This window comes from Ursus americanus, chromosome 26 (assembly GCF_024610735.1).
Source record: "Ursus americanus isolate L20-20 chromosome 26, mUrsAme1.1.p, whole genome shotgun sequence".
NCBI lineage: Eukaryota > Metazoa > Chordata > Mammalia > Carnivora > Ursidae > Ursus > Ursus americanus.
The window spans coordinates 37,325,986-37,397,589 of NC_142152.1; the positions used below are offsets into that span (position 1 = coordinate 37,325,986).

The 71,604-nt window shown below is 49.3% G+C and overlaps 1 protein-coding gene, 1 long non-coding RNA gene and 1 pseudogene across 2 annotated transcripts; 1 reads left to right on the forward strand and 2 right to left on the reverse strand.

Annotated features, from left to right (window-relative positions):
• Positions 1-15,157: 15,157 nt before the first annotated feature.
• Positions 15,158-15,641, forward strand: TUNAR (transmembrane neural differentiation associated intracellular calcium regulator). Its single transcript, XM_087855950.1, has one exon. The coding sequence runs from the start codon at positions 15,197-15,199 to the stop codon at positions 15,341-15,343; it is 147 nt and encodes a 48-aa protein (XP_087712076.1). The 5' UTR covers positions 15,158-15,196; the 3' UTR covers positions 15,344-15,641.
• A 10,210-nt stretch (positions 15,642-25,851) lies between these two features.
• LOC148107722 (large ribosomal subunit protein eL32 pseudogene) lies at positions 25,852-26,256 on the reverse strand (annotated as a pseudogene).
• Positions 26,257-40,257: 14,001 nt separating this feature from the next.
• On the reverse strand, positions 40,258-53,917 carry LOC148107723 (uncharacterized). The gene is made up of 3 exons (XR_015721873.1): positions 53,434-53,917; positions 47,285-47,372; positions 40,258-40,627 (listed from the first exon to the last, which is right to left on the reverse strand). It is a non-coding gene; the product is annotated as an uncharacterized LOC148107723 (long non-coding RNA).
• Positions 53,918-71,604: the final 17,687 nt, after the last annotated feature.

The following is a 71,604-nucleotide window of genomic DNA, read 5'->3' on the forward strand; positions in this document are numbered from 1 at the left end:
TGGCCCGTACATGTAAGTGCTCAGAACACTGGCTTCACCGTGGCCCAGACCGCTCGCGAGCGGGAAGGGTGGGATGCTGGCCCAGCCAAGCAGAGTCGTCCGTGTGAGCGGGGGCCAGACCTGAAATCCAGAGACCTTGCTGGATTCTCGGGATCTGTGAATACTCGGAACTGAGGTGTGCAGTGACCGCCCCCCCCAGCCACACACACACACCCACACGCACAGTGACACACGGGGACATAATCACAGATGCAGCCAGCTCGATCCATTGTCTGGTTCATGCAGGGCTCATCCTATTCCTCAGGGAATCATGACCCCCATTCTACAAATGAGAATGTTTGTAATCTTTGCTCTTGCCCCAAAAGGGTCTGTCTGCCTGTTTATCTATCAGATTCTGCCAGAAGCGCTTGCTTCTGCTTAAAGAAACATCCCTAACAAAAGGCTCTCTCAGTCAGGGTCCTTTTACCTCTTACCATGTTACCAAACCAGCCTAAAACTCAGTGGTTTGAGACAAAGTCAGTATCGTCTCTCGTGGTCCTGGGGGTGGATGGGCTCAGCCAGGCAGCTCTGACTCGGGCCGTCCTGCCCTGGAGGCAGCTGGTGGGGGGGGGGGGGGCAGGAACGCTGGAGGCTCCCCTGCGGGGACATCTCTCTCTCCATGCTCCTGTCCGGGGGCTAGCTTGGGCTTCTTTGTAGCACGTAGTCCCAGGGTGGTCGGACTTACGTGGTGACTGGCTTCCCCCAGAGTAGAGCGCTCCGAAACGGGGGGTGAAGGTTGTCAGTCTCTTCGGGCTGGACCCAGAAACTGCCCAGGGCCCCTGCCCCTGTATGCTGCCACCCAAGGGGAGGGGACGCAGGTGCTTGCCTCTCGATGGGAGAGAATGTCAAAAGATTTGTTGTCCTCTGTAATCAGCGCAGCTGGGGAGGAGGGGTTCGGCAGGCTGTGTGGGGTCTGAATGTGTTCGACAGCTCGCTCCCCTGTAGCATAGGTTTTGCTAAGTTCGTTAGACCTGGGGCCTTGCCTGATGTACATGGAGACAGGCCGCATGGCCTCGGGGATTGGCTCAGACTGGGACCTGCCTCTTTCGGAAGCTGGGGAAGAGTCCTTGCCACAGGCGGAAGCCAGACAAGCAGTCGACATTTAGGGTCCATGGGACACCGGGCAGTGGGGGACATCCCAAAAGCTGTGCTGAGCTAAGGGGCAGAGGAGGGGGAGAGGTGAGGTGGACACGGGCAGGACTCAGGAAGGCATGCAGCCTGCACCCCCAGCCTCAGGAGCAGAGCAGGCAGGGTTCTGGAGTAGGACACTTGGCCTTGGAAGATAGGGGACAGGCACAAGAGTCAACAGCCCAGACCCAGGGTCACCAAGCAGGTTTCTGGGATAGGAGCTCACAGAGCCTGCACAGTCAGAAACCTGGTCCTAGGAAGAAAGCCACAGATGTGCGCTGGCAAAGCCTGGGTATTAGCCCCGAAACACAGAATCCAAGGTGACTGGAACCCAGGACCCTCGAGACTCAGCTCCTGAGAGACGGTGGCCTCGGATCCTGATTGCTTCTGAGCACCAGGGCGGGCAGCTTCTGCAGGGGGGTCCGGGAATTAGAGAGAACCCCACAGGGCCTAACTATAGACCCCTCCCCCTTAGGACTCCAGCCCTGGCTGAATGTTCCAGAAGTTCCCTTCAGTTCTGGGGATCTCTGTAACCAAGGAGTGACCCAGAGCCTGTGACCTAAGGCCGCTGGAAGCTGTGGTTCAAAGCTAAGACTCCTTAGCATCTGTCCCCCTCGCACCCCCACTGGAGCAAATCCTAAGTAGGGCCTGGCAAAGGCCTGCTGGGTTGGCATAAGTGTTTGTGAAATAAGCCTTACCTCTCTTCTCTAAACAAACACACTAATTTAGACTTGAAAGTTGCAGAAATAGTTCAGAAGGTTCCCCTCCCCCAGCTTATCTGCAGGTCCTCAGCCTGCATGACCAGAGCGCAGTCAGCAGACCCTGAGAGGGAGCCCCGTACAACCACACGCCTTGTTCAGACGTCACCGGCTTTTCCACTTGTGCCCTTTCTGCCCCGGGTCCCCACTGGGCCCCACATTGCTTTAGCCGGGTCTCCTGGTTCCCTCCTGTCCAGAAGGCTTGCTTGTTCTTTCCTTGTTCTGGAAAGTTCTCATCAGCTATTTCATATAGACTGTCCCTCAGTTTGGGTTTGTCTAGGGTTTCATCAGGAGTGGCCCGCGGGTGTGCATTTTTGGCAAGAACACCACGGAAGGATTGTTGTGTCGTGCTCACGCCTCCTGTCGGGGGGTCACGATGTCCGTGTCCTGTCGCTGGTGATGTTGACCTTGTTTGCTGGCCACGGTGGCGTCTGCCCGGCTTCTCCGCCATAAAGCTTCCGTCTTTACTTGGTGATTACCAGTTCCTGGGGGAAGGTACTTCGAGACCATGCAAATCCTGTTTCTCCTTACACTTCCACCCATTACTTTCAGCATTTGTCGGTGGATGTTGCCTCCAACAGTTATAGCTGTGAAATTTGATGGTGATTTTCTTACTCCCCGCTTTCCTTCTGCAGTGATTGCTTAGAATTCTGCTGTAAGAAAGAACTAGCCCCTCCCCATTTATATATTTATGATTATTTATTTGTATCAGTATAGACTCTTGGGCATTTACTTTATTCTATGAATCTCAAGCTGATACAATCGTTATTTATTTTCTGGCTCAGATGATCGCAGGCTTGGCCTAATATTAAGAGGTCCTTCAGTTTCGCGCTTGTGGATTTGGCCAGCCCATGCCCCCTTGTATTTTGGGGGGGAGGGGACACTTCTTGCTTTCTCGAATCACAAGGTGTCCAAGGCTCATCTTGTATTTCCCCAGCCCTTGTAGTCAGCCACTTCTCCAAGGAGTCCTGGGTCCTGTCACTGGGGCATGGTGCCTAGAAACCAAGGTCTGGGAGCTGGGTGTGCTCATTGCTTCTGGGACATCGCTGCTCTTAGGCCCCTTCAGGGGACAGAGCTGGGATGACATCATGGGTGTCTCTGTGCCTGCCTACCTGTCTGTACATTGCAAACCTTGAGTCTGCTCTGAGATCTCGAATCCCAGTCCAGCAGTAGGAGCTCCATGTGAGCCTTCTCCCCATTCTGCATTTGTAACTTCCTTCTCCAACAGGGAGAGACCAGCTCTTAGGAGCTAAAATATTATATTCACTTAATTCAAGTACGCGTGCGCTCCGAATTGCTACCCCACACCCCTGTGAGAAACACTTGGCCCGTTGGCGACCACATCTGTGCTCAGTGTTTTGTCTTCGGCCTTCCACTGTTTGGTCAGGATACTGTTTCCAGAGTCTCTGAGGTGAGTGCTTTTCCTTCCCACCCCCTTCCGTGTGGACGTGCCATGTATTTGTAATGGTTTGGTCCATTTGTTGGTGTTTGTACTTGACTTTGGGTTTCCCTCACATTTGGTTGGTTATGATCATCTTGTGTGGGGCGGTTTGAAGGTCACATGAACGTTGTAATGCTTCTAAGTCAGAGCTTAGAAGGTCTCAGACACTCCGAGAAGTGTCACTCCCTCTGTCCCTGCCGTCCCAGTCCAGTCCCCCCTCACTCCACCCTTTATCACTCACCTCCATTAAGGAGCCAGTCTGTTCCACATCTAATTGGCTCTTATTTTTTCTTTAAGATTTTATTTGTTTATTTGACAGAGAGAGAGACAGCCAGCGAGAGAGAGAACACAAGCAGGGGGAGGGGGAGAGGAAGAAGCAGGCTCCCAGCGGAGGAGCCTGACGCGGGGCTCGATCCCAGGACTCCGGGATCACGCCCTGAGCCGAAGGCAGATGCTTAACGACTGAGCCACCCAGGCACCCCCATATCTAATTGACTCTTGCTGTATACCAAGCGGGTTATATACTCTGTCGTCCTTTCTCTCGTGAGTGGTAGCATACTGTAAATACTCTTCCCTCTTTGCTTTTCGAAGGGAATGGTGTGTCATGGAATTTTCTCCAAATCTGTTCATATCACACCTGGCTTCTTGATAGCTGCAGAGTGCTTCATTGTGTGAGGGACCGGAGTTTATTCAACCAGTCCCCTATGTCCGGGCATTTCTGTTGCTTCCCATATTGTTGCGTTTACAGACGGTGCTTCAGTGAATAAGCTTGCAGGCGTGTTGTTGCTGAGCTGGGGCTCCTCTTCACGTAGCGTCCAAGACGGGGGGCTCGCTACGTTGGCGGCCACCGCATGTGTAGTTCTGTTAGGTGCTGCCCAGTTGCCTTCCAGCAAGCTTTTTGCTCAACTGTTGGAAAATATTTGTCTCTTGTTGAAAGTCAACAATTTGTGTCCATCCTGAGCCAATTACAGGTGAGGACTGGGCTGGGGGTGGGGGGGACGTCATGTGTTTCAGGGACGCAGCTCACTGGGGCCCGAGTCCCAGGCTCCTTCCCTGCTTCCTCCTGGTCCTGGGAATTGGGGGTGGAGTCTACCGGCAAGTGGGGTCCATGGCCAAGTGGGTGCATAGCAGGCGTGTGTGACATTGTTGGTGGGGCTAGAGGACCAGACCACAGGCCTGAGCCTCGTTTTCACTGCTTGGTTTAAGCAGCTTTGCCACAGAGCGAGAGCTCATGACTTGTGCTCCTTGGGGAAGTCTAGGTTAATATAATTCAGTTTTCCGAAAACTAAAAAATGCGTTCTCATCTGAGCAAGGGAAATACTGGTTCATTTACCCGTAGCTGTTAGCCCAGGGAGCTGTTTTTTCTCTTTGTATCAGTGTTTAAATGTTTCTTACTCCACATGCAGTAAACTAAGCCTCGTTTGCGTCAGGTGGGGAAGAAAGAAGCAAGTCTGCCGAGGGCCCTTGTACTGTATCATCGGGGTCCCTACTCTCCGTGGTCACATGGACAAGTGGAATCCAGGGAGGTTTACCCAGGGTCTTCCGCAAGTAGGAGCAGAGCAGGAAGACAGATCCCACTCTGTCCAAGGCTCTCAGCGTGACACTTTGCACTCAAGAGAAGGAAGAGGCAAGGAGCTCCTGGGGCAGGAGTGGTCCTTCTGACTTGGCCTCAGGGCTGATGACCGCTTGGTTTCCCCACCAAGCATCCCTGCCCCAAGCCATCCCCGCCCCCACTCTCACTAGCCCAACCTGCTGGCCCTGGCTGACCCTGCTTGGAGAGTCGGGAAAGAGGGCGTCTCATTTGACACAGGTTCCCCTCACTGCTTGCGTCTTTCTAGAGAGGTCCAGCTGGGTGGGCTGGACTGTTCTGCCATCCACTCTGCTGCCTCCCACGACTTTCCCTCTCCTGACATGGAATCTCAGCTCCCCAGACTCACTTGAGGCCCTTCTTTTCATTCATTCACTGACTCAGTACACTGAGCACCATTGGTATTCCACGCACGGGGCAGGGGGACATGGAGATGAATCAGACCGAGGCCTGTCCCACCCGAGGAGCTCGCAGTTCAGCAGGGAAGTCTCCAGACAAAGAGATCGTTACAAAATCAGGCAGGAGATGCTCGTGTGCAGCTTGCGGCAGGCCTCCCGACATCAAGACGGGGGTCCCCGGAGATGGTGCCAACCGAGCTGAGCCTGGAAGGATGAGCGGCAGTTGTCCAAGCCAAGAAGGGAGCGTGAGCAAAGGCACTGTGGCAGAAGCTCGGCGGGGGCGGGGGCTGGGAGGGTGGTAGAATGGAGTGTGGGGGACACTCGAGGGCGGGCAGGAGGTGGGCTGCATTGGGCAGCAGGATCAACTGCTGAGTTCAATCCTGACTCCGTCTTTGATGAATTATGTGTTTTAGTCACTGCTCTATCGCTGCTCCCTGCAGCCCTGCCTGGTGTCTTGTAGGTGTTCAGTCATTATTCTGAGCCTCAATTCCTTATCTCCAAAGCAGGAAGAGCACTTACTTTTGTCTGTATCCCACTATCCTCGAATCGTAGGTGCTGGGTAAATACTGGTGAGTGGTGGCTGGCCGAATGGTCCGGCGCTTGGCCCATACCGTGTGCTTAACTCGTTAGCAGCCACGGGTGCCACGGTCAAGTGTAGCTGGAGAGGCAGCTACGGGCCACAGCATGGCAGGGACTGGCCTCGCGTGCCCAGGTGTAGCCAACAACATCTCAGCAGTTCATGAGGGACCACACTCTACTTGTTAAGAAGAAGAAGAATCATGAACTTTTGTTGAGCAAATTAAATGCTTTGCCAATGTCCTTTGTCTTCAGTGACTCTTTGGGCCCATGGAAGAAAATTCCCGTCCCCAGGGCTACCCTGGCTGCCACTCCCTTAGTAGCCATGAGGGGCACCCAGGCCTTCTGTGGCCGCCCAGGCTGGGCACGGGGACATGTGGAGGCGTTTGTCCTCTGTAGACAAGCCCAGCGCCTGCCCAGGACCTCACCCCGGTGCAGGGCACCTGTTCCTTGCAGGGGAGGCTCCCAGGGATTTCCCGAGCCCCGGAAGGCAACCGGCAAGGCCTCCTTGTGGAATGGTGGGTAGAGCTGGAGGCCTCCTGAGCCAAAAGGTCACCAGCTTTTACTTAGTGCAGCCTGATGGAGCTCTTAGGAGCTAAATGGGCTTTTAAAATTCAGGATGAGGCATCTGAGGTATACAAAAGGGTCTGCATGTGTACAGGTACCATTGAGGAAAGAAATATGAAGTGCGCATCACGGACGCATTGCACCTACTGGATAGATTCCGAAAGTCTTCTGCGTGGTTTGCAAGAGTCCCCATTCCGGCCTCCCCTTCCGCCTGCAGCCTCCACTCTGCCCACGCTCGCCATGATACTTCATCGCCCAACCCTCGGCCACCTTCCACGCTTCTGCGTTTCCTTTGCGCCTGCTCGCCTCCTGACTGCGTGCCCCTCCTCTGGCACCTTCGCTGAGCAAGTCCCACTAGACTTTCTCATCTCAGCTTCAACGCCACCCATCTTCCAGGGACAATTCCCTCTGTGCTCTCCCAGTCAGGGCAGGACTCCTGCATTCTCCGTGCCCCCCAGGGCCCTGGGCTCCCATCACCAGAGTGATGGGGCCACGGGGTCCTAGAGGGCCAAAGGCCTTGTCTTCTACTGGCTTTTGGCCATGGTTTTGCCTGGAGCTTGGATCAGCACGAGTGCTCTGGGATATTTGTTGGAAGCCCGGGCCTCGGGTTCCCGAGGGGTGCTGTGTTTTAGGTGACCACTGAGGTCTCTTCTCTGGGAAGACGTTCCTGCTGCATCCACTCGATAGCTCCCCCAGGGTTTCTGAAATTCTGAGTAGGAGCTTATCCTCATAAAGAGGATCGGAGTGTATCCTCCTCATCCCAAAAGGTGGAAGTGTTCTCGAGATGGAGAAACACTTGGAATTCCAACTGAGCCTGAACCGCTCCAGAGAAAGAACGCAACTGGCGAGTCGTGGAAGGAGTTTGAATGGCCTGGTCCCTTCCCTTGTCTTGCCTGGGCGGTACCTTTCACACAGATGTAGTCCCAGGCTGACATCATTTTTTGTTTAAGATTTATTTTTAGAGAGAGAGAGAGAGCATGAGCGGGAAGGGCAGAGGGAGAGAGAATCTCAAGCAGACCCCCTCGACGCAGAGCCTGATGCAGAACTTGGCCTCACGACCTGAGCCAAAATCAACACTCAGGTTCATTCACTGAGCCACCCAGGTGCCCCCAGATTGACATCATTTTGAAAAATAAGTTTCTACGAGAATTCCATGAAACCAAAGTCGACTCCTTTCTGCCTGAAGGTCTCTGCTTAGTTGCGGAAAGGCCGTTGGAACCTTCTCACACACGGCAAAGCCCCTCCCCCCCCGTTCGAATTCCCACTTCTGGAGCAATGAGAGGCGACCCAGAGATGCCCCCCCTGGCATCGGGATGTGTTTTTGCTTGGTTCCTAGTTATACCCGTGGTTCCAGCGGGCCCAGGCCACAGCGAGGATGTACCATTTTAAAGCGGAGCTGCCGGCAGGTGGAATGAGCTGTCCTGACCGTGCAAAGTCCCAGAGCCACGGGAGGTATTCAGCAAGCACTTAGCGGAACTCGTCTGGGGGGGTTGCAAAGGTCAGGTGAGGAAGCAAAATACACTTGGTTGTGTCTTCTGTGCGAGTAAAAGTTCCGTGTTGTAAGCGGCTGGTATCAATAAGAAACGGGCTCTGACTGCCTTCAGTGAAACTGCACTATCTTTCAGGGTGGTTGCAGAAGGTCGTTCATGGGATGGAAGGAATGGTGAACAAAATCGGAAAGAGGACAGAAGTCAGGTTGGCTCCAGGCGCCCAGATGGTGGCAGCCCACGGAGGCTCATTCTAGAGCCATGGCTGCGATGATCCAACATTTACAGCCACTCTGCCCTTAGCGCCCTCCCCCAGCTGGGGCTCCCTGAACATCTAATGGGCTGGGCCCGGGTGGAGACGTTGCTACCAAAAGAAGGCCATGGACGCCGGGCAGACCTGGTGGCCAGCGACCGCAGCACCTGCTGGCCCTGACCCGCTGCGGCTCCAGGGGCCCCACGGAGCCCTTGACTTCCGTCCAGGCTCCTCCCAGCTGACTTGCAGCCCCCACCCCTAGGTCACCCCCAGCCCCGTGTCCTTCTGTGGCTTCTTTTCCAAATCCCTACGTCCCAGCTGGGAAAACTTCGACACCCCCTCAGTTGTGTTATTCAGAAGCAGCGAGCAGAGGACCAGTTGGCTGGAAACCGTGCTCGAAAGCGAGTTGTCCATCACTGTGGCACTGCGGGGGCCTCCGTCTCTGTGACAAGGACAGCCCCCTTCCCGGTTACAGAACATAGTGCTGCTGGTGGTACTCAGCACGGCACTCAGTGCCCCCCCTCTGTCTTTAGGCTCCTGTGGTTATTAATTCTTAATCTGTTTTCATCAGTATTGTTTTACTATTACTTAATTATTCTGTTGTCATACCTATGAATTCATTAGTTGATTTATTAATTATTAGAAAACAGAAGCATCTTTTTAGAATGTAAAGTATGAAGAACAAACACCCATGTACCCCCGATCCAGCTTAAGAACTATTACCCGTAGTTCTGGGTAATAGTCTGGGAGCGCCCCTCCCCGACCCTGTCGACTGCCCTCCACTCACTAACACTGGCTGCCCTGTCTTCGTGTTCATGATTGTCTTTCTTTTCCTTGTAATTTTATCAAGTTTGTATCTCTGGACAACGTATTGTTGGATTTTCCATGTTTCCGAACTTCCTATAAAGAGAAACACCCTTTGTGCGTCTTTGGCTGCATGACTTTTCGTGCAGCGCTGCATTAACGATCCACGCGTGCGTCTCCTGGCGTTTTCACCGCTGTACATAATTCCCGCGTATGAATAGGGCAGTAGGTCCAGGCCGCTGGGAATGGGCATTTTTGTCCGTCTCCAGCATGTCGCTCACGCTGTCCATGAACATTCTGGGCTGTGTGACCTGGTACCTAGGTGCAGGTGGGTGCCCGGAGGTGGGATGGCGGGTCACCAGGGTCTGAGTATGTTCGGCTTTGCAAGATGATGTCATCCTGTTGTCCCGAGTAACAGCAACCAGGCTGTTCTCTTGCCTCAGACTCTGAGTCTTGCCAGTGTTGGGTGGCTTGGATTTTTTAGCTCTTGCCAATCTGATGGCTGTTGGGTAGCTCTTTGTGTTTTAATTTGCATTTCTCTGATTATGGAAGTTTAGCTTCTTGCTAGTTATTCGCTCTTTTGAGAAGTTCCTGAACTGGGTATTTGCCCAGTTTTCTACTGGAAGTTTAGCATGCTTCACTGATTTGACTCTAAATGACATGTAGGACATACATAGTATAGATGGGATATACAGGATACATGTATATCCCGGTTTGCGATTTAACTCTTCACTTTTTTATGGTATTTTTTGATAAACATTAAATGTAATGCTATTGACTTGATCAGTATTTTCTCTTCTAGCTTGAGCCTTTATGTCTTATTAAGATACCCTTGACCACAGCATTATAAAGACAGTCACTTATATTGTCTTCTAAAAGTTCTTCAGTTTTCCCTTTCACAGTTGTCTGTAATCCATCGGGAATGGATGAACTAGTAGTTCGAGATTCCGTTTTCCCCTCTGGATACTTAGTTACTCCAGCATTATTTATCCAAAGGCCCATTTCCTCCTCTGACCAGCACTGTTTATGCAGGTGAAGCTCTGCTTCTGTTCTTTTGGTCTATTTGTCTGAGATGTTACTAAAGCAGCGTCATAATCCTTGATGCCTTTTAAGGCACATCCCCCAACCTCCTTCTTCTTTAGTCCCTTTGCACTTTGATACACATTTTAGAATCAGCTTCTCAGCATCAAAAGCCTTGAAGAAAGTGACTGGAATTACAGAGAATCTGTAGATCCCATTGAGAAGAACCAGTGCTTTCAGGATATGGAATCTTATACTCCATGAAGATGGTATAGCCCCCCCGCCTTTTTGGGTAAGATTTTATTTTTAAGTTCTCTCTACACCCAGGATGGGGCTCAAACTCAACAACCCTGAGATCAAGAGTCACGTGCTCCACCGACTAAGCCAACCAGGTGCCCCGTCTCCCTTTTTATGTTTGTCTAATTTTATGTCTGTTAGTCAAGTTTTCTGATACTCTTTATAAAGGTTATACACATTTTGTCAGATTTATTTCTAGATACTTTGTCTTTCAGAGACTATTGAAAATGCTAACCTTTTGGAATAGACTTGTGGGGCTTCTGGGTGGCTCAGTCGGTTGAGCATCTGACTCTTTACTTCAGCTCAGGTCATGATCACAGGGTCGTGAGATCCAGCCCCGCCTCAGGCTCCATGCTGAGCAGGGAGTCTGCTTGAGACTGCCCCTCCCCTCTGTGTGTGCGGGCATGTGCTCGCTCGCTCTCTCCCTCTCTCTCTCTCTCTAGTACATGAACAAATAAATCTTACAAAATAATGAAATAGACTTTTGAGATATCTTTACATTTTCAATAAATAATTTTAAATAAATCTTCAGTAAGATAACAATCCGCAAACCACAAAATTCACCTGTTTAAAGTATACGATTCAGTGGTTTCACTATCTACACGGAGTTGTGCAACCATCATCAAAATCTGATTTAGGACATTTTTATCACCCCCAGAAGACGTGCCTTTCCCGTCAGCTGTCACTCCCCATTCCCTGCTACCCCGTCCTGGCAGGGAGGAGCCAGTGGCGGAGGGAGGGAGGGGACGAATACTGGAGCAGCAAGCTTCATGTCACACGTGGCCCAGCCCCAGCCTTTGCTTTCTGTCTTATTTTGGTTTTGTTTCCCCTCCCAGGTCTCTGACTCCTGTGGCTTCCAGGCTAATCTCCTTCTCTCTATCCTCACACTCTGGCCAGACCACTTTTTCCAAAGAAAAGAATGTTCCAAGCACTTCTCTCCTAGGAAGCCTTCGGTAGCTGCCTTGGCAATCCAGCTGCACTGCTGACACGGTTCCTACAGGGAACTGCAGCCTGATGCGTCAAGCACGGTAGAAACAGGCTTTGGGGTACAACTTCCTTGGGGCGGAGAAGGCCTCTCCCGGGCCCTTGGTCTGCTGCAGAGTCCTCAGAAAGTAAACACAGCCGACCTGATTATTTCCCTCCCCTTCTTCCTGAGTCTGAGCTATCTCGGGTTAACTCAGGGAAGAGGCTAAATTAAGCCTTGAAACCAAGCTGCCTCGGCGACAGGCACTTGGTTTTGCTTGAGTGACTGTGATGATGGGTCTTTGGTTTTAAGAACAGCGCTAATCGTGTCTCTTTAGACCAACCGTGGCGATCCGCTCCCTGCCGTGCAGAGACAGGGAGATGCCGGGCCGCTCCACAGCACCCACTCATTCATTCCGCACGCTTCTCCCAGCGCCTGTCCCCTACCAGGCATTGTGCTGGGAGGCCGACGTTCAGCAGCTTGGCCTCTCAGGGCTCGAAGTCTAGCTAAAGAGACTACAAGAAACAAGACCCACAGAGATGCCTGGTACTTGGATGGAGGTCTGTCCAGAGCAGAGAAAGCAGTGTATTTGAAAGTACTTGTACTTTCTCATGACTTTGTGCAGAGGCTGGGCCGTGGAGTCACCAGAGGAAAAGAGGTGATCTTTCTAGCACTCACAAACAAGCAAGCCGATACGACCCCTTCGAGAAACTATTTAGCACCGTCTAATAAACTGGTACGCATGCACCCCCTATGCCTCTGCACTTCCCCTCCTGGGTGTAGGTAGCCAGCAGCAGATTGCACACATAGAAGCCTTGTGTCAAAAGAAAACATTGCAAACAAACACTGAACTCTGGCTAATGGATGCATGCTATAGTATTTAAGGGGAAGTGAAATAATATTTGCAATTTACTTGGAAATACACCTAAGGAAGGAGATGGATGGGTAGACACAGGGATAGATATTTGATAAAGCAAGTTGAGTCACATGTTAATTGGTGGAATGTAGATGGCGTGTGTATGGGTGCTCATGGTAAAAAAAAAATTTCTTTTTGCTGTATGTTGAAACATTGTATATAAAACATGGGGGAAAATGCAAACTTACATGCAAGAATGTTCAGAGCAGCATAATGGCTTCACGCTGGAAGCAATCCAAATGTCCTTCGGCAGCAGAGACCTAAATTGTGGGTCTGTTTGTATAATGGGATACTGTTCAATCAGAATGAATGAGCCGTAGCTACCCAGCAACACAGGTGAGTTTCACCCACGGAACACTGAGGGGAAAAAACGAGACCCAAAATAGGACATGCTGAATGATTCTATTTGTATAAAATTCACAAACACGTGAAACTAACGTTGGGTGTAGAAGTCAAGATAATGGTTTCGGGGGGGTGGGTTTTGGGGAGAAGGGAGAAAGGATAGTAAGTGAAATTGGGTGCTGCGGGGGCCTCTTGGGGTACCAGAAGGTTCAGTTTCTTGATCTTGATGCTGGCGAAGCAGATGTGAACATTGATCAAGCTATACACGTAAGGTCTGTGGGTATACATTTCTGTGTATCATTAAAAACTGTACTAGGAAAAAGAAAACCAAAGAGATCCCACTAGAAGCTTTGCTTAGCTGAGCTGCAGGGGTAGGCCCCTACTCTGAGCCTGTCTAGTATACCGAAGCTGGGAACGAAATGACACTTTGCTTTAAGACACTCGTTCATTTCTGTGTGCGTGCATTCATGCTGCATTAATTCCCCTGGTTTCCACTGATTGTGTCTCCTTTACACAGACATCTGCTTGCATATGCTGTGTTCCAAATCTAGACTTGCTCCGCACCCTCTCACCCAGCCCTTTCAGGGGTTCACGTGCCCAGAGGAAGGGGTGTGCAGACATTTCATTTTGCAGCCACACCCCCCCTTCCTGGATTCCTGTTTGTGATCCTTCCGGGCTATTGGCCCCGAGATATCTTTTGACCGCCGTATTAGTCGTTGTCCAGAGAAAACAGAAACAGTAAGAAATATGGTAGATTGATGATAGATCTAGATAAAAAGAGATTTATTCTAAGGAATTGGCTCATGTCATTATGGAGGCTGGCAGGTCTCAAGATCTGCAGGGTGAGTCAGCAACCGGGAGACTCAGGAGAGCCGCTGGGCTTAGTTTCAGTACGAAGGCAAGTAAGCTCAAGACCCGGGAAGAACCAGTGTTTCAGTTTGAATTCAAAGGCAGGGGAAAGCTGATGTCCCAGCTCAAAGGCAGTCAGGCAGGAGAAATTCCTCCTGTTCAGCCTTTATGTTTTGTGTAGGTCTTCAACTGATTAGATGAGGCCCACCCACTTTCAGAAGAGCCACCTGCTTTACTCAGTCTACCAATTTAAATGTTAATCTCATCCAGAAACGCCTTCACAGAGACACCCAGAATAATGTTTGACAAATGCCAGGGGACCCCGTGACCCAGTCAAGTTGACACAAAAAATTAACCATCACAACCCCAGAGCATGAAACACCCTCTGGCTCTAAAGGAGGGAGTACAGAAGGCCCCAGCTGCCCACCAACTCCCCTGGATTACCATGCTTATTATCTTAGACAATAAAAAGAAAGGATTTCAGTGACTGCAGAACTCATCATGCAAACAAATCCGAAACCTACAAATACGGTTCAAAGGGTAATGTTAAACTACAAATACGAGTGTTCCCCACCCAGCATAACAAATGGGACATGGCCAGTGTGTTGAAGGCTCTTGGTGCTCCCTCCAAATGGCCTCCCACTTTGTCCTTACCTGTGAGATGCCTGTCTCCTGAATTTAATCGTTAATCAGTCCCTTGCTTTCCATAAAAAACAAATATATGTCTTTAAACACTATGTCGTTTGGTTTTGCCCATTTTAAGCCTTCATGCACTGACTCGCACTGTACAAAGTCCTCTGCATTGTGCCTTTCATTCTGCATTATGTGTTGGGGTCTCAACCACGTTGTCACTTGTACCCTCAGGTCGTGCATTTCACTGCTGCGTAATATTCCATTGTGTCCAGACATGTCTCGTGCCCGGACCACCACGTGTCCTGTGCCCGGACCACCACGTGTCCATCTGTTCTATGCTGGGTGCATCTTTGGGCAGCTTCTGGTCCTCTGCTGTCTCAAACAAAGCTTGTAGGCGTGTCCCATCCACGTCCCCAGGTACACAGGGGTAGGGATTTCTCTAGGGTCTACACCCGGGAGAATAGGTACCCTGCCCAGTTGTACAATATGTGTCTCTTCGTTTTTCTAGGTAACGCCAAGGAAACTTTCCAGAATGGCTGTATCAATTTGTATTCCTGCTAGAGGCTATGCGAGTTTCTCACGGTGGTCTTCTCATCCCCTTGCCATCCTCTCTGGTCCCAGGAAATCGCCTTCCCCAGGTCCCGGCCACCCCTGCCCACACTGCAGCCAATGTTCCCATAGTGTGTTGTATATATTGTGACTTCTTTGTAGGGATGCAGGACAGCGTATTTCCCAGGTGGATCTCCTGTGTGAATGCGTGAAAAATTCCCCCTGCCCGAATATTATGCAGTGGCTTCTGTTTCTGCTTCAAGGAAACGGGGAGAGAACAAGGTCAGAAGAGTAGGTGGCCCCCTGACTGGACCCCCCCCCCCCGAGCTGATCTCTTCCTGCCAGCGTCAGGACAGTCCAGACCTCCTTGAAATGTTCTTTCTCCGCGGCCCAGAGCGGTGTGTCCCGAGATTGGATCCGAGGGGGATTTTTCACCCACACGCGCTCTAGTGCCCAGGCGTGGTCTCGCCTCCCGCACCGGGTCTGCCCTGCTATGGAGACGATGCGAGTCACCGATAATCTCTTGTGCTGCTTCTTTCCCGTTACAGGTTAACCTGGGGCGGAAGATAAAGACATTTGCCACCAAGATGGTAATCACGAGCGGAAATGAGGAGGACAGAGAAGGCCAGGAGAGAGAGAGTAAGGAGGAGAGTGTCTTGGCGATGCTGGGGATCATCGGGACCCTTCTGAACCTGATCGTCATCATATTTGTATACATTTACACCACTCTGTGAATGGCGCGGACGGTGCTTGGAGGCCTCGGGGCTGGCCGAAAGACGGGAGTCCGCTGTGTCCACAGATCCGTGATCAGACGTTGCGCCAGCAAGCAGGCTTGACCTACGCAGGCTGCTCGAGCAGACGCACCTTCGAACTTGATACAAGGCCACACAAACACCAGTCCTGCTGCCGGGAGCAGACTAAAGCACAATGAATCCGACCAAACTCATTCACACAACCAGGAACTCAGCGTCTTTGGCCCGGGGCCCGAAAGACCTCTCGGAAGTCCAGCCTTTGACGCCGTCGGCGCGCATACGGGTGCGGAAACTCAGGATCCCGGATCTCTGATGGATCTCACGCCTCGGGAAAGAGGAGCAGACCAGCGCGGCTCGTGGGCGCGTCTCCCGGGACACGCGCTTGGCTTCCACTCGCCGAGCCGTTCACCACGAAAAACCAGAGGCAGCCCTTTGACAGACATCCCATCCATCAAAAGTGTCTAACTATTTGATACTGGGGAGATAACTTATTTTTCTTTTTTCATTGGCTTGACGTGTGTATCTGTTCATATCGAGGTTTATAAATATATATTTTTAATAAATGTGCTCTATTTTTTAGCATGAACCAAATATTTGGAGAGGCGCTCTTGGAGTTCTAGAGCCTTCTTTGGTTTTATCTGCTTTGCCCCGTAGACTGCAGGTGTTCTGTGGTATAGCCTTTCTAGTCCTGCTTTGAACATCTTCCATCTTTTACCTTCTCTCTCTCTCTCTCACTTTCTCCCTCTCTCTCTCTCCCCCTTTTTGGTCTGGAGGACATTTTCCCGTAATACCAGCCATGGTCCTGGTCAATGCATGTTTTAAGATTGTCCAGTGAGTGGCTTTTTGTTGTTCTATGGGAGATCTAAACCGATCGTGGGCATGGAGACCTTAGTTGCACCATATCGTTATTGAGAATTTTGCATGAACAAGGGCTGAGCGATAGATCAGCTTCTAAGAAACGTAAAAAGGACTATCATGGAAGGAGAGAGGGCAGTTGTACTTACAGATCAACCCTAGGATGGACTATTCAGCTTCTTGGCAGCATTTATATTTCATGCTTGTGACCATTTGTTGATCAGATTTTTATTTTACTGGCCACATGCCGTGCAAGATAGGGAGACCAGAGGGGTAGAAGCCAGCACACGTGCATAATTCCTTCCTTAGTGAGCTGCCTGGGACCTTTGTCAAAGTCGGCGAGGTGTAAATGGCACGGGGATTCACTCCCCACTGTGAGTGCTCAACTAGGTGTTTCAAGCTGCAAGGACACCCCTGTGACAGGTGACGTTTGAAGGGCACAAGAAGGGGACGGAATGATCACCCCCAAAAGATAGGTGTGCTTCTTTAAGTTCCTGGTTTACACCCACGAGAAGCTACTTCTTCCCTGGTAGGGATGGGTGAATATATATAAATTTACCCTCTTCCCCGGCTCCCTGAGACGGGCCTTTGCCTGGTGGTGACAAAGAGGGTCACAATTCCTTTTGCCAGTGCCAGACTTGTCTGTGGACGAAAGAAGCAGAGACTTGCCTCATTGGGTTCAAATGACTCCTAACGGGTATCTAACCGCCAGATCTCTCCCTCCCCTTGTTGTGGTATCTGAAATTCCACCATTAGAGAGTCATTTCTTGTGCTCTTCTAAGGGACCAGGTTCTTTTATAAAGCAGATGCCCCTGAGCACCTGGCTCTGACATTATTCATCGGGTGTCTTCTCTTCCCTACTGGAAGGAAGTAGACATGCATTTAGGGCACACTGCGTGCCAGGCACCGTGCCAGGCACTTTATATTCCTTAGGTCACTGAATTCCCCCTGTAACCCTGTGAGATGGGGGGTCTTTTCCCAGCATCGTAGAAGAAAAGAGGGCACAGAGAGATCATGTGGCTGAAACCCCTGATCTGACCGATTCCTTAGCCCAGCTGGGGCTGGAGAGAGAGGAAATGCACAGGAGGGGAAGGTACAGGAAAGGGCTTCGCTAAGGGCCAGCTCTGCACACCTCCCTCCCCACTCCTCCATAAAAATAAATAACCCTTGGGAACTCCTTGGACACTGACAGAATATCATACAAATAAGGACGAGGGACCAGAGGAGGCTGGTTAGAAATCAAACGGGATGTCAGGGGGAGGGAGCTATCTACCAGGTTCTTTGTGATTCTAGAAAGACTGTATGAAAATTCTGAACAGTGAACAGAATAAACAATAAAGGTGCAATGGATTAAAAAAAAAACTATCGTCTTTTTTTTAACATCGTGGTATTTTAAAACTTCATTGTCATTCCTTTGTCTATACTTACCTTTTATTCTATTTTAAGAACACATTTAAAAAACCCTGAATGTGACTCTTTACAGCAGAGACCGTTTTGTTTGCGCCGTAGAAGCCCCAGTGATTTTTCAAGTCTACTAATTGAAAATGTATTGAGGGGAACAACTGCCCTTCCAACCCTCTGAGCCGCCTCCCGATGGTTCTTCTAGATATCTTAATCCACAGCCTGGAAATAAAGCTGCCCGGTCAGTGCTTGTGCGGGCCGAGGGGCGGCCCCCTTCTGGGTCTCTGGCATGCATGGTCTTACTTTCACTGTCACTGAGCAGAACCCAAGAACGCACACGCACACGGGGCATACGCGAAGCTTCCCTGAGGATCTGGAGGTGTCTTTCCGGGAACAGGGAAGGGAGAGGCTGCCAACGGCCCTGGGTCCTCAGCATCTTAAGGGCATGGAGCCCAGCCTTGGGAAGTGTAGCTGTAACCCCAACCGCAGCAGGGCCTGTGCTTCCCCCAGCACTTTGCACCCATCCTGCGGGGCCCTCCCAACCCCCCGCCCCGGGAGATGTGTGTGCTTATCCCCGTTTGACAAGCTGGAGGAAAAGGCTCTCAAGAAGCCTGACGGGTTGTTCCAAGTTTGCACGGCGGGGAGCCAGCACAGTCAGGCCTTCTGGCTCCGTATCCGCGCCCGTCAGCACCTTGCATGGCCCAGGCTGCGGGTGAGCTCCGCGGACGTGTGGCCCGTTCGGGCTCAGAGCTCACTGCTTCCCCCCCCCCCCCCCCCCGGCCCTGCCGCTCCCTGATCTCAGCGCAGCTGGCCCCGGGCAGCACAGCTGAACCGATGTCTCTCACTTCTGCTCTGGGGAGAACACTCAGAAAGCCCGGTCCTGGAAACAGGGGTTTGGAGCTGCAGAATGCTTGCCTGTGGCCCGAATCCCATTTTGGGCTCTTATACGTGGGCACTCCACCCCAACTCTATGATCCCTGGTGTTCCTCCCCTGGAAACTGGGGCGATAATGGCCCCCAAATTCCATCCGGTGGCTATGTTTATTCCATTCAACTGAGGCAGAAAGTGTGACCAGCAAGGTGAGTTACTTGGCAAGGGGCCCAAGGACTGTGAGCTCAGCTGGCGAGGCTCTGGGCCGAAGTTCTGGGGACTGCTGCCTTCCCCCGTGCAGCCCAAGAATGGCATGGAGACCCCCAAAGAAAGAGCCTGGAGAGCCTGAGGTCCAGGGGAGGGGACAGTGTGCCTCAAAGACCTTTAGGTTCAGTGTAAGGGACCCAGACCCCTTGAAGACAAAGATGGGGCTTCAGGTCCCACTGATTCTGCAGGATGGGGGAGGGACAGGATCAAGAGACCCTTTCCCTAAGATTCCCCTCCCCCCTTTTTTTAAACCCATAAGCCAACTGAAACCCAGGCAGGATCAAGTCCCCAGGTCACATAGCTCGGGAGTCCAGAGATGTCAAAGGAAGTCTGGGGAAAGAAAGCTTATAGAGACTTTTTTCTTTTTGAAAGAGCTTCGTATTTTAGTTTCGGACTGGAGGGTGTTATGCTGAGCGAAATAAATCAATCAGAGAAAGACAATTATCATATGGTTTCACTCCTACGTGGAATATGAGAAACCGCACAGAGGGATCATAAGGGAAGCAAGGAAAAACTGAATGAGAAGTCATCAGAGAGGGAGACAAACCATGAGAGACTCTTCACTCTAGGAAACAAACAGAGGTTTGCTGGAGGGGAGGTGGGTGGGGGGAATGGGGTAACTGGGTGATGGGCATCAAGGAGGGCACATGATGTAATGAGCACTGGGTGTAATATGCAACTGATAAATTATTGAACACTACATCTGAAAAAAATAAATAAAAATCAAAGAGCTTCCTGGACATTGGCCGCACCACAAGGCCTTTTCCCAGTGCATGTTTCTGTGATCTCTATGCAAAGTGAATGGCTTATCAGAGAATCCTGAGCTCTGCCCCCTCTTTTCCTCTGGAGTGTGCCATCCTAACCCCCACCTCCTGCAGGGAGGGCTGAGAGAGGACTCTATGCCAGAAGGGGCCTGTTTTTCATTCTATCTTTTCATGAATCCCACATGCATGGTCACAGTTGAAAATAATAAACACTTTTCAAAAATTCTTTATAATTTTTTTTTAGATTTTTTATTTATTTATTTGACAGAGACAGCGAGAGAGGGAACACAAGCAAGCGGAGTGTGAGAGGGAGAAGCAGGCTTCCCGCTGAGCAGGGAGCCCGATGTGGGGCTCGATCCCAGGACCCTGGGATCATGACCTGAGCCGAAGGCAGACGCTTAACGGCTGAGCCACTCAGGCACCCCCAAAAAATTCTTTATAATTAAAAAAAAATCTCCAGATACCATCCCCCAGAATCAAGTTGATATTTAGTGCCTATATTCTAGACCCAGGTGGCAGGCACATCTGTTGGGTGAGACCATTTTCCTTGGAATATTAAAATGTTGTTGCCTTGAGACAAGGCACTCTTCAGGTCATTGTCCCCCCACTCCCTGTTATAATGGACAACTTCCCTTGTTTCTCTTACTCGCTGGGTCCAAAGGCCTCCTAGATGGCCATCCTCCACAGCCGTTCAGACACTTCCTTGTGAGTAGATGGACTGTTATAATTTACACAAACGGTACCACGCTGTGCACTCTGCTCCCAGATATTTTGTCGTTAACAATCAGGAATATGCTTGTATATCTATGAATTTGGGATTCTGTTGTTTACATGTACCATCACTGATGTCCCTGTTTTCTTACTGTTGGAACTTTAGGTGGTTGGCAGTGTTTGCTATGAACCACTCAGCCTTCTCTTTAAAGCAGCCCAAGCATTCGGGGATGGCTCCTTCGAGTGGTGTCAGTGGGATCCCTCACAACGGCTTCCAGGACAGTTATCTGGAGAAGTCACTTTCCCCAAACTAAAGTGATGGTGGGAATTGCCTGGGTGCTCAGGAGACATATGCTCCTTCTCAGATCTCAGCTCCAGGGTGGAGCCCGGCCCGAGTCTTCAGAGAGACTCCCCGCTGATGAGGCCTACTTGCAGGTGTGGGTGCAGCTGGAACCCAGGATGATGACCTGGGCCGGGACCCCGGGACGCAGGGGTGCTGCTGGTCTTAGGCGGGCCTCTCATTCTTCCCGTCTGTCGAAACCTGACAGTAACATCCGGATCCCCAGGTCATTGGGAAAGTCAAATGAGACAATGCAGATAGAGCTCCGAGCAGAATGCCTGGGAGAACAGGTGTGCTGTCTTGGCGCCACTGTATACGTTGCCAGATGGCAAATCACAAAAAGTTAGAGTGTCTGTCTCTCACTGTCTCTCTCCCCACCTCCCGCCTCCCTCTGCAGCTATTTCTCTTTCTCACTCTTTCGTTCCCTCTCTCCTTTCCTCTCTCTCCTCTTAGCACCTGGGCTTCAGTCCACTTTCCTGTGAACACTGCTATCAGCCATGCTTGGTCTTAGGGGGTCTCTCTTCCCATCAGGTGCCTGCAGAAAGCATCAGTACACCCACTGGCCTCCTTGAGTCCTTGTTCTCTGCAGCAACAGTCCCATCTGTCGTGTAAGCTCTTTCCAGATAGCTACTTCAGGAGCCCAGACTGGCTTCCATAATGCCACATGTTGGGAAGAGAAAGTTCTAGAGACCACATTCCTGATTCTTTCTCTGAGAGTGCTCTCCTAGAAGACCCTGCTTCTTCTGCCTCCCTAAAGGCAGAATTTCTATGATGGGACACCCCTAGCAAGAGCCTTTGTGGGCCGGGGGAACTGTCTGACATCAACACATAATGATTCTTCCCTCTCACGGGAAGCAGATGGAATGAACAGACTGCTGATATTTTCCATTGTTCGTAAACAAGTTACACAAAATGGTGCATGCTTCTGGAAGAAAACATATTGCTGTGAGAAACAAGATCAGAAAAGAGCTAAACTTTTCCCTACAAGACTCTGTTAAGAGGCGTGCTTGTTAGATAATAATGGGGGAATTCTGCGGAATAGGAGTCAGATCGGAGGCCTCCACAGCAGAGTAATCAAGGGTCGGCACACCTCCGTGCCCGGGACCGCAGCCTGCCGGGTACGTACACTTGACCTTAAAGGCTGGATGTTCAACTCTGTTGCCTTCCCTCGTCACTGAGAGGACAGCACAACTCAATGTCCTGTTCAGACAGTAGAAGCATCCCACCTCCCAGCCAAGGGCATGAAGCCTTGGGGTAACAGCGGAACAGCCCTAAGCATTACAGTTAGTAAAGAAATAAAAGGACAATGTCTTTAACTAGTATCTGGCTCATTGGGACTAAAGGAATCAAAGTTAGAACAAGCAGAGAGGTGGGTCAGCCTTAATTCTGGCAAGATCCAAAGTTCACTCCTCCGATCTTCTCTACCCGAAGGCTGCCATCTTTCTCTTCATCAGAAAGGCCAAAGGTACAAACCGATCATGATCCATTGGTGTGGACCAGCTACCAATCCAAGCTTCTTTTTTTTTTTTTTTTTAAGATTTTATTTATTTATTTAACAGAGAGATAGCCAGCGAGAGAGGAAACACAGCAGGGGAGTGGGAGAGGAAGAAGCAGGCTCCCAGTGGAGAAGCCCGACGTGGGACTCGATCCCGGAACGCCGGGATCATGCCCTGAGACGAAGGCAGACGCTTAACAGCTGCGCCACCCAGGCGCCCCATCCAATCCAAGCTTCTGAGATGCCTGTACGTCACTTAATCTGTGGGACCTCCAGCCCAGGAAAGGTCAACTTCAGACCCTTCTTCACAAACCTGCATATTCCAGAAGAAACACGTGGATTTCACTAGGAGTCCATACATGGATAGCTTACCTAACCAGTCAGCTCCCAACGAGACTCGTATTAATAATTCTTAGAACAGGAGTTAGGAGACACCCACAGCACTGTTGTGCTCTTGTCACCCTTCCTGTGCTCTTGTCACCCTCCTCCCTTCTTGCCATCCGAGCCCCTACCGTCCCAGCCTCTGAGGTCATTATCTGACCCGGGTTGGCCACGTTTTTTCTTTGGTGACTTTGTATTTAGTTCTGAGGAGTTAATGTTTTTAGTTCTGGAGACTCCACAGTAGAACTTTGGATTCTGAAGTTCTGAGACTCTGCCTCAGCATTAAAGACATGTGTGAACTCAACTTCAATGGGGCGCTCTGGGTAGATGTTGGCTTGGCCACCAGAACTGGGCAACAGTTCTTTCCTATCTCACTTCCTTCCAGAGAACTCAGCGGGCAAGTCCATTGCTTTGGGTATTTGAGCAATAAATGTGTGCAGAAAGCCTATCACTCACTCCTCACCAATGACTACCCCCTCTCTTTTTCTGAGAGCCAGGAAGTCATCCAGAAATGAGGGTGGGGTTCAGAACTTGACCAATCTGTGTTCAAGTCCCCAATCTGGTACTGATCAATCATAGATCTTGGACCAGAATCCTGATGTTTTTGAACTTTATTTTCTTGTCGTGAATTCAATAAATCTGTTCCCTCAGCGTAATTGTGTAGATTACATTTTTTACGCAGTATCATTTGGGGAACGAAAGAATGTAAGCTTCTATTAGCTATTAACAGCAATTAAAAAGTGTGTGTGTTTCGGGGCGCCTGGGTAGCGCAGTCGTTAAGCGTCTGCCTTCGGCTCATGGCGTGATCCCGGCGTTTCGGGATCGAGTCCCACATCGGGCTCCTCTGCTGGGAGCCTGCTTCTTCCTCTCCCACTCCCCTGCTGTGTTCCCTCTCTCGCTGGCTATCTCTCTGTCACATAAATAAATAAAATCTTAAAAAAAAAAAAAGTGTGTGTTTCAAACATTTTTTTTCTACTAAGGAATAATGATAAGGATCAAAGAATCAGATTCGGTAATGTTTCAAGATCCTTTTACGGACAAAATTAACTGTGTAGCTTCCCCTGGGATGGTGGCAAAGGTCTATTTAATTGAAGAAACTAAATATTTGGAGCTTGGAAGTAGCTGGATAGGTGAATGTGAGCACAATGTCTTCATAAGTCATGCGAGACTTTAGCTCTGTCTTCTACCCACAAAGAAAATGAACACAGAAAAATGTTTAGGAAGACAAAGGCGTGTGTGTTGTGAATAACATGGCAGAATGGAAAATGTTTACGTTTTCTGTATGGATAGAACTTGTCATGTACTTTAACCTTCTGTGGTCCAGGTGATCCTCAGAAGAATCTTTGTGGAGTGGATGGGACAGAAAGAGACCAACTGTCAGCCTCAATCAAGAGTTAGCCACATCCTTCTTGATTCCCCAGACCAGTGCTTATGTCCCCTATACTGTCTCTTCACTGTTGCAGGAGAAGACAGAGTCATGGCTTCTAGAAGGGGTCACCATGTGCTCTCGGTCTGTGATAGTAGATGGCATACATCAGTAGACTGATGTATGTCATTTCGCTCAGCCTCAGCTCATCTGTAAAGTTGGATGATGCTTTGCAAAGCTCTGGTGAGGGTTTATAGATTATGCTTGTCCAGTGCCTAGCAGGTGCTGGGCACATAGAAGGTACTTACAGAATGGAAGTTATTGTCATTATTTCCCTAAGACATAGGAGTAAAGAACTTGATTCAGCTCCTTTGAGGTCAGCCTTAGTAACCACCTTTTCCAACACAGTTCTAGACCCTTTTGCCTAAGTGATCTCACATTGGAAAATGTAAGGAGTTGAAAGCTTCTCCTACTTCTAACTGTATGACCTTGACCCAAATGACTTGTCTGGGCACTTTTGTTTTAGAAGGGGCAATGCTACCTGAATAGAATCTTCAGCGATGGAGAGGGACACACCACGATTTAACGTTGGTAGCCCATTCTCATGAGCCAGTTCCCATGCCATATGGATGAGTAGACACTTTAAATTATCACTTTGCCTCCATCTGTTACCTTGTCCCCAGGCTTCCCACAAAGGACCAGTACACTCCACTCTTTGCTTTATCCCAGCCTCTGTCAGCCCCCGCCACCTGCTTCCTCCCAGGTAGAAGAATCTTCGACAAAAAATCTGCTGCAGAAGTTCTCGTGATTTACCCAGTGCCGATCCCTAGCACAGAACAGGCCAGTCATGATGACGTCCGTGCCCAACTTCCCCTTCTAGCTGAGGCTGTCTCACCAATCGTACTCTGCAGGGAGCAATACCAGACTCTTCTTTGCTCAGGGATAACCACCGAAGGTCCAGGGATGGATGATTGACTCCAGGGTGGCCTTTCCACTGATAGGACCCTTGCTATACGTAGCCTGACTCAGAAAGATGAACTGGGTCAATGTAATTACCAAGAGACATAAATAGAAGTTTCCAGGAAAGATCTAGTAAGAAGGATAAATATACTGAAAGCTTCCGTAACTTAGAGAGGGCTGGGAAAATCTTAGGCACCGTGTCCACAGCCTGAAGACTTGAATACAGTGATCAGAAGAGGCAAATGAAACATACGGACAATGTGATAGATTGAATTACTGTTTCTGATTCTTTGCTCCTTTAAGGTAGTATCTCTTTTCTCTTCCCACCTCCCCTAGTTAATTCTCCAGCCTTTACTTTGGGTTTGGCTACAGAACTTGCTTTGGCTCAAGGAATGCTCGTGCGCATGATCCCAGGAGAGGTTTAGAATTTGCTTTTGCAGGGGCGCCTGGGTGGCACAGCGGTTAAGCGTCTGCCTTCGGCTCAGGGCGTGATCCCGGCGTTATGGGATCGAGCCCCACATCAGGCTCCTCCGCTATGAGCCTGCTTCTTCCTCTCCCACTCCCTCTGCTTGTGTTCCCTCTCTCGCTGGCTGTCTCTATCTCTGTTGAATAAATAAATAAAATCTTTAAAAAAAAAAAATTTGCTTTTGCATTTGGATTTTCTCTTAGAGCCTGAGACAGAGCCATGAGAGAATATACCCTGGGTCTTTGCTGCCACTGCACCCTGAGTCTGAACATGAGCCAGGATCAGAATTTCCCCAGCCACCCGGAACCTGAGCCACCCTTGTCAACCTGACGACACACGATGAGAAATAAGTCGTTACTGTTGTATACCCCTGAGCTTCTGTGGTCGTCTCTCATCAGTAGCTGACTGATACAGGCAGAGCAAGGTGGATATACTGTCACAGAGAGAAGCTTCTATTTCCAACACTTCCACCTTGGAATTTTCCCGAACTTGGCAGTGCCCTCGTTCCTCCTCCTGGGTTTTCACGGAGCTCTTTTTTTTTTTTTGGTTATTTGTGCGATAAACTCTTTTTTTAATGGTTTCATTAACACAAATACGACATGCACATAAACTGTCTATTCATTTTCCTTGCTGTGCAACCTGGCATTGGGATTGGCTACTCTGATGGCCAGCTGGGCTGCTCTCTCCACGATGGCTTTGTGGGTCTTGGAGGAGACACTGTGAGCAATCTCTTCACAGTGAGATTTGTTGCACATCGGCAGGATCGCAAGCTCCTTCACATTGTGGACTAGGAACTTCCAGAAGCCACTGGGCAGCATGGGCTTTGTTTCCTTGTTGCTCCTGTAACTAACGCTGGGTGTCAAGATCTAGTCCTTGAATCTTCTGTGCACCCTCCTGGGTTTCTGCCAGTTGCATTTAATTTTGACTTATCAGTCTGGTGCCGGATCAACTTCTTGGTCCCCTTTTTAATGACCTTGGGCTTCACCAGAGGTCTGAGGGCAGCCATGATGCCGAGTAACAGATGGTCGCCCCCTCCGCAGGCAGCACCAAAGAAGAAGGTATAAACTCTTACCTTTATTCAAGAAAGTAGTCTTATGAGAGACAGATTCAGTTTGGGGGTCTACAGTTTCTACAATGTGGGGCCCTCCTTAAGGAACAGGACACCGAATTACAAATGCAAAATTAGGTGCTAAAGTGAACCCTTATTTATAATGACAAATAGGTCGCAACACATGGCTGGAGTTTAAAAATCTGAGCAGACTTTGTACTTCTGGCCAGATGGAGTAACTAGCACCAGACCAGCCTTCTTGCCATAAACAACAAAAAACTAGACAAAATATATGAACCTACTGTCTCCAACATCATCAGGCAACAAGCAACACAGGACCGATCCCCAAGAGAAGGGAAATAAATGAAATGAGCCACTATTATCTCTCATTAACATAGATGCAAAAATCCTTCTAAAATTCACAAATCACATTCAGCAATATATTAAAAAAATATGCTATGACAAAGTAAATGTAATTTTTCTCAGAAATGCAAGATTGAATGAAACGAGATGAAACCAGAGAAAGAGACAAACCATAAGAGACTCAATCTAGGAAACAAACTGAGGGTTGCTGGAGGGGAGGGGGGTGAGGGGATGGGGTGGTTGGGTGATGGACATTGGGGAGGGTATGTGTTGTAGTGAGCGCTGGGTGTTATGTAGGACTGGTGAGTCACAGACCTGTATACCCCTGAAACAAATAATACATTATATGTTAATAATAAAACAAAAATCAATCAGTGTCATTCACCAAATTAACAGAATAGAGGTGGAAAAGCATATGATGATCTCATCCCAATAGACACAGAAACAGCAGTTGGCAAAATTCAACACCCATTCATGACTTTTTAAAAAATCTTGGTAAATTAGGAACATAAGCAAACTTTTTTTTTTAAGATTTATTTATTTATTTGAAAGAGAGAGCATGTGGAGGGAGGGGTAGAGGGAGAGGGAGGGAGAATCTCCAGCAGACTCCCCCTGACATGGGGATCGATCCCGTGATCCTGAGATCATGACCTGAGATCATGACCTGAGCTGAAATCAAGAGTCAGATGCTTAACTAACTAAACACCCCCCAAGGTGCCCCATAAACAAACTCTATTAAAGTGTTTAAGGGTATATAATAAGAAAAGCCATAGATAAAATTATAATTAATGGCCAAAACCTGAATATTTTCCCCCTCAACTTGGGAGAAAAATGCCAATGTAAAAAATATGAAGTAATTAAGAATAAATTCAAAAATTTGGGCAACATCTGCTCATCGAATTGACAGATTTTTGCTAAGAGACATTTTAAAAGATCCAGGTAAACGGAGAGATAGGCCACATTCATGGATTCGAAGGCTAACACCGGCAAGATTTCAGTTTTCCCTAAATTTGACCTATGCATTCCACACAATCCCTATCAAATTTCAGCAGCTTTTTTGCGGTAGTAACTGACAAACTGATTCTTAGGTATATGTGGATATTCAAAGGACATGTAAAAGCCCAATAACGTTTAAAAGAACAATTCTGAGGGTTTATACCACTTAATTTTAAGAACACTCGAAATTACAATTAATAAGATGTTGTGGTCTTGGTATAAAGCATGACAAAGGGATCAACAGAACAGAGCAGAAAATCTAGAAATAAACCCGCACTTAATAGGCCAACTGATTTTAGGCAAAGGTGCCAATGCAGTTGAATGGGGAAATTAAACTCTTTTCATCAAGAACTGCTCGATCCATTGAAAATCCATTATCAGGGAAAAAAATTGAACCTTGACTTCCTATCTCATACAAATAACACAAAATTCATTTGATGTGAATCAAGCACCAATGTAAAAGCCAAATTTATTATGCTTCTACAAGAAAACACAAGGGAATACCTATTCAACTTTAGGATAAATAATGATTTTCCGGAGAGGACAGAGAATGCACTTACCGAGAAACAGTAAATTGATAAATAACACTTCATAAAATTTAAACCTTTTGCTCATCAAAAGCACCATTAGAGGATGAATAGTCAAGATACAGACTAAAAGGAAATATTCACAATACATTTATCTGACAAAGGGCTTGTAATCAGAATATGTGAAGACCTTATACAACTCAATAATAAAGAGGAAGAGAACCCGCTTTTTAAAAATGGGCAAAAGGCTTGAACAAGCATCTCACAAAGGAAGACATACACGTGACCAGTCATTATGCGAACTTCATTAATCATCAGGGAAATACAAATTTAAAGTACCAACTATACACCCCACTTTTTAAATAAAGTTTCCCCATCTTGTTTGCGTCTTGTGAGCCTCCAAAAATATTCAGCAGGCTCTCCGAGATGTCACCCACAGAGCAAGGCTTGTACAGTTGCATAAAGTATGAGTTTTTTCTTTGCTCCCAAAGTCCAAGTTGTCACGTGCGCTTAACGCCATCGAACTATGAGACTCTGGAAGCTTGAAAGAATCAGAAATTCTGCAGATGAGCTTCTTCTTCATTATATTTCAAACCCTATTTCTCCTCTATTATTAACCACACGCTTCTGGTCCTGGTGCCACAGATCATGTTCATATTGGGAATCCGTCTCTGGCTTGCACTTTTGGTCGTAATGCCAGTTAAGTCAGTTAAATGAGAGGCAATTTTCCTGGAAGCTCTTCCTGCATTGGGTGAGCTAGTAATAGCTTAATGATATATGCAAGTAGCTGTGAATGACATACATTTATTTCACGAAACTAAAAATAAATGTGTCCTTAGCTCAACATCTTTTTAGCCAGATCTCAAAAATGTTCACTGCCACCCCACTGTCACCTTGTACAGAAGGGGATGTGACAGAGGGGAAGTCAGATTGGAAAGAGACAGCAGTATTCACCAATTGTGGTTAAAATATATTACATTTACAAAAACATATGACCCTGTGAACACATTTTTGGCACCCCACCAAGGGCCTTGTAAAAAGCCTGACCATGTCTGAGAGGTCCTGAAATGTTGCCTTTGTTAGTTCATGGGGAATCTGCTACTGGATCTTACAGCAGACACCCACAATCTTGTTTGCAAAAACAACTCATTCTTCTCAAAAGTGCTCTTCTCTTCTTTGATGTGGTTCTAGCAGGACTTGCCATCTTCCTCCTGACCCCACCTCTCTGCATTCCCCCTTACTCTTGATTGTCTCATGGGTGAGCCAATCAGAGTAACGTCGCACATGCCCAGCATGAATGGTGTGGGGATAGTCACCTGACCCGAGTGGGGACAGTTAGAACTAAAGATTTGGAAGACTATCAGTCCTTCGATGGCAAAGACGTGAGATGCCAGCAGACATCGTTGTCATCACCATCATCTTCGCCAAAATGTGCTGACCACTCCATAGTATTTGCAGTACTATTTCTACTACTTTTATGCGGTAGGCTCCAATATCATCTGCATTATACAGATGGGAACACTGAGGCTTGAAGATGTCAAAAGACCTGCTGATGGAACGGAGCTAGCAAGTAGAAACACTGCAATTTGAGCCCCGGGCATATTGACATGAAGGCCCCCTGCTTCATCACTACTCTACATTACCTATTTGATTTCTGCTCTGGGAGGAGGCCGATCTGAGAGAGTGGAGCCCACGTGCGACAGGACACGAAGATGAGTAGGAGGTGTTCAGGCTCAGGTGCGTCCTTCCCTTCCTGGGCTGCGGTCCTGGGAATGTAGAAGAATTTGGGGTTACCTGTCACCCGCAATCAAATCTCTTCTCACGCTCTGTCAGGGTCTATGTGCAACAGGATAGGAGGAAGAAAAGATATGAACCTGTCGTGGGATCCTGATAACCCAAACATCGCCTTCCCTCCCAACCATCCTTTAACTTAACACATCTGATTACAAGATGCTGATTTCCATTTGCTAGCTTCCTGTGGATCTTCTTCAGCGTCTGACCCCGCTCGCTGTCCAGCACGCAGGGACCCATGAATTAACAATTACACATACGTAGCTAGGGGAACTTCAGCATCCGCTGGTCCATCCTTTCTGTTTTACAGCTGGGGAGATGGGCTCAGGCAGGGACAGTGAGTAGCCCAAAGTCGCACTCTGAGTAGGTGGCATGACCAGATGAGAACTACCTACCTGCCTAACGACACCAGAGGGAAGGGCCAGGCCTGCAGTGGCTCCTACTTTGCAGGCTGCTTTGGGCGACAGGCTGGCCACTTCTGTAGAGGATGTGGCTGCCAGCTGGTGGAAAGAAGACGCAACCCATTTTCCTGATGTCATTTGGAAATGTGGCACTCCTTCCTGCCAAGTAATGTGAAATATTTATTTTCTTTGTTAACAGCTGGCCGCTAGGTTTTATGTCCTGGAATCCCTATCCAAGTGGAGAATATATGTTGGCTTCCTAAGTCTGGCATGCAGACTGCCAGGTGTATAAAGAACCAGATTTGTTCTAAAACCCAGATGCGTGCAAACCCATCTAAATATCCATCCATGGGCTATCACTCCAAATTTTTGGCACAATCGACCCCACAGGGCTGTGTAGCTTGTCAAGTGACAATGAAGATGGAACCGGGTGTAGACAATATGGCACGGAGGTTTGGGCAGAGCCAGATGACCTCAATTCAAGGGGCAGGCGGATGGAGTTGGACTGATCAGGACATTGCAGAGGCTAACCAGAAAGCCTTGGCATGTTGCTCACCCTCTTTGTGCTTTAATGATCTTGCTTGTGAGGTAGGAGTACTAACAATAGAGCCTGCTGCATAGCTGTGTTATGAGAATTAAATGAGTTTTCGTACGTGTGAATAACCAGGAACAGTGATTCGCTGTTAGGATGAGGGCCTGCTATGATTCTGTGCAATTCACAGCCTCCTTGAACCTTAATCACACCCCCATGAGGCGCTTCTGAAGCCATATGAATGAGAACACAAGGACTCAGGGATGAGATACCTTTGCCCGCAACCCCAAGGGCAGACCTTCCAAATCTCCCATCCTTCACTCTGATCCTTTCTAAGGTATCTTAGCTTTGAGGTCAAGCTATGTTATAGTTGGCTTCGATTTCCAACTTTCCCCCATAGCTACTACACAAAAATAATATAATGGGAGGTCTAATAGCTTTGAAGGAGGAACGGGTACAACAGACGCTAGATGTCAGAGTGGGTATTGAGATAACCCCTTGCTCGCACTGAGGTATGAAAGGGTCAAGCATGGAGCTTAGGAAAGAGTTTGCAGGGAGTATGTCTTTAGAAAGGATGACGGGGGTGGCACCTGGGTGGCTCAGTCGTTAAGCGTCTGCCTTTGGCCCAGGGTGTGATCCCAGGGTCCTGGGAGCGAGCCCCACATAGGGCTCCTCCACTGGGAGCCTGCTTCTTCCTCTCCCACTCCCCCTGCTTGTGTTCCCTCTCTCGCTGGCTGTCTCTCTCGGTCAAATAAATAAATTTTAAAAAATCTAAAAAAAAAAAAAAAAAGAAAGAATGAGGGGCAGTAAATCCCATTTTTCTGGAGGATGGGCAATGTCTCCCCTTTCACTTCTAAAGAGGGGCTTCAAGGAGATGACTCAGAGAGTAATGGGGGGCTCCTGCAGGTTGGAAGTGAGTAACACAAGGGACTAGTGTCTTTTTTTCATTTTTTAACATTTAAATTCAATTAGCCAACATCTAGTACATCACTAGTTTCATATGGGAGGTCAGTAATTCGTCAGTTGCATATAACACCCAGCGCTCATCACATCACGTGCCCATCACCTTAATGTCCTCCTTAATGCCCATCACCCAGTTACCCCGTCCCTTCACCCACCTCCCTTCCAGCAACCTTCAGTTTGTTTCCTATAGTTAAGAGTCTCTCATGGTTTGTCTCCCTCTCTGATTTCTTTCCATTTTGCTTTCCCTCCCTTCCCCTATGATCCTCTGTTTTGTTTCTTATATTCCACATATGAGTGAAGCCATATAATAGTCTTTCTCTGATTGACTTATTTCGCTCAGCCTAATACCCTCTAGTTCTATCCACTTTGATGTAAATGGTAAGTATTTGTCCTTTCTGATGGATGGCTGAGTAATGTTCATATATATATATATATATATATATATATATATATATATATATAGTGCATATGTATATTTTTGTGTATATAATATCTTCTTTTTCCATTCATCTGTGGATGGACATCTGGGCTCTTTCCATAGTTTGGCTATTGGGGACACTGCTGCTATAAACATTGGGGTGCAGGTGCCCTTTCAGATCACTACGTTTGTATCTTTGGGGTAAATACCTAGTAGTGCAATTGCTGGGTCATGGGTAGCTCTACTTTTAACTTCTTGAGGAGCCTCCATACTGTTTTCCAGCGTGGCTGCACCAGTTTGCAGTCCCACCAATAGGGTAAGAGGGCTCCCTTTTCTCCGCATCCTCGCCAACATTGGTTGTTTTCCGACTTGTGAATTTCAGCCATTCTGACAGGTGTGAGGTGGTATCTTGTTATGGCTTGATCTGTATTTCCCTGATGCTGAGTGATGTTGAGCAGTAATAAAAAATCTCCCAACAAACAGGAGTCCAGGGCCAATAGCTTCCCAGGGGAATTCTACCAAACATTTTAAAAAAGAACTAATGCCTATTCTTCTGAAGCTGTTTCAAAAAAAATAGAAATGGGAGGAAAACTTCCACACTCTTTCTATGAGGCCAGCATTACCTTGTCTGGCCAAAACCAGACAATGACCCCACCAAAAAGGAGAATTACGGACCAATATCCCTGATGAACATGGATGCCAAAATTCTCACCAAGCTACTAACCAATAGGATCCAACAGTACATTAAAAAGATTATTTACCATGACCAAGCGGGATTTATTCCTGGGCTGCAAGGGTGATTCAACATTCACAAATCAATCAACATGATACATCACATTAATAAAAGAAAGGGCAAGAACCATATGATCCTTTCAATAGTTGCAGAAAAAGCATTTGACAAAATACAGCATCCTTTCTTGATTAAAACTCTCTGCAGTGTAGCAATAGAGGGAACATACCTCAATATCATAAAAGCCACATACGAAAATCCCACTGCGAATATCATTCTCAATGGGGAAAACCTGAGAGCTCTTCCCCTAAGGTCAGGAACACGACAGGGATGCCCACTCTCACCACTGTTGTTCAACACGGTAGTAGAGGACTAGTGTCGTAAGGACAAGGGTTTCACTGACTGACCATTGGCATACACCAACAGAACGCGGCTATGTTGGAACTGGCTGTGCTCAGAGTTTGTCAGGACATAGGAAACATGTTTCCCATGGGCTACATGAGTGACACTGGAGTGACAGCCAGGGGAACCCATTTCCAATCCTGGCTCAGAGGACCACCTGGAGGGGCAATGGACTTCTACGAGGGGAGCTTTGTGAAGGAGATCGCCAAAAATAGAGGCTGGGGACAGCTAGAGGAAGACGCTCTGGTCCATAAGTAAGTGGTCCTTTGTACTAGAGTGGGATGGAGCCTCTGAAGAATCCACAGAAGCGCCCTCTGGGAGGAAGACTCAGCTTTATTTGTTTTTATTTTTTAATAATAATTTTGTATTATGTTATGTTAGTCACCATACAGTATATCCTTAGTTTTTGATGTAATGTTCCATGATTCATTATTTGCGTATAACACCCAGTGCTCCATGCAATACGTGCCCTCCTTAATACCCATCACCGGCCTATCCCAGTCCCCCACCCCCTCCCGTCTGAAGACTCAGCTTTAGACATCTTCCAGGCTCAGCCAGCATGAAGCAGCTCTTTCAAGGGCCTGGGTCCGTTAAGAGAAACAGAACAGAATGGAAAAGGAGCCCAGAGCTAGCAATAGTGCAGAGCTGTTACCTCCCCGAGCCTGAAAGCACACGGAAGGGAGAAGTCTCCAGAGCCCAGATGGAGTAGCCGCAGGGAAGGCTGCTTGACAGGAGCTTTGGGACTCAGCCAACCCAGGCAGTACAGCAGGGAAGGAGCTGGGGGTCTCCTCCTGACTCCTCTCCCACGCCCTGGTCTCCTGCTGGAACTTCCCATGAGGTAGACCAAGTGGAAGCCAGAGGACAAGGAGACTTGTTGATGGTCCATGCAGGTCAGTGAAGGAATTGGCTGGAGAGTGCATCTAGGGGGCCAGTGGAAGATGCCAGCACACACAACATCTTTGGCCTGGAGCTCCTTGGAACCCTGTCAACCTACCACCTCTAACCCCAGCAGCATTTTGAAGGTCCTGTGACTGAACCAGAAGCTCAGAAAGGGCAGAGATTTTAAGTGGCTGGTATATACTGGAGCCCCATCCCCAGGAACAGTGTCTAGCATACACTAACCATTGGATGGACAGATGGATGGATGGATGGATGGATGGATGGATGGATGGATGGATGAATATTCTCCCTCATGCATGGAAAATAGCCCTGAAGCTGAAGAGAAATGTCATCTATGGCAGATAATATCCATAAAAGCTGCTTTGTCATTTCAAGAGAGAGGAGGGCCATTGTGGTGCTTCTCGGGGCTGAAGTGTTCAATAGGCCCTTGTCAATGACAAGAGGACCGGGAGTAAGTTTGGCTACAAGGAGCCGGAACATGGGTGGGTGTCCCATCATGGGACATTATAGGAAGCCCTTTACTTAGAGCTTCACCTTCTTTTGGCATCCGTTCATTCTTCAATTGAACAGATATTTGTGGAGTCCCACGTAGCCCTGCCAAGTACTGGAGATGAGTAATGAGTAAGAGAGTATGTCATGTGTGTCCTCTGGGAAGCAGGTGCCAAAGCCAAGTTAGGAATTTAAAAGGCTTATTGGGGTGGCATAGATTGAAAGATAGAGGAGAGGGAGCAGGAGTGCGCAGGGAGAGCCTTGGACCCAGTGCAGATCTGAAGGTCAACAGCGAGCTCCAGTGCAGACGGCCCATCAGAGCAGCCCCAGGTTGGGTAGCAAAGGCAAGGCCCGAGTACCCTTGCTGTGTTCAGAAGTAGGCTGTGTCTCTGATCAAAAGCTGAGGCAGAGCCTAAAGACACAGGGGCTGTAGGCTGTCAGGTTACTGCACGCCTCACAGTGGAATGGGGGTTCTGCCCTGAAGGGAGATGCAAATGGCACCCCTCCACGGCATCCACAAACACCCCTGGCACCACCCACATGTCCTGGTTTGTTCTTCCCTTCACAGAGCGGGACATGAGGCCCTTGGAAGAGCAAGGGCCACACGTTTGCTCCTCTGCTGTCTTCCATGCTAATTCTGTGGCAGCCAGATAGCCTTGAATCAGTCACTCACAAGCTCATTCATTCACTCACTCACTCAGTGCACCTTTCCTGGGCATCAGGATTGGGTACGAAGACCACATAGATGTTAACTCTGCCTTCGAGGTGAAGGCATTCAGCCTAGAATGACAGAAAAGACTTATTTATTTTTAAAGATTTTATTTATTTATTTGAGGGAGAGCAAGAGAGAACAAGCAGGGGGAGTGGCGGAGGGAGAGCAGGAAGCCTGATGTGGGACTGGATCCCCAGACCCCAGGCTCATGATCTGAGCTGAAGACAGATGCTTAACCAACTGAGCCACCCAGGTGCCCCAGAAAAGACGTATTTAAATAATAGTAAGAAAATAAAGAGAGAAGCAATGATGGTGATGATGGCGTGTGAGTCAGAGACAGCAATACAGAACCACTTGTAAGGGTCTTGGTTGAGATCAAAGGCACTCTAGACTTGGTTGAGATCAAAGGAACTCTGGACAGAGACCAGGACCAGAGCAATGAGAATGGGAAACATTGAGGGAAGAGTGAGAAACATGGAGCCTGTCGACTTGTACTCTGGTAACTCCTGGAGAGCCCTCTGCATGTCATCTGCGCAACGATACCGTGCAGAGTCCTGCCCTTGATGTCCCTGACCTTAGCTACAACAGCCTGAAGCCATATTACTCCTTGTGGAATATGTGTCCAGCAATTGGCATATATAATCTCGTTGAAGACTTGCAGTAGCCCAGAGGGCTAGGTACGATTATCCTTATGTCACAGACAAGGAAACAGAGGCACATAGAGGAGAATTCATTTACCAAGTGAGTGATAAAGCTGGAACTGGAACCAGGATTGTCTGATACCAAAGGATTTGGGATCTGGGGGACGTTGGCTTCATGTTGCTGAAAACTTCTCCCGGTTGTTCCTTGAAATGAAAAGCAGGGACACAATGACCTCCCGGGACTGGAATCACACGTGCATTTCAGGAAAGCGCCCCGTTGCTCAGCGCACCTATTTCTTGGATCACTTTCTGCCTTTTGGAAATACCTGGAATTCTAGCAGGCGCCCCGCACTGAATCACTTTTAGTCATTTTAGATAAAGTATTTATTATCAAAGTATAGTTGACATGCAATGTCTTCTTAGTTTCAGGTGTACGACATAGTGATCCGATCATTCTTTTTAAAAATTTTTTAATTAAAAAAATTTTAAGTAAGCTGTACACCCAAGGTGGGGCTCGAACTGAGATCAAGAGTCACATGCTTGGGGCACCAGGCTGGCTCAGTCAGAAGAGCATGCGACTCTTGATCTCAGGGTCATGAGTTCGAGCCCCACGTTGGGTGTAGCAATTACTTAAATAAGTAAAACTTGAAAAAATTTTTAAAGACTCGCGTGCTCTACCGACTGAGCCAGGCTGGTGCTCCAGTGATTCAATAATTCTATACATTATGCAACGCTCACCATGATAAGTACAGTTACCACCTGTCACCACACGATGTTATTTCAATACTATGACAATATTATTGACTATGTTCCCTTTGCTATACTTTTTATCTCTGTGACTTATTTATTTTGTACATGGAAGTCTGTACCTCTTAGTCCCCTTCGCTATTTTGTCCATCCTCCCACCCTCCTCTCCTCTGGCCATCACCAGTTTGTTCTTTGTTTTTAATCTCAAAATGTTCTCAAAGCACGGGCTTTTAAATTCCAGGCTCCTACGATTCTTTCCAGAGTCAATTTTTTGGAGTCTGAGTGCGCTTCCTTTAATTGGTTGGATGCCATCAATGTTCATAAATGTACCATCGTCTTGACAGCCAGCCTCAACTTCTAAAACATTCATGGAATGTGTGATAGTCCCTTCTCCACCCTCTAAAATATTTAACTGTTGGGGTGCCTGGGTGGCTCAGTCGTTGAGCGTCTGCCTTCGGCTCAGGGGGTGATCCCAGGGTCCTGGGATCGAGCCCCACATCAGGCTCCATGCTCCGCGCTGGGAGCCTGCTTCTTCCTCTCCCACTGCCCCTGCTTGTGTTCCCTCTCTTGCTGGCTGTCTCTCTCTCTTCAAATAAATAAAATAAAATCTTAAATAAAATAAAAAAAAATAAAATAAAATATTTAACTGTCAAAGGTGAGGTGGACTTGAAAAGAGCGGGCTGTACCCTGGGCTCAGACTGATTCTATTCCGCACCAACGCCCTTTTGAAACCAGCTCTTTGCTAGAAATCAAATATTAATATGAAAGGTGAATAATTCATTACTGAGGCTGAGTCCCTGAGAAACTCAGTGGAAATCCCTGGGAGGAGCTTTTGGTGCCCCAGTGACTACAGACCCCACTCTTTCTACCAAGTTCAGAGTGAGAGGCACTGGTTCCCGGCCTGGCCCCCTCACGTATCCACAGTGCTGGATGTCTTCCATTTGCTTCTCCAAACCACGCTACACTTCTCCACTCCTCTCTGTGCTCCAAGAGGCTGAACTCCATGGATGGCCGCAGCAGGTGCCCTTGACCTCCAGCTTCCAGTGGGGTTCAACCCATGGGGGGCTCCAGTAGAAAATGCAGGAATTACAAAGAGGAAGGTTCAGAAATGAATTGTTTCAGCTCCCTCCCTGATGGATCACTGTGGGCTCATGGGAAGCCACAGTTCTCTCGAAGTCCTGGTAACCACTCCCTCCTCTCACTCCTTCAGATGGGTGTCACAGCCCCTCGAGGTCCTAGCTGCGGAGTACCGCACCGTCATTTACTGATTGCCTTAAACTCTACCCTTAGATTTGTATTGGATTTAATCTGAAGATCAAAAATTATCGAATACTGACAAGCTCATGTCTCAACCAAAGTATTCTTTTATCAAACCTTCCTCAGTTTACCAATGTGCATGTGCTGTTTCCTACCATAACCTTGACTGAAGCAGAGGATATATGACCTGTGCTAATTACTTAACCTTTCTGTCCTCACCAACCTCATCTATAAGGTGAAGATGATGCCCATAGTAGCACCTACTTGGGAGGGCTGTTCTAAGAATCAAATAAGGTAACGTACACCAGGGAGTAACACGCTACCTGGCAAGTAATATTTGTTCAGGAGATGTTGAGGAGGCGATACCCATTCCGTGGATATTAATTCCATGAGATACAAGAGTCAGAAGAATGGACTCACGACTATCTGAACAGCAAGGAGACAGGATCCTCGGCAATCCTCAGTGAAGAAGGATGGAAAGAATTTATGTTTACATGGTTGCCATCGCTTGGAAAATTCATTTCTATGTACTATTTAAGCTAGTCAAGCCAAAGTCTATTGCCATATACCTACTGTATGGCTGCCAGGCACTGTGGAAATACAACATCGAGCACATCAGGGACCCTCATCCTCCCTGACTCGTCTCCTGGGAGGGATACAGACAAGGAAGCCAAACATTTCATTGCAGAGTACAAAGAAATATGGCGACCAGGGAAGTCAAGGGCACCATAGGATCCCAAGGAGCAGGGAGCCCGATTCAGGAAGTTGGAGGATGAATCTCCACAGAAGGAACTGTCTGATCGCAGACCCAAAGGAGGAGCAGGAATCATCCGAGCAAAGGATCCGGGCGGTGAAGGGAACAGTATTCCCATGGAAGGAACAGGATGTCAGAAAGCTAAGAAATGAGAAATGATAGCATATATAGGGGAGTCAAAGAAATTCCATGTGGCTGGAGCCTGTCCTTGGTGCCTAGGTCAGTCCCCGGTACACAGCAGGTACTTAACAATGAATGAAGTAACACCAGGTACAGCCGCATCTCACACATATATATATTACATATATATGTATATGTATACATATATGTATACATACATGTATATGTAATATATATAATATACATGTGTTATATATAATATACATGTTATATATTACATATACATATATATATTACATATATATTACATATATATTATATATATTACATGTATATTATATATATTACATGTATATTATATATATTACATGTATATTATATATATTACATGTATATTATATATATTACATGTATATTATATATATTACATATGTATTATATATATTACATATATATATGTATGTATGTGGAGGAGAGTAGTCTCCAAGTGTAGAATTTTCTCTTCCTGCCGGTTTACTGAATGCCGTTGCTCATCTCACTGAAGAACAGCTCCCTGGGCCCCTTGGGTCACCCCCTTCCTTCCTGTTCACTCACCCCATATCAGCATATCAGAAACAAAGAGTCAGATCTCCAGAACCCAGGGGGCAAGAAAAGGAAGACGGTGAGAGGCTGGAAGCGAAGCCTTTGGGGAAGAGCCTTTGACGACAATTCAGCATATGTTGAGATCTCAAAACAAAGGAAGATTTTCCCCCCCTCATCCCAATACCGCTTGCTACAAAACATAGGCCCTCCCTGGTTGGTTTGTGTCAGTCACACTCCACTGTGGTTCATTTCCCTCCAACACTCTCTATTTTAAGGGTGTAGATGCCAAGACAATCCATTGAGAGATTGGAACAAAATGTGAATTCCTATATTGAATATTAAATTTCATGTATATCACATACATAAATGTTGTTGCAATAGTAAATACATCCAGTGTGCAATAGTTTTTACATGTGTAATGCACAAAGAGAGGGGATCCAGCACGGGGGTTCAGAGTAAAGGGCTCCGGAACCAGGCTGCCTGAGTTCTGCTCCCATCACTGCCACGTACTTGACCAAGTTGTTGAATCTCTCTGTGTTTGTTTGTTCATTCATAAAACGGCCATCATAAACGTCACCACACATAGGGTTGCTATGAGAGTTCAAGCATTGTATAAATGTAAAACACTTAGGATGGGCTGTGAGACATAGTAAATGGTCTGTATTTGCTCATTTTCCTATTATATCGTGCAGGCATGGGGTGGAGGGAGTGACAACTAGTTTAGGCTTTTGCGGTTGGTTATCCCCTCATTTGAAACATCCTTTCTTACCTTTTCTTTGCTGCCAGGCATTCTCTCCTCCAGAAAGTGTTCCTTTCCTGCCGCTGCCCTCCCCGGTGTGGGTAGTGACCTGTGTGGACACGCACAGCCCCACACCCACACTGCACTGGGATTGCCGGCGTCTGGATTATCAGTATCTTCTCCGAGCTGACAGAGGACCTTGGAACAGGCAGGACCTTCTAGATGTGTAGTGACTGTTCCTGGAACAGGGTGTGGCACATGGTGGATGCTTTCAGTACCTGAGAGTGAAAATAGACTGCATTTATCTGATTTAGAAACAAAACTGCTTTCAAATCCAAAGCCATTTACCAGCACGGTCCGTGTGCCTGGGGGGGGAATACTTTGCCAGCCACAGAGAAAGGAAATTCTCAAGATCTACTCCCCCCCCTCCGCCCCAGCCCCCATTCCCTCCGGAAGAAGCAGCTGAGATTCTTCTCTCTGAAGAGAAATTAATTCTACCCACAAAAAAAATCCCCAATGAGCTTCCCAGGGAGGCCATTAGCAAACCACAGTTACCCACTGGCAGGAGTTCCTTCCTGTGCAAATCCCACTGAGTCACCGCTGAATTCTTTTCTCCTGTGGAGCAGCTGGCCCAAGCCTGAGGGATGGCCAACAATTACAGGAGAGTAAATATTTCAGCAGTGCGGAGTCAGGTTCTCAACAGCCAACAGGAAGCTGTTTCTCTTTCCTTTAAACTGTTTGTTAAACCACAAGGTTAACTCCAGCAGGGGGATACATTCTCCGGCTTCCTCCTGCAATTCACCAGCTACTTCCGGGCTGAGGTTTTCCAGGCTTTGGCAAACCTCTGGGTAAACGGCAGGTGGGGTGCTCCCCCCTCGAGGGACCACGGGAAGCAGGTGGGGTGCTCCCCCCTTGAGGGACCACAGGAACCAGAGGCAAATCCCATCTCTCCCGGGAACCAGCTCTGGTACCTTCAGCAAATCATTGTGCAGCGTCCTGGACTTCAAGTTCAAGAAAATGGGGCTAGAAACACCTGCCTGCGTGTTGCAGAGAGGCTCACGGGATTTAGAGAACATGGAAGGGGCCAGCTCCAGGGCTGGTACACGGAAGGCGATCAGCAAACTTTACGTCTACCCCAGAGCCGTTCCCCTCATCTCCTCTCTAACAAAGCTCCCGTTCTGTTAAATGGATAAAGGGAGCCCAGGCCATGGTAATCCTAATCCCCTTCCATGACTGGGAAGAATATAGGATGCACTATATTGGCCAATGAGACATGAGGGGACATAGGCTGGGGGAGGGCCTTCTGGTAAATGGATCCTCACTTCCAAAAGGGGTACCTTAAGAAGAGACATCAGCAAAAGGGGTGATCACCAATATTCCCCCTCAGCAACAATATTTTGGCAGCCATCCATGACAAAAGTGCCTCTGTGGGAACTTGGGGTTCCAGGGAGGAGATTGTGAAACCCTCAGGGAGCCAAGACCAAGAAGGACCATGACGTAGAGGCAGCCCTTGCCCACGTCGCAGACTCGCTGACCGTGGTCCTGGCTATAGGCCAGAAACAGTCCCATCCCCCTTGTGGACTAGGCTCCAACCCCAGTTGGCCTTGGTCCTGTCACCAGCACCATCCAACAAAGGGACCAACTGGAGTCATGCCTGCCTGTGGCCCACGTGACAGTCTTGCTGACCCCCATTCCCAGCTGTGGGCCCTGAATCAGCCCATGACCTGGCTCTAGTCCCTCCTAGGCCCCAGGCCTGCCCACCTGGTGACTCAGCAGGAGACACACCCATCCATGCCCCTGAGGCAGGCCTACTGACCATGGTCTGAGTGCAGATCCTGAAATGGCCCTGAAATCTGGCTCCAGCCCCTCTCCCCTTTGGGCCAGGAACACTCCTGTCTGCTCAGGGACCTCGGGAAGATGTGTCGTTCTGTGCCCTCAGAGATAGACCTGCAGACCTTCATCCCAACTTGGACCCCAATGCAGCCCTGCAACTCAGTTCCAGATCTTCTTGGCCATCATCCAGGACCAGTTCTGCCTGCCCTGGGATCTTCTCAGCAACCTGTCAAGAGCGTTCCAGGATTCCAGGGGGAACCATTCCCATATGTGTACCCAGAACAGGCCCACTGTCTATAGACCCTGAAATAGACGCTTTCCCAGCGCCAACCCTACTTATCAATTACCTGAAGGCTATTCCATTCACTGAGGGACCAGACAGAACACAAACTCACCTAAGCTCCTGGTGACAAGCCTACCAACCACAGACCCTACTGCAGACCAGTAGCAGCCATGTGACCCAGATCCAACCCCATTCAACTGCAATCCCAGAGACAATACCATCAGCCTGAGGACCTGACAGGAGAAGTCTTTACCAGATGAAACCAGTCCATAAATATTAGAAGAGAACAAAAAATAAATAAATATTGGAAGAGATGTTTGCTCTTTCAGATGCAGACACCAGTGCAAGGCTACGTGGATCATGATATGTCAAACAAACATGACATCACCAGTGGAAACTAACAAAATACCAGTAACCAACCCCAAAGAAATGGAGGTCCACAAATTGCCTGACAAAGAGTTCAAATTAACCATCTTAAAGAAGCTCCATTAGTTGCAAGAGAACACAGATTGGCAACTAAATGAGATCAGGAACGATGCTTGAACAAAACGAGTTTAATAGAGAAATAGAAACCACAGAAAAGAACCAAACAGCAATCAGCAGTGAACTTGAGACAAGTTATGTGAAACTATCCAGTGAGAGGAACTGCTATGACTTTGTTGAGTTAGTATTTGTTAAGTGGAATGCAGGGTGCCAGATGGTTAGCCGTAGTTCAATAAAAGGCCACAAGAGAAAATGAAATAGAGAAATTTATTACTCTCAATTCCCTAAGGAAATACATAGCATTCTTTCCGGGCCAGATAAGACATCAAAGTAGAGGGTAGGCAGACAGAGAACAATAGGAGAGGGCACATGCCTTCATTAGGGTCTGTGGTTAGAGAGGTTTGGGGTTCCCCAGCTAAGTCTGGATTGATTGGGTCAAACCAAAAAGAGCAAGATTTTGGTAAACCCCACAGGGGGGTCTTATCTAAGGAGTGCATAAGGGGAAGGCCCTGGGAGGTAGAGAGACTGTTGAGCACAAGGGCTGCTGGGAAGTCACATCAGGAACTTTCATTGACTTGTGACTCTGCAAGCTATTATCTAGAACATACGCTTGCATGAGGGGTTGATGTCAGTTTAAGGCCCTTCCAGGCTGCCTGGGCAACCAAAATGGATGCCAAGATAGCACTACCATGGAGTGGCTTAGCTAAACTCTTGACAGGAACAAGAAGAAAAAAGAATGAAAAAGAGTGAAGAAAACATCCAGGACCTATGGGATATCATCAAATGAACTAATCTAATACACAATAGGGGAGTCCCAGAAGGAGAGAGACAGAAAGTTTATTGATACAAATAATGCCTGAAAACTTCTGAAATCTTGGGAGGGATATGAACATCCCGATACATGAAATTCAAAGGATCGACCCAAAGAAAATTACCCTAGATACATTATAATCAAATTGTTAAGAGGCAAAAGGATACCTCAAAAGGAAGTGCGTGAATGTAGTAAGGAGGTATTTTGTATTACCAGATGTTAGTGTCTGTCTGTGATGTCTGGAAGTGCTGCAGCCATCTTGTGACCATGAGGGGACGAGCTTGAGAATGACAGCTACCACACAGAGATGACGGAGTAGAAAGACAGAAAGGACGTGAGGCCCTGATGATATCATTGAGCCCCTGAATTAAGCAATGCTGACGCTACACTATTTCTGGTTCCACTCTAATTTCTGGTTATGTGAAATGATTGACGCCCTTCATTGTTTAAGCAACGTTTAATAGAGCCATCTACTACAGGCAGCTGAAGTCATGCTAATAAGAACACCCACCAAGACTAAAAGCTCAGATTTGTGGCATATTTTATCATGGGAACTTTATCTGGCTCTCTATTCAACTAGCCAGATGCATACATAACATGCTGTCTCAGAGTCCGCAATGTCACGTAAAGTAAAAAAAACAAAACAAAACAAAACAAATAAAGATACAAGAACATTTAAAAAAAATTTTTTTTTAAGATTTTAATTATTTGTCAGAGAGAGAGAGAGAGCACAAGCAGGGGCAGCGGCAGACAAAGGGAGAAGCAGGCTCCCCGCTGAGCAAGAAGCCCAATGCAGGACTCGATCCCAGGACCCTGGGATCATGACCTGAGCCAAAGGCAGATGCTTAACCAACCAGCCACCCACCCACTCCCTTCTTGAGTCATTTTAAATCCACAATATAAATCATAGCCATGATGATGATGATGGTATCCGTGCTGATTAGGATTTTTAGTTGCAGGCAATAGGGTCTCATCTATCCAGTTTAGATGGAAGCAGAATTTATAATGGTTGTTAGGTGCTCAGAGAATCTCCAAGAGAGCCAGAGACTAGGGCCTGGAGGCCACATGTCCGGGAACAGCATCCAAACGGCCCTCCTGCGCTGCTCCTCGCTCGCTGAGGTCTCGTGGCCTCTGGGTACAGACCCCGCAGATGCTGTGCACAGGACGCAGCTGTTGTGTCCTTGGGCCCTGCTGGCTCTGAGATCTGGAAGCTCCCGCTGCCCATACCCTCCGCCATCCTCACCAGGAAAGGAATCCGTGTGGGCTCTGCTTCCTCGGCTTCCTTCTTCCAAATCAATGCCTTGCCTGCATGCCTCTGATGGTCTGCGGGTAGCCTACATTCTTAGCTTCAAGCAAGGCTGGGAACTGGTTTCTGGTCTCTACCCAGGGAAGAGGGACTCAAAACGTGGCAGTATCCACAAACACAGATAAAGTGTTCCTAAACATTGAGTGACATGACAAAAGTCCATTATATCATCTATTTAGAACTTTGATTTTGCTAGAATACCCCTTTTGGACAAGCTATCGGTCTGGGGGCCTTATGGGACAACTTTGGGGTAGTAATGATCGGGTTCCCTGCCTGGAGATCTGAAGACCCGGGTAAATATCTTGGCTCCAGCACCAGCCTGCTGGGATCAAGTAACTTCCTGTACTGTTAATGGTGATCTGGTGAGCCCCCCACCCCGAGACTTCAGCATCTGGACCCTCAGACTCTCATGCCTCCTCGTGAAGGGCTCAGAACCAGGGGAGCTGGGTTTTAGTCCTGGCGTGGCTACTAACTGGCTTGGTGACCTTGAGAATATTGTAGAAACTTCTTGGACCTCAACGTCCATGCTCTTTAATGGTGGGTCGGACCAGCTGGGGTCTAGGCGTCCTTCCTACTCCATTCCTCTCCCCTAATTGTCACATCTGACAACTCTCCAAAGCAATTCTGTAGTTTCCGTTCCTTTTGTAGGAATCACCAAAAAGCAACTTCCCCAAGGAAAGCTGATGTTCAAGCATTAGTAAACTTGCTCCAAATATCTCCCAAGTTCAAAGTGACCAAGCAGTGTTTTGCAAACAGAACACCACGTCAACACCTTCTAATAATACAACCATCTCTCCCCAAAGACATGCCACCAACTCCAGCTACCCAGCTGACTCATCCACCTTGGGAAGACGGACGGCTTGGCCTTGAACACCAGCCTCTGCCACCCCTGCTGGCCTCTCTGGCCCACATGCCACATTCTACTCCACTTTCTTCCAGCGAATCCCCAGAACGCTGTGCACACTGGTGCCCAGTGAGAAGGAGAGACTTCTTTGTCTCTCGCCCTGGAACATCCATGCACTGTAAACACGGCGGCTGTGTCTCTGGAGACCCCCCGGTCCCCAGGCTGTCACGTGTAAACCACAAAGACTCACACCTCCGTTCCCACTTGCAGGCTAGGGCACAGTCTTCCCAGAGCGTGGGGGTTGGCAGGGATAGGCCTGTTTGACTGTGGATGAGCTACTAGCTCCCTTTCTGAGCTAGCTCTCTGTCTCCCCTGCACAACGGGAACAAAAATACCCACCACGAAGAATCGGCCGGTGGATGTGTGCAGAAGCTCCTAGTGGGTGCCAGGCACTTAGTAGGTCCTCAGAGAGTGTAAGTTCCCTTTCTTCCTTCAATGCCCCCTTGTTCCCTGGATCCCCCACTCTTTGCAGGGGGCTCCCAAGTAACCCCCCCACCCCGTCCCTTCAGACCTGCCTTCTGAACAGGTAGGGTTCCTTCTAGCACCAACATTCCGGGAATCCTGCTCTACCCTCACTCCCGAATTCTGTTCTGACCCCCCAGAAGCCTCACCCTGCCTGAAACCAGACCAGTGGCTTATTTAAATGAACCAAAAGAACAGTCCAAACTGATGACTGAATTATGGCAGTGCAAATACATACACACAATGAATCACTAGAACTTTCGTTGCAAAACCTTAGCTAGAGAGGGGCGGTGCTGTAGGGGCCCTAACAAGGCTTCTCGGGCTTATGGTTTCCAGTGAGTCAGAAGCCCTCCCTGGCTGGACCTCCCAGAGAGCCGGTGCTGTGTCCTTTGTGTTCTCCTTATACCTGTGACCGGAAGCTGGGATCACGGTGGGCAAGGGGCTGCGTGCCCCGGACTTGCGGGTTGGTGGCTCCACTGTGTGGTGGGTGTCACACCCCCCTGAGAACCAGGAGGCTGAGCCCGGGCCGAGGCCACCCGCATTGCCTTCCCTTGTCGTGAGGCTTTGGGGAATCACCCCTCCTCTTAGCATCCCTTCCCTCTCCCCTAAAATGCGTTCAGGAAAATGGCTGATGTCTGTTGAGCATACTCCAGACGGTTCTACGTGCATTAGCACATTCCATAGTGATCGCCGCAGCCCCATGAAACGGTTCATGACCATCCCCACTGACAGGAGAGGAAACCGAGGCATGGTCCCGGGTCGCATAACTGCTAAGCGGGCGGGGCAGGCGTTGCCCCTCAGAGCCGGCGCATTGCCCCCCACGCTGATCCCGCCCTCCCCACTGCAGGCTGACCTCATGAACTCTGAGACGAGAGCACATTCCGGGCACTCCAGCGCAGGAAGCAAAAGTCTTTACAGGACCCAGTTCTCAGGATTCCACCCTGAAAAAACATGGACAATCGTCACTGTGGCTCGCCACCGCCCACGCCGGGTGATGCCATGGCAACGTGGCAGGTTCTGGAGCCAGACAGACACGGGTGCCGATCCTGCGCTGTGGCTGTGCTGTGCTTGGGCGCCCGCGCTTACCCTATCCGAAGCTCAGTCTCCCCACCTGTGAAATGGGCCCCATCCTCTACCCTGATAGCAACCATGGTGAGGCCTACATGAATCAGGGGTGCGAAGGGCCAAGCAGGAAGCCCACCACCTGCCACCCGGAGCCTGCCCGGGGAGGTACTGACCTTGTAGACAGGGACTGCTGCCTTCAAGTCACAAAGCAAGCTTGGCGATTTGCTTAGGAAAGGCTGAGTTTCCTTGTGGGTTCAAAGGTGAGTCCTGCCCCCACCCCAACCCTCCCCTGTTTGGCCCCTCTTCCCTGTTACCTCCCCTTCTCTCTCCCTTGCAGAAAGAAAGCGGATCATTTAAAACAAGAAGGGAGAAAAGCCTTTCTCAGCATCCCCTGGCTGCCTCCCCCCCAACCTTGGCTCCAGCTGCTGTTGCCACGGTAACCCTCAAGCATCCGTCTGCCTGTGTGGGCTGTGCCTCCCCTGCGCCCTGGGTGTGCGGAGGTCTTTCCCCCTCGCCCTGGGAGTCTCCAGCAAAGCCACGTTCCGGGTTCCCCTGTCTGTCCTTAAATGTCGCAGCCAGCACCCCATCCTCCCTGCTTTCTCAGAGGTAGGAAGGACTGTTCCAAACAGCTGCCCCCAAAGCACGTGACAGCCTTCATTCTTTCGCTGCACAGATGTGTGTGGCTGGCCTGCTGTGTGTGGGCACAGGCCGAACAGAAATCTGCCAACACCGGCATGCATGAAGAGGAACCCCTCATTGTACTAAGAGGGAAACTGAGGCCCAGACAAGCGAGGAGACTGCCAGGTCCTATAGATGGCAGCAGAGCCGGTTTCAAAACCTGCCGCTCAGAACCCAGGTGAGTACTGCGCTGTGTATGCATTACCCTTGGCCAACCACCAGGCATAGACATGCCCAGGCTCTCCATGTGCAAATGCAGGGGAGCCTTGGAGCCACAGAAGGGGCAGAGCTGGCCAGTCTTCAGAACATTCCATGGTGCTCCAGCTGCAGCTGGCAGGGTTCGGGCCCAGATAGCCTCAGGAACGTCCTCTTGGCACAGCTAAGGCAGGCCCTCCCCGCCGTGGCCCGTCCCCTGCAGCAGACTTGCAGGTGTGAGGGGCACCTCTCCTGCTCCCCCTGCCCCGTCTGGCTCCCTTACCACGGGCGCAGCTGGCGCATGTGTGGCCGCAGCCAGCTCTGCTCCGCTCAACCTGCAGCCCCATCTGTGGGCTGACGTCACCTGAGCCAGGCGCGATTCCCCCTGGCGCTCTCTGCTTATTAAAACACACATGCCATCCTCCTCTCCTGCACCATTAAAAGGTTTGCTTGACAGCACAGACTCAACTTGCTCGGGAAAGGGAGGGAGGGAGAGAGGGCATCCACGGATTCTCAAAATTAACTTGCAGTGAGACATCGGCGCTGGCTCCCCTTAGGTGGCTGCTCGGAGAGGCAGATGGTTCCTAAAAGCCTCTGCTCATGCAATAAGGAACCCTTAAAAGCGAGCACCCCTTGCTCACTGCTCACCCTTCCAGGATGGACGGGACAAATGCTCAGTGAAGATCTCTATGGGTCAGGCACTGGGTGCGCGAACCAAGTCGCTGTCATCTTGCCCACGGCTTAGTGAGCACTTCTGGGTGCCAGGTGCTTGATCAGGCTTCCTGATTCCAGCTTCCACTCACACCTGCTTCCTGCCAGGGCACCCCTTCTGCCTCCTCCACTGTCCCACTCCTCGAGACCAGCCGCTTCCAATTCTGTCCGCTGCTCCGTTGCACGTTCACTTCCATAGGTACATGCTTGGTTTGGGGCATCATCTATTCACTTTCTGCTACGGAACGTGGCTCTCTCTTACCACCTCCCACACCAGCCACGCACACACTTCGTGCCTCACCCTCCCACGGTTCATTCATCATTTTGTTTACATCAGCAGCCGGTGTTGCATTATTATGATTATGGGAAGGCAAAACCAAGCCGAGTCACACTGCGTGTTTCATTTTCCTGGGTGTGGTGGCCCCAAGAATGCACGTCTCAGATCTCTTGCAGCTGCGGGAGTCTGCCTGGCTGCCCGCCCCTCTGGGTCCATTGCCACGTGTGATCCAGGCCACACTCCTGCAGCCCAGTGACTGAGCGCAGGCCTGTTCCTGCGAAACTCAAAGCTCTTCCAATGGACATCTTTGGCTGGAGAACTTGCCACCATTCCAGATGCTTCTTTCAGGGAAAGGCATGCAGTCCAGATTCTTGGGTCAGTCCTGCCCGCAGTCTGCGGGCTTTCCTGACTCCTCTGCACCCCACCTCCCCTTTGTCATTCACAGGGTCTCCCCAGTCCATTACTTGAACGTCTCATTCCATCTTGGGGTCCTTCTCACCAAACCTGACCTGTCAATCACTGTTTCTCCCCCCACACCCTTTGTCTAGGTTTTTTGTGTGCTTATCATGAATTCAACCCTGGACTCTCCTGAGAGGCTAATCTCTCCCTGATGTGTCCCAACACACCAGGTGATCTGTCAATTTCATCATGAAGTAGCCTATCCTAGAGCCTCTGACTTGCCCCAATCTGGACTGACCCCCCTGCACTGGCCACCAGCTGACTTCTTGGGGTCTCCCTTTCCTAGCATCCTGGGGATTCCGCTTTACCTCTCCCCACTTCCCTGGTTTATATGTCTCGTTCTCCCATGACTCACCCCCTCATTGGATGCAGCACATCCTTCAGAAGCTTCTCGAGGTGGGGTGCAAGAGCTGTAATGTATAAAAGTGTCTAGTCCTTCCTCACACTGTGATGAGGGTCTGGCTGGGCCTGGAGCTCTAGGAGGGAATCATCTTCCTGCAGAATTTGGAAGGCTTGGCTCCACTGTCCCCTCCCATCCGGTGCTGGTGTTTAGAAGTCTGAAGCCATTCTGATTCTCAATTCCGCACGTGGAATTGTCTCCTCTCTGAAAGTCTGTGGGATTCCTCCTTGCCCACAGTGTTCTGCAATCCTCAGGGCCGTGTGGCTTCGTGTGGGTGGGCTTATCTCCCTCCGTTGGCCTGGGCCTTGGTGAGTCTCTAAAGACCAGAAACCCAGTTCCTTCAAACCTGTGAAAGCAACCTGAATTTTTTTTATGAATGAATTCCTCCTCTCTCTTCTTTTCCTTCTTCGCCACTGCTTTTATCTAGATACCGGACGTCAAAACTGACCCTCGCGTTTCTTATCATTGAACTATCCTCCCAGCTCTGTCTTTTCCTCTGCTTTCTGGATTTCTCACTTTTTATCATGTTACCCCTTAATGGAATTTTTATTTCTGTAATCATATCTTTTAATTTCCGAGAGTTCTCTTTCAGCCTCGGAATGGTCCTTTTTATAGCATTTCCTTCTGTTTAAAGCATTCTTCCCTGCAAGAGAAGATGTTAATGATACTAATTGTTAAGACCAGCGAGGATAATTTATTTGAAGTTTACTCCTCTCTGCATCGCTTCTGTTTCTTTCAAACGACTTCGGTTCATTTGTTTTGATAGCTTTTATATATTAAGCGTGTCCTCAGATTTTCTTGGCTGATTGGTGGTATTTACAAGTAGTCATTAAAAAGCTGATGGGAAGTCTGGCTGAGATGGTGGGTGAGCTCTTGATGGTGTATTCGGTGATCTGGCTGGGCATTTTCCTTGGGAAATCCCAGATCTTACTATCAGACTGGTGACATTTCCCGGAGAGACTCCTGATGTCTCTCCAGATGCCAGTGGAGGAAGATAACGATTGTTTTCCATCCTGTTAGCAGAGCCATACCCAGATTATTTCCACGGCAGGTCCTATTTACAACCCCCTCCTCTATATGAAAAATTACATTCAGTAATAATCATGTAAGGGTTCCAATTTCTCCACATCCTTGTCAACACTTCGTGTTTTCTGTTTTTTATAATAGCCATCCTAATGTGTGTGGAGCAGACCGACTTTTAATCAGTTTTATTATTTTTGTGACGTTCTCTCCAGGCAACGTGTGCCCTTCTTGCCTGCACCCAAGGCAGACCCTTCCACTGCCTGCCCTCGAACTTGACAGACCTCCGGTGGGTGGTGTTCTCCAGCAAACCCCCCTGTTTTCCTGCATGGCGCCCTGGACATCCTAAGTCTAGAGCCCCCTGCTTTATTTCCCCAGAAAGCAAGGCTCTCACCCTCTCCTGGAGTAGGACAGGGGCACGCCCAACAAAGTGGTGGGGGGAGGCGGGAATCTAACCATTTTTTTAACTTTCCACCAATTCTCCTGTCTCTAGCCCCAAATCAGCACACCACTTCCAGTCTTCGGGGGTTCAGCTGTGTTATCCCTTTTTTCCCAGGCCCAGATGGCTCAGGATTTCGTGCCTCTGGGCTGCTCAGCCCCTCCTCTCACCTACCTGCTTTCCAGCTCAAGGTTCCAATTCTGGAAGGTGCTCTCTCCTCTCCTTCCCTCTTTGGGCCTGAGAGGCTAAGGCTTCTTAAAAACCCCTTTGCTGTGATGTTGACCGGATTTCAGAAGGGAGCAAAGCCGAACACATCTGTTCAATCTACCGTTGTTCACCAGCCCCTATTGGATCTTAACAGGCATTCTTTAATTCGAATTTTATGAGTAAAGATGAGGAAACTCATCTCACAGCCAGACGGCAGTAAGTAGTAAGGCTGGGATTCCAAACTGAGTCTGGGCTCCCTTCCCCGCGCACACTGTCCGGGATCCATAGCTAAGAGTGAGTCCTGGCAGCCCAAGCCATGTCCAGAAGGTCAGGGGCATGCGGCCGCCATGGGGATGAGCCCAGACAGGCCATTTGGGACCAAAAGGGCCAGACAAGGGCTCGTGGAGGGCGGGGTCCAGAGCCCAGGAGCTTGGGGAGATTAGCACCTGCCACCATGTGCTCATTCTGTTAGAGTTAAGGCTTTCTGCTCCTGCCACCCAATCCAGTAGTGATGGCCTGGGGCCATAATGATTTCAGAGGCCCAGGAGGAAATCCCCGGCTTCACTCCCCGCAGGGCCGACAGCACTGTGAGCCATCCCACCCACCAGGACAGGGACAGGCAGAGGCCCCCACACAGCCCCAGCTTCCTGCAGCTCTGACCTCGCCCACCGCGCCACTGGGGGTACCCAGCCTCCCTCTGCCTCGGGCGCTCCTCGATGCTGCTCCCTCCCCCACTCACAGACCCCATCCAGCCTAGTTTCCAGAGTCCCCAGGCACTGCTAAGACGTTTTTCTGTTTGCACACACCTATATCTACAAGTACTCTACACTCGGTTACCTTTTTGTGTTTGCTTGCTTCTAATTTTCAGGTTCCTTCATTTGCTCAACAAACACGGACTGAAAACCTATTATGCACTGAGTTCTAAGTGAACCCCAGGGATGCAGTCCCTGCCCCCAGAAGTTCAGGGTCGGTCACTGCAAGTCAGGCAGATAAACAGGCCGTCTCTGTGCCGTGTGGTCCGAGCTGGAATGGAGGGGAAGGGGGAAGTTCAGGGAGGACCTCAAATGCAGAAGAGGTCATTGCAATCTCTCCAAGGAGGTAACAGGTGAACTGAATCCTAAAGGGGGAGTAAGAGCTTGATTCAACTTACACCTGCTCTGCACGGAGGACTGAGGCATAAAGTTTGAATCCGTGTACTCATCCACTGATCCAAATTAACATCCAGTAGCTCCCGGCATGTGCCAGACCCCACCAAGTATGGCTGAGTCTCCAGCACGCCACTCCCCTCTGGGGGTCTGCCCCTGTGCTCTCAGCCCTCTGCAAGTGCCCCAGCGAGAACTCACCTGCTTTCTGAGGCCAGCCTCAGACCCGAAGGGGGCACTTACATCGCCTTGCACCCCCTCACGCTGCTTCCAAATGCTGTGACTCTCCCAGACCCAGGTGATTCTCCAAATGGCCTGAGTGTAACAAAACCCCCACAACCCGACCTCCGTAAAATCGCTAGGAAGCCCCTCCCTCCCCCTCCGAGAGTGGGAGGTTTCACAAACTCACAGGGCAGGTGCTCAGATGAAATTGCGAGATTGTGCGGAGTTCACCTTTGATGACAGCCACGCCAGGAACAGATAATCCTGGAGGAAGCCTCAGAGCTGACTTGAATCCGTGCCCACGGAGAGGGGATCCAGAATCAGCATGACCTTGAACAAAACTTCAGTCCCTTCCTGGACTGGGCATTTCCTCTGCATAATTAATCGGAGCGCTGTCCTTGGGACTGACAGGCTGGCCGCAATGAATTATCTGAATATTTGCTCCAGGTTCTGGGGATACGCAAAGTGATTAAAAAGGGGTTTGGAAACACGGACTTGTTTGTTCTCGTCCCCTAATTGTTTGCTAAACGATTCGCTGTAATTCCATGTCACATCTCCATGCTCCTCCAGGTAATACGTGCATAATATGGAAGCAAAATTAAAATTCCCAAATCACAAACACAGTGGGGGTGGGGGGTGGGCTGAGAAATTCCAGAAGGCATCACGCATGTGACCTGCCAATCCCAGGCACCGGTGTCGCGTCCCGTCTGGATTTGTAGACTAACCTGTGTGCAGCCTGGGGTGTCGCACAGAGGACACCCACGGGTGTACCCTACCAGCATGTGACAGGAGGCCGGGCAGTGAGTTTGCTCCTGTGCCACCGGGAGACCTGGGTTCTAACCCTGGGGTTGCCACACTGTCCCTGAGTGCAGGAAAAGCATCTGAGGCTGAGTTAGGACTAAGCCACCAAGGGTCTCACGGAGCCACGTGCCCTGACCCATCCCCCCCATCCTGCAGCTGCTCGAGCCCAGGCTTTGGTGCACAAAGAGGAGAACGGAGACCTGGGCCTGCTCTTCTCTTCTGATAGGCAAGTGGAGCCTCTCTGTGGCGAGCCCATCCCAGCAGGGCTCACAAGCGATCGGGTGATTGGGGTGGGCCCCCCAATTCCCAGAAATTCCCATCCTGCTTCCAGGTTCTTTACCTTTCAGAGCATGGACAGCGGCAGTCACTTCTGGATCCAGGAAACAGAAACCAGAGACTCAGAGCTACCAGATCTGAGACAGTCTGCAAGGTCATGGAGTCCTCTGCACATGTGAGTCCCAGCGACGGAGGGGCTGCCAGCATCCAGCGAGGGCCAACTGCTCGGGACCCACAGCATCTGGCTACTCACGCCGCACGCCACGCCTGGGTGCCCGTCCCTTGGCCTGGACCCTGGGTTCCCTGCAGACAGGGGGCTGTACCTCACTCATCTGTGTCCCCAGAAGCCAGCACCCGCCAGCCACAGAGGAGCTGCTCGGTGGATGCGGTTCTGACTTCTGTCAATCAGAATCCTCCCGGACATAGCCCCACAGGCCCAGCCTTGGTCAAGCAGTCTGCACTTAGAGCAGGCATACTCATTTCACGCCTTCTGTGTGTTATTGTGGACTTTTTCCAGCTATGTAAATTGTCTCCACAATAAAACTGGGAATTATGAATTCATATTCTCTGAATCCTTAATAATATCAGGCACAGATGTGTAGGGTATCCACATGAAAAGCTGCCAAGAGAGGGGCGGGGGAAGAGAGAAGAGAAGGGAAGGGAAGGGTTGGGGAGGGGAGGGGAGGGGAGGGGAGGGGAGGGAAGGGAAGGAAAGAGGGGAGGGGAGGGAAGGGAAGGGAGCTGGAGGGGAGGGGGAAGGAAGGGAAGGGAAGGGGGAGGGAATAGTTGAAAGCCGAAAACTCCAGGACCCAGACAGTAACAGCAAAGCGAGAACACTGCATCACTGAGTCACTACTACAATTCAGTGGCCCACAGTGCAGAGCTGAGCCCTTGGAGCAGGCGGGCTCACCGGTCTGAATCAAGACTGTGCTTTATTTAGTCCGATCAGAAGGTGAACGCAAACATCATGACTCACTGTTGCTTTACAATCAGCTCCCCGCCCCCAACCCCCAAGCGCAGGACAAGTATTGATTCCCCGAATCCTCCCTCCCTTGCACGCTCTGGGCAACACCTCTGCGTGCACACATTAGTCACCGGCTGTCCCTCGCCTGCAGTGGGGCCACATGCTGCCCAGTGAATCTCCAGCTTTGCAGACGCGTCCCCATGAGTCACAGCCCGGCTCTGCGGCAGACAGGCTGCTCTGTGGACATGCGTAAGAGCTGACCCCCCAAGGAGCATGAAGTTGGGAGAGGCGGGCCTTCCCCCACCCTTAGGAGACTCCTGCCTGGACGGTCAAATACGGATCTCCAGCTCCAGAGAGGAAGTGGGGTTCATAAGGGTGCCGTCTGATTGTACTTGCTTACCACTGGAGACCAGCACGCTCCACCTGCCTCCGCAGCTGGGGCCCGGCTGCTTACCCAGAAGAGCAGGGCACCAAGGCCTGGTCATCCTGCGCTCCAGACTTGCCTTCTGCGTGATTCACCACCCCAACCCGTGTCCTTTGCTCTAGCCCCGCCAAACAGCTCAGTTAGGCACACGGAGCATGACCGTTTCAGACCCCTCTACCTGTGCCGCTGCCCCTTCCCTATCAGGAATGGCTTCCCACCCTCCCCTGCCCCCGTCGGCTGCGGGCCCCCGGGCAACTTTCGGATGCCAGGCTGAGCCACCCTTCATTCCTCTGCACTGCGGAGGGGAGCCCCATGTGCGCTTCCTCTAGCTCCTGCTTCAGATGATTGGCTCACTCCCTCCATAACGCAATGAGTGCCGAGGACAGAGAGCCTGTGTGACGGGCACTGGTGGCCCAGTGTTCCCCCACCCATCACCCCACTGCAGAGCAGAATGAAAACTGAGAAAGCGATCCCGGGCTGAGGACGGGCAAGTATTAGCCCATGCTATTGAAGTCACCGCATCCTATCCAGGGTGATGGCCGAGACCCGAGAGCTAAGCCAATCAGCGCGTGGCCTCGCCATGGAGAGGGCTGGTGGGTCAGACACAGGCGTGAGATCTGATCCTGTCTGAGCAAGACAAGAGCTTTGCCTGTAGAGTGGCAGAAAAGATTTCTCTCTCTATGTATATATATACATATATATATCTGTGTCTGTCCCGTCCTTCCCCGCACTGGCCAAGAATAAGGAAGAGCATTAGCTCAGTGGATCCTTGGCCATGAGGAAAACCAGCCTCCATGTGGAGCCCGCCTTGAGCATGCCAGAGGGGAGACAAACTGTGTCCCAATGACACCGCGGCACCTCTGGGTCCTCCAGCTACGCTCTGGGTTGCTGAGTGCATCTGGGGCCATCGCTCACAGTGGAAACCCCCAAACCCACACTGTACTCACCGTTCTATCCCCGTGGCCAGCTCCCTACAGGAAACAGGACAGCTGCTCAGAAATGCAAGTGTCAGCATGGCTCACGTGCTGTCTGATTAAGGAACAATGCACGAGGAGGACGAGAGAAACCAGCTGAGAGCAGTGGATGGACCAAGGGCAGGTAATTACCATGATCTCACGCAGCGGACTTAACCTCGGCACCAGCGCTCACCCCAGGTCTCCCTGGCTCCAAGCGCCTGGCTCATCTCCACCAGCTGTGCTGCCTGGTGGCCCAGACCCCATGGAGGGCGTTATCGGGGCACACTGCGGATCCCATACTCAATGTGTGTTATCAGGAAATGCTTTAAGGGTGTATTTTAATACTGGCCCAGATAATATTATTTCCTATCTTCTTTGTGCATTACATAAAAATATAAAATGCTGTTATCTTACCAAAACAACCAGTGATATCTCTCCAGGGCCTCTGCTGATTGTATCAACATGTCAGCATCGTTTTTATGTTTTTGTCATCAATATCTCTTCCTGCTTCCTACATTTTTTCCACTTAACTCTTTCACTGGCAGGCAGGTCTCTCCTTGTCTGCATAATCATTACATTTATCCTTTGAAACGACTGCATCCCTTTCTGCCGCAGAGACAGCTTGACTCCGCAGACGCTGAGGGTTGGGTGTGTGGACTGCCTCTGATTTTTCACTGGAATAATCCATTCGTATTGATAGAACAGCTACTCAGGATGTTAACCAGACGGACTTTCCTTTTTTTTAAATAACTGCTAGAGAGCAGAGTGAGAAGCAGGGATCCTGGGTCCCTCCCACCCGTCGGTTTCAAGCAAGGTGCCTCTATTTGCAAGGACTGAAACTCACTCATGCTGGCAGAACTAAGGAAAGGGGGAATTTAGGGGCGTCTGGGTGGGCATAGGCAGTTAGGCATCGGACTCTTGATTTCAGCTCAGGGTCGTGATCTCAGGGTCTTGAGATCGAGCCCCACATCAGGCTCCACGCTCAGCTCATAGTCTGCTTGAGATCCTTTCCTTCTCCTTCCGCCCCTCCAACTTGTGTTCTCTCTCTCCCTGAAATAAGTAAACAAATCTTTAAAAAATAGACAAGGGGAGTTTAGCGTAGGGGTAGAAGGATAGAGGCACTTGGGAACCAAGAGACAGCCAGTCCCGGGAGCAGCTAGGGACCTTCTTTATATGTTTTCTGTTCCTCCTATGTGTCTGTCTGTCCCCTCGCTCCCCCTCTCCTCTCTTTCTGCCTATCTGGCTCTCTTTGTCTGCCTCTCTGCCTCTCTCTCTCTCTCTCTCTCTCTCTGTGTCTGTCTCTGTATCTCTTTCCATCTCTGTCTCTCTGCTCTTTATGTCTGCATCTCTCTGTGTCTCTGTCTCTGTGTGACTCTATTTCTGTCTCTGTTTCTCTCTTTCTCTGCCTCTCTGTCTCTGTCTATCTCTTGACGAGTGTCCATTACCACCAAGCCCCAAATCCACCCTGCTCTTCTGGTCTAATACCCATCCTCGGTTGTCCCTGGGCTGAAATTCCCAGGGCATTGTGCTCCTGTATGGCCAGATGTGGGGTGTCGGGGGTGTCATGTGTTATACCCCTACCCACCGACTCCTGTCTCTTCAATCAGAACAAAAGGCGGGGCATGTCCTTCAAAAGCAGGCCTCCCAGATTTGAACCTGACTCCACCACCCGCTGCTCTCTGACTTTGGGTAAATGGTACCTTCATAGTGAGCTCCCCGTCGCTGGATGTATTCAAGCTGAAACACTCGGCTGAAGGTGTCCATTCTGGCCGTGCTCATGAGCAGTGGCTCCCCCTCCAGCTTCCTGCCCCGGAGGAGTTCTCACTGCTGCCCAAGGAGACAATGTTCAAAGATGTTCAGTGCACAGTAGTTTACACAGTCAACAAAGGACCGAGAGCAGCCTGGGGGAACAGAAAGGGACACGCCATGTGCACAACCACAGAGCTGTCAGCTCGATTTCTCACCCAAACATGGAGTGACAACCTTAAAGAAAGTGGGATCTAATCTACTGTCCATCTTATCAACGAGACACCTGTAGTCCCCAAACGATGCTATGGGATTTCCCGGAGACACATGGGGAAATGCATGTTTGCAAGGGTACGCAGCACGTGACAGCCCGTGTATGGCAGGAGAGGGCAGTAGGATCTGGAATAACAGAGAAAAGAGGAGGAAACATTGAAGCGGAATGAAACCAAACCAGGAATCCCCCTGCAGATGGACTTCCCTCCCAGCCCCACCCCCACCCCCCTCCCAGCCCCACCCCCACCCCCCGCTGCCACCAGCCAGCCACCCTCCTCTGGACCAGGCATCCCCAGATCTCCCTGCTGTGCTTGAGTGTGACATCACATCATTCCTGGGCTTTTACCCGCGTCTGCAGGATTTAACAAGTGCTGAAAACCTACTGGGCATTTAGGAAGGAGGGAAGCAGCTCGTTTTGCACATTTGTCCCCAGGTCTGGTGGGAGGAGAAGTCTGAAGGGAAAACGAGACTGCTGGAAGAATCTTTAGAGAGCTTCCTGCCGCTCGCACCCAGGGGACCTCTAACACTAGGAGGAATGCTGTTTTCAGAGGCACCCCGTTCCGCTTCCCCAGGAGGAGAGTCTGCCTCCCCCCCGGACACCACAGCAACAGGGACAGCACTGGTCCTGCCCCACCACGGGGCGGGTGGAAGCCAAGGCCCAGAGAGGGGATGCGGAATCCAGCCATTCACATGTAGTGTAACTACTGATGAACTTTATTCTATTCCTTACAATTTGTTTCACTCTGTGTCATCTTTCTGTCCTCTTGTTTTGGGGTCATGTGACCAAGAAACTATTATTCATTTTCTTTTCACCCTTTGTTAATTTGGAAACTCTCTTAGCCTTTTCCACTCCATCAGTGCCTACCAACCCTTGGTGTGCTGTCTTCATCAGGTATATATCTTGTTAGAAATATCTGGAGCAGAGATGTTAACTATTCTTTCTCCCACCAAAGATGTATTGTATCCCCACTGAAACACGCTATATCACCCACAATCCCTCCTCGTCCGTCCGGGAAGACGGCTGCTGGAGATGCTTTCCTCTTTGCTTTTGCTCCTCCTCCTTCCACCCCGGGTAAGACTGTGAGGATGTTTTTACCTTTCCCCCTGATCCCACTACTCTCAACTCTGAGTTTTCACTGAGATGGTTTAATATATTGTCAGTTTTGGGGCGTCTGGATAGCTCAGTCAGTTGAGCATCTGACTCTTGGTTTCAGCTCGGGTCATGCTCTCAGGGTCATGAGATCAAGCCCCGAGTCAGGCTCTGCACTCAGTGGGGAGTCTGCCTCCGTCCCTCTCCCTCTGCCTCTCCCCCAGCATGCACACCCTTGCTCTCTCTCTCAAAAAATAAACAAAAAGATTAAAAAAATAAATATACACATACTTCCAGTTTTGAACCGTGTGGTATAGTCTGTCCTTTCTATTTCAAAAGTCTTTATTGAGCAAATATATTACATGACCCTAGGCAGCCTAACCTCATTCATTTACATTTAACTGCACACACATATTTGTATATAATATATTCTATAACACAGCACGGCTCACTGTTGCTTCTGGCCTCCTCATCTCCCCCGGCTTGAAGTCTGTCTTCGAATTTCTTCATTTCATGAGTATCACTGGCAGTATCCTTCTGCCCAAGGACCCTTTGGTGGAATCTAGGAGTCGGTATCTTGGTTCTTTTCCCCCAGCTGTCTGTAGATTTTCACCGTCTCCAATCTGCTAGTTGATGTAGAGGAAAAGTCCAATGCCAGTCGGATTCTTTCTCCTTTGTAGGTAATTTGCCATTTCTGCCAGGAAGCTCATAAGGGCTTCTCTTTATGCTTAGAGTTTGGGGATTTCCACAAGTTAGGCCTAAGGCCGTGTCTTTTCTTATTCATCTAGGCTGAAACTCAGTGAACCCTTTCGATCCACAAACTACTTTTTTCTTTGGCTCATAAAAGACGTCTTCTGTTTGTTGATTATCTTTCCTCCAACTACCCCTTTCTCTGAAAGTCCTGTGGCTCACAGTTAACTTCCCTGCATCTCCTAGTCTCTCATCTTTTCTCTGATGATTCCAAGTCTCCGTAATTTTGTTCTGAGATTTCAGTTATCTCAAACGCTTGCCCCTGTGGACCACTGACTTGGCTCTCTCCCATGACCAACATCTCCTGCTCCCTTCTTTTAGCTCAGAGATAACACAAGTCAGTCCCAGAGAGTCTTACTCACCTACTGCCCGACTCACTTTACGTTACTGTCTTATCTTACAATTCAAGTGGTCATCCGTCTCCACCAGCGAGACATTTGCTCTCTGTATCCTGACTTGCCTCCTTCTCTCTGGCTCCAAAACCTCAAGATTGGTTGTTGTCATTTCTTTAGGACTCCAGTTTAATTTGATTATTAATGTGCTCAAACCAACAGAACGGTTGCGGGCAAGAAAGCAGAGCTGGAGGCAGACCAACGGGCAGAGCCCTGCTACGGTTCTCCGCTGGAGGAACCACCCCACCCACCAGTCTTCCTGTGCTGCCTCAGCATCACGGGCAGGGCGGAAATAGCCCACTGTTTCATGAAGTCTTCAGCACTTAATGGCCAAGGGCACCAGGCTCACTCATGCAGGCAAACGTCAGCCTCTCCTTTGTTCTCCCAAAGCCTTGATGTCTCTGAGGGCCAAGTTCTTTCCACTGAGCATCTTACAATTCCTGGCCCTCACCCTGGAACTCCCAGAAGCTGGTCTCCGGGTCCTTGCTCCATCCCACAGGGGAACCACTTGTCATTGCCACAAAGCCCAGGGCCCCGCCAGAGCTCAGCTGTCCCTGGACCCCACAGGTGTGGCCAATAGAATGGAGAAGGGAGACGGGCCCGTTCAGGTCATGTATTTCCAGATTCTCCCTCTTTATCATCATTTATTAAATATTAGAAGGAGGGAGGATGGCACGGGGACAGGAGAAGAAAGGAGAAGCGTTTTGAAATGGATCAGGATGTGAAACAACTTGGGACTGCTAGTAACTGAGACTCTGCCAGCGGCCTGCAGGCCGACATCAATGTTTTTGCATATTATGTCGTTTCACCCTCCCATCAATCTTAGAATTAGAGTAGTTACCCCCAATTGTCTTAGCTCCTACTGCTGTAATATACCACTACAGACCGAGGGCCTTACATAACAAACATTTGGGTTGCACATTCTAGGGGCTGGAAAGTCCAAGACCAGGGTGCGGGCTGATGCGTTCCTGGCGAGAGCTCTCTTCCTGGCTCGCGGGTGGTTGTCTTCTCACTGTGTCCTCACGAGGCAGAGAGAGGGAGCTCTCGCGTCTCTTCCTCTTCTTATGAGGGCACTAATCCCATCGTGGCGGCTCTACCCTCATGACCTTATCTAAGTCTGATTTCCTCCCAAAGGCCCCACCTCCACATACCATCAGAGTTGGGATAGGGTTTCAATATATGAATTTGGGGGGGTGGACCCCAATCACAGATGAGAAAGCAGTTATAGAGGAGAGACTCAGGTGGATTAAATATTTTGCTCAACGTCCAACAGCCAGAAGCGGCAGAGATGAGATCTCCCTTATTCCAAGGGTCCTCATCTTTGTACTACAACGTGCTGAACACAGATATTCTTTAAAATTTTTTTTCCTTAGGAAAAAACCCCACAACAAGCCACTCTGTCCAGGAGTGTCTGGTTATTTTATGAGGCTTTATAGCATTTGCTTCTCCCTGTGGTGACACTACTTGGAATGAACTGGCTCTTCCTGAGCAGGGGAGAAATTCATTTTCTTCCTCTAGAATCTGCCCGAACTAAGAATAGGCCAGGGGCGATCTGTGTATGACACTCTGAGCTGGGAACGCCAGCCTGGTGAAGCTTCCCCTGTCCATGGGATGAGACTGGAGGGGGGACGCAGAGAGAGGCCCGTGGTCTCTATGCTGAGGCAGGGCTGGGAATCACCTGGGCTGGCCTCTCAGAGATGTTAGACAGTCACGTGCACACACACACGCATACACAGACACATGCACACATGCATACACACGTGCACACACGTGCAGGCACAAGGTACACACAGTCTCTCGCACATACATGCATGCATATGTGTGCACTGCATACACGAATACACACGTACACACACGTGCACACACATATACACAAAATGTACACACATGCACGCACACAGGACACACGTATGCACGTGCATACACATGCACACACAATCTATACACCACATACACATATACGACGCACAGTTTAATACGTTCTCCCACTTGACTGTATGCTGGACTCATGAAACACTTTAACGTGGGAGGGAGGGATCAGAACTTCCCAGCGAATGTCTTCGTAGTAAAAAAAGCTAGTCTTTTTTTTCCACTCTTGGTTTGTATATATCGCAACCGCAGCTTTATGCTGGCGATAAAGGAAATGAGAGAGAAGGGGAAACATCCGGCCAGAATCCCTCCAGTCCGGCGCCACGCTTTGTCTCCATTCCCTCCCGTTCCCCCTGCACCCCTTATTCAGATGGAGACATATTTTTACAAAGCTCCAATCACTTTTCACAGATTATTTTCAGAGTTACGGTTGTTATCAGCCGGGGTGGATTCCACTGAGCGGAATTTCCTAATTTACTCTGCCGTGTAAATATCCCTACTGCTATTTCTTTTCAGTTGTTTGCAAATTTCTGCCACCATACGTAACCGCACAGAGAACATTTTCAGGAAGAGGGGTTCTGCGATTTGGGGAGTATTTCCTAAGGATGGATGGATGGGTCGCTGGTCGTTGGGTGCGTGGATGGGAGAGGCTGGGCCAAAGCTGGGTTTTATAAGCATCATGTTCGTGGGGCCTTCAGGGAAACCCAGAGACCGTGCTCACTGCTGATCCTCGGAGAGTGAGACAAGAGAGGTAGGCTGAGCTGGGAGGGTCCAGGCAGCCCTGCGTCCCCTCAGTCAGGTCCTTACTCTCCCCTCTGATGTGTTAGATTTCTGCAAACAATTTCATTTCAATAGAGTGGCGCTGATAAACATGTTTGAAAACGAGAGTTTGCAATTATTCCTAAGAATATTCCTATCGAGCTCCGTTGGTTCATGAATGCCTATTTTCATTCATTTACTGATCCATGAATGGGTATTTTCATTTTATCTAAGCATTCGTTCCACACTTTTTGAAGATCCCCTATGTGCCGGGCTAGACGTCAAGGGTGAAAACATGAAGAGCGAGCCCTGGCTTTATAGGGCCCACGATTTAGTAGGAGAGACATCCGAATACTGATCACAGTGCAGAAAGTTCCTGAGTCACCAGGGCATTATCTCATTTCTCACAAGAGCTTTCTGGGACATTTCTTGTGATATCCCCATTTTGCAGATGAGGAGACTGAGGCTGAGGAACAAGTTAGAGATCACATGGCTAATAAGTGCCATGTGGGACTCAGACCAAGTCTCTCTGCCCAGAGTGTGAGCTCTCCGCCGTGTGACCTTGCAACTACTACTCAGCATAAACCGTGGCCTGTGCGATACTCAAGAAGGGGTTGAGTTGGGGAGGACCAGAGAGGGCAAATGGCTCCCACAAAATTACTCAGCAAAGGCAGGAGAAAGCTGGGGCTGAACCTCAGGTGCCTTGACTCCCTGTCCAGTGCTCCCACCTCAGCAGTAAAGGACGGGCCCCTGGCTCTTTGCCCTTGCGTGGGGTGGAAGGGGAGCTGTGAAACTTCCCAAGGCATGATATGCTGTCCACGGCGAGGATGGCGGAAGTGACAAGGAGGGGAAATTTCTTTGACAAGGGACAATGAAACTGTGGGGTTTTCAGGACAGCAAATCTTCTCGGGTTCTCTGAAAAACTGGGTCAGCTCGCAATGCTGAACGCCCTCTTTGGCTGGAGTTTTCTACCTGGAACAGCATTTCACGCACCACAGACGTCATTACTGCCCCCCAGGGGACTGAACGGTCTGACAATGCTCCCCAAAGTTAATGACCAAAATTATGCAAAATCTCAAGGAAATGGGAATCAGGGAAAACGTCCCTCACTCCGCACTACCGTCCTTCCATCTGGGGCAGAGGTTCTGAGACACGAAAACCAATCCACTTTAACCCAAACCCCATGGCTTCTGCACATAATGAAAGGGCTGTACTTGAAAGGAGATGAAAGACAGCAACGGGGGGCTCAGCTTTCTCACCACTACAGAGCTCAGGAACGTTCCTCAGAGGGCAGGAAAGAGCGTCTGGGGGCCAAGATACGCAGGATCCAGCTGCCACCTCACAGTGTGACCTTGGGCATGTCACTTCCCCTCACTGCTTAGTCTCTCATGCGTCACATGAAGGCGTTAGACTAGTCAAGGTTCACTGAAGAAACAAAACCAATAAGATTATACATATATAATTTACTTCTCTCTATATTAATATGTGTTTGTATATAATATGTATCCTCATATATATCTTTTATATCTGCATATAGATATATATCTCTATATACCTTTATATATCTATAAATCCTTATCCATATATATGTATCCATACACATATCCATGTATCTATTTCTTTGTATATATCTTTACTATGTATCTATCTATATAGACATAGATATATACAGAGATTTATTTTAAGCAATTGGCTCACATGGATGTGGATGCTGAAATCTGTAGGGCAGGTCAGCAGGCTAGAGACCCAGGCAGGAGCTGGTGCTGCGGTCTGATGGCAGAATTTCATCTTTGGGAAACTTCAGTTTTTTATTCTTAAGGCCTTTGACTGATTGGACAGTATGATGACCATGATGGGATGATGGTGATGGTGGTGGTGGTGGGATGATGAAGATGAAGATGAAGGAATGATGAAGATGAAGGGAGCAGGATGATGATGATGGTGGGGTGATGAAGGTAATGATGATGATGGTGGTGGTGTTGGGATGATGATGATGGCGGGATGATGATGGTGGGATGATGAAGGTAATGATGATTGGGGTGGTGTTGTGATGATGATGATGATGATGGTGGTCGGATGATGATGATGATGGTGGGATGATGAAGGTGGTGATGATGGTGGTGCTGGGATGATAATGCTGCTGCTGCTGATGGTGGTGGGATGAGGATAAGGATGATGGTGGGATGATGAAGGTGGTGATGATGGTGGTGCTGGGATGATAATGGTGGTGGGATGAGGATGATGGTGGGATGATGATGGTGGGATGATGAAGGTGATGATGATGGTGGTGCTGGGATAATAATGATGATGACGATGATGGGGTGGTGGTGGGATCAGGATGATGGTGGGATGATGATGGTGGGATAACAAAGGTGATGATGGTGGTGGTGGTGGGATGATGATGGTGGTGCTGGGATGATAATGGTGGTGGGATGAGGATGATGGTGGGATGATGATGGTGGGATGATGAAGGTGATGATGATGGTGGTGCTGGGATGATAATGATGATGACGATGATGGGGTGGTGGTGGGATCAGGATGATGGTGGGATGATGATGGTGGGAAAATAAAGGTGATGATGATGGTGGTGCTGGGATGATAATGATGATGATAATGGTGGTGGGATGAGGAGGATGATGATGATGATGGGATGACCATAATATGATGATACTGATGGGATGATGGTGAGGAGGAGGGTGGGAGGAGGACACTGATGGCATGAGGATGGCATGATGAAGACAGGACATGCCCACAGGTGCCGTTCTGACAACAGTTGGGAGAGAGGCAAAGATGTGCAGTGACAAGGATACAAACCTGATATCCTCACATCTGAGTTCTTATCTTGCTTCCCTCATGTTCCAGCAAGTAGTTTCACCCACCTGAGCCTCATTCATCCAAGAGACGTAGGCAATATGGATCCCAAGAACCAAGAGATAGTCCAATTCTGCCTCTGACTTTCTATCACTCCCCATAAGCTCTCTGGGGAAAATTTGGGCCCAGAGAACAGGCAGAAGAGAAGCCTTTACGACCCACTGGGACCCACGAAGAAGGAGAGTACACCCACCCCCCCCCCCCCGTGTGCTCCTTTCCTGAGCTAAGCTGGCCTGACTGGCCTTGAGCTGAGGCACCCCTCAGGCCGACCGTTTGTGTCAGGGCTCACCGCTCTGCTCCCCTGATCTGCCCTCGGCCCCCTCCCTCTGGAAGGCCACCCCCCACTCTTTCTCTGATTCCTCCAGCCTCTCAGCCTCCAAAGACACTGCCCAGAGCCCTGGAGTGGCTCTCCCTCCCATTCCACTGCCTGCCTGCTTCCCCTGCATATACACTTCAATGATCTTAATCACTGTGGACTTAAGAAGGTGAATCCTGCTTTCCCATTTAATACCTTGCCCACTCAATATCATCAGTTGTATTTAGTTGCCGCTTGTTATTTTTGATACCCACGAAGGCCCAGCAGGTGGGCCATGAGATCGTCTGTCACACACTCACTGCACGTCAGACTTGGGCACCCTGCTAGCTCTGCCTTGGCTTCCAAAGAGCGTGCAGCCTGGCTGCATGATTTCTTGCCCGCTCTCACTCAAATATTCCATTACTGAATGTTTGGGTTGGTTCAGATGTCCCCTTCTGTAAATGATTCCAGAAGTTATGTCTTTGGGCATAAAGCTTTTTCCAGTTTTTGGATCATTCGTATCTTTGGCCGTTTCTGGAACACCTCTACACAGTCAGGGGTCTGTTTCAACTTGGCCTCATCCCCACCTCCTTCTACCTTCACTGCAGGGGAAATGCACAAGGCCAAATTTCCAAGAATCCTCTTCCAATATGGTTCCTATTTCGTTTTTGCAGATGAGAGACTCCACTGACAATGGAAGGGAAAAGGGAAGAAGCCATTATTACTTGGGGGAAGCTGGGGGCGGGTCCTTCACCTCCGTGTCCGCTGGAGTCAGGTTGCTGTAGTGCTATGGGCAGCAGGGTCAGTGATGGTTCCTTCCCTGTAACACCTAGACCTTCGTTCTACCTCGGATGCACACCACGGTGCCCCCTCCCAAGCCCGCTCTTCAGGGATGATACACACGTTCCGGCTGCCGACCGATAGCTCACAGCTACGTCTCTCATTGGGAATTGCCTTCCAAAGGAGGTAAACCCACACCCAAGGTTATATCCTCTCCAAGCGTGTGGCCAGTAGCCAGCGACGGACCTCCTGGATAAAAAGACCAAGCTCTCGGGCTCCCGTTTGGGACAACAATGAAGGGCCATCCCGAATCAGAGTTCCCCATCAGATTGGCGGAGGCCTCCCAGCAACACACTGCAAGTCAGCTTCTCCTTCCACCCAATCCTCCTTTCCTTGTTTCCTTACAGGTGTATCTCCCAAGAACACTGTCCAATAAATTCCCACACACAAATCCTCGGAGCCTGTTTCCAGGGAACCCAATCAAAGATTCCAGTCTTTGCTTCCCAAACCCTTCCAAGAGTCACGTAAGCCAAGCAACTGCCAGCTTGGTTTGTCCTGACTACTGGCATCGATGATCATAACAGAAATTGGGCCTGGGGGGTACCTGGGTGGCTCAATCGTTAACTGTCTGCCTTCAGCTCAGGGCGTGATCCCGGAGTCCTGGGATCCTGCCCCACATAGGGCTCCTCCACCGGGAGCCTGCTTCTTCCTCTCCCTCTCCCCCTGCCTGTGTTCCCTCTCTCACTGGCTGTCTCTCTGTCAAATAAATAAAAATAAAATCTTGAAAGAAAGAAAGAAAGAAAGAAAGAAAGAAAGAAAGAAAGAAAGAAAGAAAGAAAGAAAGAAAAAGAAAGAAATTGGGCCTGGAAGTGGAATTCGGCCAGAGGAACAAACCTGATCTATGTGGTACTTCCTTAATGGTCAGGTGATGGGCATTGAGGAAAATGAAGGCAATATGGAAATATGTCAATTCAGCTTATTACAAAATAGCACAGCATATGGTGAAACTCGCCTGTAGTTATGTGGGAGGCAGACCGCGGGCTTACTGCATTGGCAGTTCTAGGGCAAGGGTTAGAAAAAGATCATTAGTGATGTGCACTCCCTGCGATTGGCTGGATTTGATAAGACATTATAAGAGGAGATGAACTCAGATAAAAAAAAAAAAAAAAGGAAAACAGGGAGTCCAGAAATGTGGGGCTTTGCATGGATGGAAAAAAAAAAAAAGCCAACTCTCTTTAGATCCCAAACACGAAGAAATGGAATCAAAAGAAGCTTTAAGGTACAAAGTCCAGCCAAGCTTCCCCGTCAAGATCAAATTTATAGCCACGATCAGAGTCAGGGTGTGGGTTGCCAGCCTGCAGCTCCAGATAACCTCGGTGGGACCTCCATGAAGCAGGGAGGGGCAGGGAGCAAGGGAGCAGAGAAAGAATCAGACTGGGAACCAGTTGCAGAACAAGGTTGAGCTGCAGTTACTGATGCGTGGACCCAGCTGGAAGCTAATATTTCCGAAATGTGCTGTTTGTGGGGGTCCTATTACCAAAGGCACCACGCAGCCAGACTGAGCAAGCCTTTCACAGTTCAAGTCTGAAGATCATCTTTGCACCAAACTTCTAGAACACCCAGTGGGATAGAGAGCCAAGCAGTCCCCCAGAGAGGGATTATTCCTCAGTGACCAACTTCCATGCTACCAAGAAGGCTCATGAAACAAAAACAAAAACAAAACAAAAATAAAACAAAACAAAAAGTAAAAAAAAAAAAAAAAAAAAAAAAAAAAAAACACCCAGAGGATAGAATCAAGACTAACAGAGAACAATCAACAAGGAGCATCTCCCAGAGAGTGACGTCATTGAGGTCATGTATTGAGGTCCTATCTTTCCGGTTCTATCCGTATATATTGAGGGCAGGGTTAAGCAAGTTACTTCTTTTCTGTTCAGAGATCTCTAGACCAAGAGGAGCCATGTAAACCTGATGGGAAGATGGTTGAACATCGTTTGGAAATCCTGAGTTTGAAACTGCACGTAGCACCGGGAAGAGATTTTGGAGGAGGGGTTAAGTGAGCTGGGGGGAAGGGGAGAGAAGACATCAAAGGGACCTTTGGAGCCCAGAGGGCATACTTGGTAGAGATAGTACTCACCTGGTATTCTGTGTGCTTCCCTCCATTTCTCAGCCTCCCTTACAGTTGGGTTGGGGCTATGTGACTCGTTCTGACCCATCTGTGAATGACATCACGTGTCTTTCTCTCTTGCAGAGGGAGCGTGCACCCAGTGACACAGCTGCAAGGCGCAGGAGGGCCCCCTGTGCACACTGACCTTCAAGTTCCTTGAATTTCACACCTTACTGCATTACGTCACAGAGAATTGTGCTTGTCTCTGCAGCACAGCCTAGCCTGTCCTGACTAATACTCCTACTATGTGCTACTTTCCTCTTGTCCCCGAGTAGAAACAGGCTGGATCGCAAAGTAATTCAATGGTTGTTAACAAAGATTCCAAAATCTTACAGAATTCGAATGTTCTGCTCCTTGGACTTCTGTAATCTCTTTTGGTTAGACTCATTTTCTGCTGTTATTTCTGAAGGGTGAGGGAGAGGCTCGAGGACTCCCCGATGCCCTCCCTCCTCTTGTTGACTCCAGCCCTTCAGTAAGCTGTGTGGCCCAGACTCCCCTACGACGTCCCCTCTTTCAGCGCTCATCCCACCGAGAAAGAGTGATGGGTCCCCAGCAAACGATCCTCACCCTTTCTCAACCAGGTACAGCGGCAACAGCTCCCTCCTAGGGTTCCCAGCTCCAGCCGGAGCCAGCTTACTTGGAACAGGTCTCTCCACACCGTGATAGCTTTGTGCCAGTGCCCCTAGCCGGAAAAGTCTTACCCTTTCCAAGACCCAGAGCTCTTTGAGGAGCCTCTGTTCCTTGTTCCAAGGACGTCCCACAGGAACTTCGCATAGCGATAGCAACTGCTTACCAAGCTTCCGCTCTGCCCAGAACTTCCTAAACCTACCTCCCATCATCTCAACAGCAATTCGAGGTTGAAGTTTCCTCCTCCATTTACACAGGAGGAATCCGAAGCTCAGAGAGGTGAAGTGACTGGCAGAAGATCCACAGCAATTAGCAGAACTGGGATTGGAAACCAGATTTGTTGGATTTCAAGGCTGATGCTGTTTTTACCTTCGGTTGATTTTTGCACCTGCTGTCTGTCCCTTCCCTGTTAGAAGTCAACTCTGCACCGTTCCAATTTCGCTCGCCATTGTTGTCCCTTTGCTTCCACGTACTGAGCACTCTGCAAGCCCGTGAGAGCCTGGAATGACAAAGAAGTTGCAATTAAAGCAAGATAAGCAGCTTCCTGAAATTTGCACCATTTAAATCATCAAGGATGAGCTCCCTTGAATGTAAGACAAAGGCCCAGATGGTCAATGGTCAATGTCCCCTTCCCATTTCAGCTACAATGTTCCTTGTTTTGCAAACTTCTCGGGCTGCTCTCTGATACCAGTATATTCAAGGCCCCCTGAAGGATTCTCCACCGTTCTCCAGTATGGCTCTCGCTCGTCCTCATCAAAGCTGGCCAATGCACTGCCTAGCGTCTCGGAACTCAGCTGACCGTGCACTGTGCTTCTTCTTCTTAAGAGCTCTGTAGACAACAACTCATCCGTTTGTTCGTCCAGCAGATACTTAAAAAGTCCATTTAGGGGACACCTGGGTGGCTCAGTCGACTAAGAGTCTGGCTTTGGTTGGGGTCGTGATCCCAGGATCCTGGGATCGAGGCTGGTATTGGGCTCCCCACTCAGCAGGGAGCCTGCTTCTCCCTCCCCCTCTGCCACTCCCCCTGCTTGTGCTCACTCGCTCTCTCTGTCAAATAAATAAATAAAATCTTTAAAAAAAATCCATTCAGGGCCCTAGGCACGATTGGAGGCCCTGGGGCGACAACGATAGATAATACACTTCATGAAATGTCAGCTGGGAACCGGGAGGCGGACACAGCCCGGCAGCAAAGGATGACAGGTGAGGTGACAGGAGCCTGAACATGGCGCAAGGTTACAAGGGAAGGGACAGTCGATGTATTCTGAGGGCAAAGGTTTCCAGAGAGGCTTCAGGAAGGAGGTGACAGCTCAAATTAAACACG

Bases quoted from the DNA above. Each gene is read 5' to 3' on its own strand.
- TUNAR (XM_087855950.1), top strand. From the start codon at position 15,197: ATGGTAATCACGAGCGGAAATGAGGAGGACAGAGAAGGCCAGGAGAGA.